At 34.5% G+C, this 72,089-nt stretch overlaps 1 protein-coding gene across 1 annotated transcript; it reads left to right on the top strand.

The window, feature by feature from the left end:
• The first annotated feature begins 17,403 nt into the window (after positions 1-17,403).
• On the top strand, positions 17,404-68,266 carry LOC128219077 (uncharacterized). The gene is made up of 4 exons (XM_052926899.1): positions 17,404-17,783; positions 60,322-60,518; positions 62,202-62,304; positions 66,145-68,266. The coding sequence occupies exons 1-4, from the start codon at positions 17,694-17,696 to the stop codon at positions 66,319-66,321; spliced, it is 567 nt and encodes a 188-aa protein (XP_052782859.1). The 5' UTR covers positions 17,404-17,693; the 3' UTR covers positions 66,322-68,266.
• The last annotated feature ends 3,823 nt before the right edge of the window (positions 68,267-72,089 follow it).

The following is a 72,089-nucleotide window of genomic DNA, read 5'->3' as shown; positions in this document are numbered from 1 at the left end:
CTTAGTCGGTTAGAATTTATTAAGTTATTCGCTGCCCTCCGCTCCCTTAGGTTACTTATTCACGAAGAAATCCCTGAATTAACTCTAACCTATACTTCTCGTGTGCCTTAGTCTGTCCATAATTATTCTTGTACACAAACTGTATTCATAATCACTTAATTGACGGAGTGCAAGACCCATGTCTATAGGTCCAGGTCACACCGAAGGGTCATCTGTCAACTTGTTTTCGTATTTCACGCTTACCCATACTGTAAATCATATTTTGCAGTATATTGGAGGATTATAATATGAAGAAGAAGAAGAAGACTTTATTATGCAAACAAATCTGACAAGATCCATAGCATAGCAGAATTAACAATAAAGTATATTAATAATATACTGGTACAGATGTCATCTGGCATAGTAAGTTTACATAATATATTCAAAATAGCAATATGAAACTTATATACTTGAAGGAAAAAAATTCATGTCGGGAGAGACAACATGTATTCGATTCAATTTGTATTAGGTAAAAGCACGTCAGTCGTATACTAAATGGCGTCTTATTTCAAAGGCCTTAAAAGTAAATGTGGCAAGATTTTTTAATTTGACTGAACTTTCACTATTTATTATTTTTTGGACGAAATTGTCTTGCAATCTTTGTTTAACTAGCAGTAAAAATAATTTAGTACTCCCTACTCCTTGATTTAACCAAGCTTCGTAAAACCCTAACTGGGAAAGTAATACTTGCACTTTCGAAGCCCAATTTATTTGGTTAGGATTTACATCAAGTGAATTTTTTAACATATTATACGCGTGTTTAATGTATTTGTTATCTCCGCACATACACAGTTTTAACCAATACTTAATAATAGTATAATATCTTCCATTTATTACATTTAATCTTCCTGTTTCACCATAAATAAAATCATTTTGCGTTGATATTTTAACGCCAAGCAACCTTTTGCAAAATGCTAAATGAGTGCGCTCAACCTGGGATCCAGTATTGAATCCCCATACTTCACCTGAATAGTTGAGAATTGGAGTTATAAGTTTATCAAAAAGATCAAGCATGTGTTTTGGTGAAATATCGGTGAACTTATATAAGTACTTATTCATTTTAAAAATAGCCTTTAGTGCTTGGCCTCCTAGCATTTTATCAGTTTCATTGAATGAACCTCCTGTGGTGAATAAAATCCCAAGGTATTTGAATTTACTTGCAATTTCTATTTCTTCATTCTTATATTTGAAAGACAAATTTTGTGGTAGTCTACCGCCTTTTTGAAAAACCATAACTTTAGTTTTTTTTTATATTTACAGACAGCTTCCATCTATCACAATAATCAGCTAAAACATTTAATGAATTCTGTAGTTCCTGAGCGCTTTTTGCGAACAATATAATATCGTCTGCGTACAATAACACAAATAATTTCAAATCTCCTAGTTCGATACCTTGCACTCCTTGTAGAATAAATGTCTCTTCTATGTCATTAAGATACATACTAAATATGACTGCACAATGATCACTTGTTCACTATCAGAAGACGGCGTGTCACGTGCAAAAGTAATTGATATGATCGCTACACACTTGTGTGCCAGGAATTAACTGTTGTATGTGGATTATATTTTTAAATGTAATCTATAAGGTGCAATGAATATGGAAGTATCTATCCGAAAAGATTTTATGCAAAACAATTTCAAACTGGCAAACTCTAATAATCGGATTTTTTTCTTTTAATATGGTTTAATGATGTAGGCCAAAATTGAAATGAACAAGGCAACAATATGGTAAAGAAAACGTCTCGCTCGTCTGTCATCGCCGAATAACAGCCATTCATCAATAATTATGATGACTGGTTTCGTAGTCTATAATGAATTTAAGTTTTAACAATTGATTAAGAAAAAACACATTAACCTTCTTGTGCGTGACCGTAACAGGATCGAATAAACCGGATGTTTATTATTTTCAATGCATACTATTTTCAAGGTTTAAACATATGTATGAAGTGGCGTACATCTTTTGACTAATATGTCTCAAAGGAGAGAATTGTGAAGCATGCGCAGTTAGAAACACAGTGACATGTAAATAGGAGCCACTGGTTCTATAACATCATAGTCAAATAATAAATTAAAATTAGAAAACACGCCATCAAGCCAGCCAACATACTCTAACACATAAGCCATCTTTATGATGCATTTGCGTAAACATATGTGCTTCATGTACAAATTTAAAAATAGCCTATGCTGGTGGTAGGGCCTTAATTTGCGCTCATTTCTTTAAACTAGTGCGGTTCAGAACGGTTGTTTTCCTATCACGACTCATGATTTCCCCATTGACAGAGACATGAACACTACTCTGATATGTTTTATTTAATTGTTATATGTTTTCTAATATAAGTTATATTTCATGTACTAAATTATACAATTTGTTAATATAAATTCTAATATAAATTATATCTGATGTGCTAAATTATACAATTTGTTAATATGAATTCTAATATACGTTATATTTGATGTACTAAATTATAAACTTTATTATATGTATTCTGCGATGGTGACCTAAAATTACAATAAACAAACAATGTGTAATATTTCGTTATGCTATCAGTTTTGGGAGTATAACTGTTAATAATGTTTCTGTACAAAAGAGGGTCGGACGATAATCATTTTTGCGTTTTTTTTAAGTGAGAGACGTGTCCAGTGTGGAGCAAACGGCGGATTCCTTGGGTATATCTATAAATTTTCGAAGAATATTTTGACCTGTTAAGTAGGTCTATATCGCTGTATCGTAATACAGATACGCCTACCTGGAGGCCAGACGTGTAAGCTCCTCTCAAAAAAAAAAAAAACTGAATGTATATTAAAGGTGAAAGATTGTTTGTTTTGCAAGGTGAAAATAGAAAACTACGTGATTTGAATTTGACTTTTAAGTAAAAATATATCGTTCTTTGACCTATTTTAGCTAAAATATCATCGAGGTTTTGAGCTATTTTTATACGACGGCTCGTGTACTTAAAATGACTACCACATGGCCTCATTTTTATGTTTCAATAACTTTGATGTTTGCCTTGGATTTTTTCTCAAAACTCCAAGAATACATCCATGTGTTCCGCACTGGACATGTCACTCGCTTTATATTCTACGAAAAGTAATTTGCGTTTGACTCCCTTGTAAAGGAACGACATGCCATGCTATATCATTGGAATATCGATAGTAGCAAATGTTGACCATTAAAATCGAGTTATGAGTTTTATCGCTGATCGGAACAACATAGCTTGCCACGATAATTTGTCTTGTTTAGTAACTGGTCAGTTTTGTATTATTAATTGGACTCTTACACGGGGTCCCAACTCTGTAACACGAGGAGAGGTCGAATGCCCAGTTTGTGTCATGGAAGCCTGTATAAAGAGTCTCAGATTAAAGCGAGTCCACAACAATCACCAAATACTGAAAATGGAAAGAAACATGGGATTTTTGACACGAGCATTCATTAATCTACATATGTTTAATGACATGAATATACATTACAATGTTGTCAATAATATCTTGACGGAAACTAAACATGAAATTAGCCTAGTAGTAGATCAATATCTTTCATAGCATAATCTGCATCAATCACAATTTTTGCGTAAAACCCCCATTCAATTATAGATGTTCGTTAGCGTTCGTACATATCATTAATTAAATGTCATTTCAAGGTAGGAAATAAAATTGTATGAGATGTTTTTAAAGTTAACAAACTTAAAGAACACATGATTTTAAAGGTGTCTCTGTTTATTCCTTTGATTTCTCGAATTCTACTACCACATGGCCTCATTTTTATGTTTCAATAACTTTGATGTTTGCCGTGGATTTTTTCTCAAAACTCCAAGAATACATCCATGTGTTCCGCACTGGACATGTCACTCGCTTTATACTCTACGAAAAATAATTTGCGTTTGACTCCCTTGTAAAGGAACGAATGCCATGCTATATCATTGGAATATCGATAGTAGCAAATGCTGACCTTTAAAATCGAGTTATGAGTTTTATCGCTGATCGGAACAACATAGCTTGCCACGATAATTTGTCTTGTTTAGTAACTGGTCAGTTTTGTATTATTAATTGGACTCTTACACGGGGTCCCAACTCTGTAACACGAGGAGAGGTCGAATGCCCAGTTTGTGTCATGGAAGCCTGTATAAAGAGTCTCAGATTAAAGCGAGTCCACAACAATCACCAAATACTGAAAATGGAAAGAAACATGGGATTTTTGACACGAGCATTCATTAATCTACATATGTTTAATGACATGAATATACATTACAATGTTGTCAATAATATCTTGACGGAAACTAAACATGAAATTAGCCTAGTAGTAGATCAATATCTTTCATAGCATAATCTGCATCAATCACAATTTTTGCGTAAAACCCCCATTCAATTATAGATGTTCGTTAGCGTTCGTACATATCATTAATTAAATGTCATTTCAAGGTAGGAAATAAAATTGTATGAGATGTTTTTAAAGTTAACAAACTTAAAGAACACATGATTTTAAAGGTGTCTCTGTTTATTCCTTTGATTTCTCGAATTCTACTAATGATAGTATATGAATTTTTATGACAATAAATTTTACTTTCAGATCAGGCAAACAAAATGCAAATATTGTCCCATTTTATTAAAAAAACACACAAGAAACCGTCTGTTTTTACGACCATTGATTCATAGAGGAAAAAGATCAGGTCTGAAAAAATCGGTTTCAATAGCGGGTTGGTGGTTAAAAATGGGGTGGTCGCATATAGGGTTTTAGTAATAGAAAATAGTGAAACCTCTAGAACAGTTCATTTAAGAAAAAAAAAACAAAAAAAAAACGATGCATAAGATAAGTGAATTCACATATAACTGTTATATATTCACAAGAACTTAAACGGTATTAAAGTGTTTTCATTGTACAAACTGAACAGATAGGTCACTTGTAGATCAGTTTTAAGGAAAACAATAAATTTCGATTTCTTAATGATTATGTAAAGGATGATGGAACAAACAATACCAGCTTTTAATATACAATTAATTTACAAGTATTATTATATGTATATGATTTAATATCATTATACAAGAAATGTGAAAAAAGTTTTGCTATTTGGCATTTTTTACAAGCGCATTTTACATTATTATTTATGATTATTTATAAGCTATTTCGTTTTTTATTTTGTGTTTATGCGATGACGAGTTGAAATTAAAAAACAACAACATTGTATTGTTTGTTTAGGTTTGATATACATTTGTTTACATATATATTTGAATATGTTTGCACGTAATTGGAGGTTTGTTTATCTATCTGATGAACTAAAATAACAAATATTGATTAACAGGCCATGGATGTTTCAGTTTGCAGCTTTAAAAAATAGGTTTATTTTATCATATTACATTAGGGTAATTAGCTCTTAACATAAGCCGAGCACATTATTAGACTTATTATCCTTTTCCTCTGGTTCAAGCCGATTATGCTCGGATTTCCTGACGTGTAATTAAAGTAATCATTCTAAAGCGAAAATGTGTATTAGTCTTGAAAAAAATAATAATTGGGGATCTCTAATCATAGAAGTACTTGGGGTTTACCTATACCTTTATAATTTACATCTTACTGACCGTTCCAAGGCGGTACCTATTAATTCTGCTTAACATATCTATATATATATATATATATATATATATATATATATATATATATATATATATATATATATATATATATATATAATATATATATATATATAGTATATATATATATATATATAGTATGTATGCACTGTGCTGTTTGTGGAGTTGTGTGCTGTTCTTCTGTTTCTTGTTTGTGATTTTGTGTTCTATGTCTTTGGCGTTTGCCCAGTGCCACTAAACCGGGTTTATGTTTAAACTTTTTGCTACTGAGCTTGTTTCTGTAGCTTTTTGCATAAATATTAGTTCAGACGTTTGGTGAACAGGCTACTGGCTTTTTTAAAATTTAAAATCAACCTTGGACGTCGCCCGGCTGAAATCGGAAACCAAAGGACAAACTTCTGGGCCCCCATAGTTCTTCACGTTTGCCAGTTGTGACTGGCTTTTACAGAAATTGGCTCAAATGCTCAATACCGTTTTGCAAGCAATGATCTGAAAGACCATTCTCAACAGAAAAGTTTATAGAAAGTATTTTATGTAACCTGAACCATTTTTAAGGTGATGATTATGTTGATAAGAGTCTCCGGATGACCACACAGTCATGTTACTAAACTACTTTTAAAACATCTGCCACTAATGTTACATGCCAGAAAATCATGGAACATCAATCTGATAACATATATGACGGTTCGCTCTTTTCTCAAGGACGCGCTCAAGTGCAAATTTCCCTACGTCTTTGAATACAACTCTAAACAAAGAAGAAAAACAACGTTTAAAACATGTTGGATACTAATTTGACACAACCATTTGCCTTATACTATTGAGTTAATGTCGTCTTTACACGAATTGAAATTTTCGAGAAAAAAAATTGTCGAATCAAACGGCGTCAATATCTCACATGTCATTGCATGTCAGTTTAACAACGTCACGGGACGATTGTTGAAAAGGTGAATCCTCCCGCAGAACAGACACTATGTGTATAATAGTTGTAATACTCGTACAAACTGTAATGTATTTTCAATTATAACCCACCCGGACTACCAAAATGCTCTGCCGTTTTAATGATTTCATAATTTCGAAACAATATATCTATTTACTTTTTAAAAAAAAAGTGTTTCTAAATCATGGGCAGTCCAGTCCGGGCCTACAATGCTACCGAGAAGCTACGACAGAGGCTTTACAATCCCCATCGTACTCCTGTCCGGCTGACAGTTCCAAGGTGTTAATATGAGTTCTTTTGCATGTGAAGTTCGTCTTTGTTGTTTTGTGGCGTTGTGCGCACTGGCACCGGATTTTCAAACTCAATCATTTTTTAAAAATCAAAAAAAAATAATCTTATAATTCCTTACTAAAAATTATAATACCGAATATGTGAAAAAAATATTGATTTTTTTTAATTTTTAAAAAAAAATGATTAAGTTTAAAATTCCGGTGCCAGTGGTTGTGCGTTTCTTATTTACTTTTTGTTGGGCTGTTACCGTGTGTCCCATGGCCTTCAAGGTTTGGCTAATTGTGTTGTCCATAATTACCATTGTATGATCCATGAGGATGCTATATAAGTACGATTTGCGGAAAAAACAAACTTGTTTGCGCAACAGTTGCTAATATGGTGGTCTACAACGCTGCATTTATTCACAAACCAAAGTTGTCCAAAAAACTATGTTCAAATATTTGCGAAAATAATTAAGGATTTTACTCAACGGCACGGGGCAAAAGCCAAAACACAATCAAACCTTCATTTCCAGAATACAATACGGCGCGCTTTTCTGAATAAAAACACACTAATTTAACATAATTTCATTTCTCCCACCTCAGATAAGTAGATCCAATAATTTAACCATGCTAGATATTCTTTTCTCCCACCTCAGATAATAAGATCCATTAATTTAACCATGCGAGAAATTCTTATCTTGCCCACGGGCGAAGATAAAATGCCCGTATGGATTTTTTTTAATGGTCACCACATTGTAATTACCTCCCTTGTTGAAGACTGTCGTCTGTATCGCATCATGGAAACCTTGTCTGGTGGCAATATTTAGAACGCGAGTTAATTATTTCTCGCTTCAAATGTCACCAGAAAACAGTTTTCACGCACCTTTCAAGAAATAATGCTTCACTCTTCTTAGAACTATTTAAAGACCGATCAGACCATTTACATATTCTGAATCACTGCGCGAATATCCATGACAACCACGAATTATTGCATATCCGTACGCCATTATTTTCACTAAGCACAAAAGAGTTCCGGCAAAAAAAATCATTTTTACTTAATTTTGTTTAACTGAGGTGGGAGAAAAAGCATCTACCATAGCCACTCGTGTAAGATAGGTTCATCCCAACCCTCGCGCAGGGTGTTTTGCGGAAACTCGGTAAACCTCGTTTCCGCAAAACACCCTACGCTCGGGTCGGAATGAACCTATCTTGCACTCTCGGCCATTGAAGATACTTATAATCTTGCCCACGGGCGAAGATTAAATGCCCGTATGGAACTCCTTTTTAATGGTTACCACATTGTAATTACCTCCCTTGTTGAAGACTGTAGCATCAAGGAAATCTTGTCTTATGGTAATATTTAGAACGCTAATTGATTATTTCTCGCTTCAAATGTCACCAGAAAACAGTTTTCACGCACCTTTCAAGAAATAATGCTTCACTCTTCTTAGAACTATTTAAAGACCGATCAGACCATTTACATATTCTGAATCACTGCGCGAATATCCATGACAACCACGAATTATTGCATATCCGTACGCCATTATTTTCACTAAGCACAAAAGAGTTCCGGCAAAAAAAATCATTTTTACTTAATTTTGTTTAACTGAGGTGGGAGAAAAAGCATCTACCATAGCCACTCGTGTAAGATAGGTTCATCCCAACCCTCGCGCAGGGTGTTTTGCGGAAACTCGGTAAACCTCGTTTCCGCAAAACACCCTACGCTCGGGTCGGAATGAACCTATCTTGCACTCTCGGCCATTGAAGATACTTATAATCTTGCCCACGGGCGAAGATTAAATGCCCGTATGGAACTCCTTTTTAATGGTTACCACATTGTAATTACCTCCCTTGTTGAAGACTGTAGCATCAAGGAAATCTTGTCTTATGGTAATATTTAGAACGCTAATTGATTATTTCTCGCTTCAAATGTCACCATAAAACAGTTTTCACGCACCATTCAAGAAATAATGCTTCATTCTCTTAAGAACTATTTAAAAAGACCGATTTGACTATAAACATATTCTGAATCACTGCGCGAATATCCATGACAACCACGTGTTATCGCATATCCATACGCAATTATTTTCACTAAGCAAAAAATAGTTCCAGCAAAAAACACTTTTTTACTAAATTTTGTTTAACTGAGGTGGGAGAAAAAGCATCTACCATAGCCGCTTGTGTAAGATAGGTTCCTCCCGACCCTCGCGCATGGCCGAGAGTGTAAGACAGGTTCATTCCGCCCCGAGCGTAGTGTGTTTTGCGGAAACGAGGTTTACCGAGTTTCCGCAAAACACACTACGCTCGGGGCGGAATGAACCTGTCTTACACTCTCGGCCATTGAAGATACTTATAATCTCTTTTAGGCACATAATGGAAAAAAATTGATCGTTTCAGTGTAAGATCGCAAAATATTTCACCTCGCGAACACCTAAAGTGATATTTCACTAGTGGCATGTATCATTTTGTTACCCTCGTGGTGAAATATATTACGCTTTTACATTGAAAAAGCAAATATCCTCTATATGATATGATGCAAAATTCAAACATTTAACTGAGAAACCATATCTGCTTCTCGTGTCATCACAATTTGGAAAGTTGTGTATAAATTCGAGAAACATAAAAACTGAAAATCCGCGAGACCAATACCGCTCAAATATCACATAAATCTCACCAACACTGATTGAGGCTGGTGACAGTTAAAGCCAATAACACACATGCGAAATTGCAGATAATTATACCTTAAATGGGGGAAATATTGGAATATTGTCACAAACATCTTTAAGAGCTAGTCTCTTCGTAATTGTACGGCGAATTTGAGGCTCTAATAATGGTAATTATACAAAAAATGTCATCATTTATAAAGAAATATAGTAGTGTGTTATGCCTGGTGTGTCAAATCCAAACGTTTATCCCTTGCTATTTGATCATATATTTAAAAAACAAATAAACCAGAAAACTTACATCAAGCGTGGGTGTAAGAACTACTTTATTTCGTGGTGCTATCCTTGGGCTTGTTTGGGAACGAACTACGCCTTTTTGTGGTCTTATCCTTGGTGGGTTTAAAACTACGTTTTTTCGTGGTGTTATACTTGGTGGATATGAACTACGTTATTTCGTGGTGTTTTACTTGGTGGATATGAACTACGTTATTTCGTGGTGTTTTACTTGCTGGGTGTAATAACCACGTTATTTCGTGGTGCTTTTCTTGGTTGTGTAAGAACTACGTTATTTCATGGTGTTATTCTTGGATGGTTTCCAAATACGTTATTTCGTGGTGTTATCCTTGGTTGGGTACGAACTACGTTATTTTGTGGTGCTGTTCTTGGTGGTGTAAGAACTACGTTATTTCATGGTGTTTTTCTTGGTGGGGTACGAACTACGTTATTTCATAATGTTATTCTTGGTGGTGTAAGAACTACGTTATTTCGTGGTGTTATTCTTGGTGGTGTAAGAACAACGTTATTTCATGATGTTATTCTTGGTGGGGTACGAACTACGTTATTTCATGATATTATTCTTGGTGGGGTACGAACTACATTATTTCATGGTGTTATTCTTGATGGTGTAAGAACTACGCTATTTCGTGGTGTTATTCTTGGTGGTGTAAGAACTACATTAGCTCGTGGTTTTATCCTTGGTTGGGTACGAACTACGTTATTAATGTTTCATGGTGTTATTCTTGGTCGGGATATGAACTACATTAGCTCGTGGTATTATCTTTGGTTGGGTACGAACTACTTTATTTCGTGGTGTTATGCTTGGTTAGGTACAAACTTCTTTTTTTCGTGGTGTTATTCTTGATAGGGTACGAACTTCCTTATTTCGTGGTGTTATCCTTGTTTGTTTACGAACTTCTTTATTTCGAGGTGTAATCCTTGGTCGGTGTAAGAACTACATTAGCTCGTGGTGTAATTTTTGGTTGGGTACGAACTTCTTTATTTCGTGGTGTTATCCTTGGTTAGGCACAAACTTCTTATTTCGTGGTGTTATCCTTGGTTGGGTACGAACTTCTTTATTTCATGGTGTTATCCTTGGTTTAGTACGAACTATTTTATTTCGTTGTGTTATCCTTGGTTGGGTACGAACTTCTTTATTTCGTGGTGTTATTCTTGGTTGGGTACTTACTACTTTATTTCGTGTTGTTATTCATGGTTGGGTACGAAGAACGTTATTTCGTGGTGTTATACTTGGTTGGGTACTTACTACGTTATTTCGTGGTGTTATTCTTGGTTGGTTACTTACTACGTTATTTCGTGGTGCTATCCTTGGTTGGGTAAGAACTCCTTTATTTCGTGTTGTTTTCCTTGGTTGAGTACGAACTTCTTTATTTCGTGGTGTCATCCTTGGTTGGGTACGAACTTCTTTTTTTCGTGGTGCTATCCTTGGTTGAGTTCGAACTTCTTTATTTCGTGTTGTTGGTGTTATCCTAAGTTGGGTACGAACTCCTTTATTTCGTGGTGTTATCCTTGCTTGGGTACGTGGTGTAATCCTTAGTTGGGTACGAACTTCTTTATGTCGTGGTTTTATCTTTGGTACGTACGAACTTCTTTATTTCGTGGTATTATCCTTGGCTGGTGTAAGAACTTAGTACTTTTGTGGAACTATGGTGAAAGGCATCAAGCTACTTACATATCGTCCAAAGATGTTTTGTTACTTTAAGGCGTTAAACGAAATGAATCATTTGTTTTATTCCAGTCAGGTTTTCTGCCATGAAAACGTCGCGATACATTCAAACCTTTGAATTCGGTACTAATTTTTAATTATCATATTTTGTATTAATAACGTAAGGTACGAGAAACAAAATCATGGCCATAAAAGTCGTGGAAATATTTATGTTTAAAGTTTGTAATATACAATTCTAACGTTGCATCATATAACACATGAGAGAACTGAGCGACAATGCTGACATCAATAACGAAGGGGTGGACTGGAATTGTCCTGTCATCAAAACTTCACACAATGCGTTAGTGATTCCTCTCTCATTTGTTCGCGACATCCTTCACAATGAATAAGGGCACAAACAGTAAGGGTAATAAAATGTCTTTTAACATCCCTGATCAACGTGTGTTTTGCATTTGTTTTGCCTTTATTTTCTTTCAAATGTTTTTTTTGGTTAACATTGGTAAAATCCTTGTGCAGATATGGTGCATTTACCAACAGCTTTAATCATATGAGTTTTCTCATCATGAAATGGTATACACGTTTTATGAGGTAACGAAAATAATTCTGAAAAACACATTCTTTTTCACCTGCCGTCATGACAAGTATTTATTGCAGGTTGTTAGTAGTAATATGAAGAAAGAAGATAAGTAAATACCGTCAGTGTATAACGATGATTAACATAAACAAGGTCTACATTAGTATATCAAGGAATGGTTATTTAGTACATACAGCAAATTATTATAAATAATTTAGCAGGGCAAGTATACTGACATTCCATTCGATGAGGCCAAAACAAACGTTCTTTGTTTACTTTTTAAATAGAATATGGAACCATATGGTAGGCATATCTTTATTTCTATTTCTGTTTTTGAGAACCGGTTTTTCTGTACCAAACCTACAAATATATCAGGGTATATCGCTATTTTAGAAAATAAAATGGTCAAGTTTCAACACGTTCAAGCATAAATGTACAATTGTTCAGGAAATTACAAAAACGGCATAAGAGTGTAGGCTGAGGAGGAGAAATAGGGTTGGGGGAAGGGGGGGGGGGAGAGTCGGAGTAAAATAGGGTCGGGGGAAATATAGGGTCGGAAGGAAATATAGGGTCGGGAGTTAAATAAGGTCGGGAGGAAAAAAGGGTCGGGAGGAAAAAAAGTGTCGGGAGGAAAATGGAGTCGGGGGAGGGGGGGGGGGAAAGGATCGGGGGGAAAAGAGGGTTAAAATAAAAAAGGGTAGGGAATAAACAAAGGGTCGGGAGGAAAATGGATCGGGAAGAAAAGATGGCTGGGAGAAAAAATAGGGTCGGGAGGAAAAATAGGGTCGGGAGGAAAATTGGGTCGAGAGGAAAAACAAGGTCGGGAGGAAAAAAGGGTCGGGATGAAAATAGGGTCGGGATGTAAAAAGGGTCGGGTTGAAAAAATAGGGTCGGGATGAAAACAAAGGGTCGGGAGGAAAAAAAGGGTCGGGAGAAAAAATAGGGTCGGGATAAAAAAAATAGGGCCGGTTGGAAAATAGGGATTCATTGCCAGGCGTTGTAAATTTAGACACAGCCAGACATTTTTTTCTTAAAAATATTGTTTTTCCACAGAGCTATATAAACACAAACAACCACTAAATTAATAATGCAGGGTCAATGACAACGTTTTAACCGGCGTTCGCTAATCAAATGCCAGAGATGAATAGATAGTAAAATATATTTAATAAGGTTGTTTCGCTAATTTCTATCTGAAAGTCATCGTCTAATTGATGGCTTTCTAATTGCTTTTTGTTCAAACTGCGCCCTGTATTAGCCTATCCGCCTTGGAAAATAGCCTTAAGATGAAGTATGTTTATATTCAACGTATGATAATAACATTGGCTTCTTTCATGCATGCAATATTTGTAATTTTTTTGTGTTTATAACGATGAGCTAAATATGCTTATAATGCGTAGCTGTATCATACATATGATTTTTTACATAATGTTTTGTTAAATACCAGTAGTATTTCTCTGGGTTTAAATGCATTGATATAAAAAAGAGACCACTGAGAAAACCAGACAATAACAATTCACCACATTGTGGGTAAAATAATTGAAAACAAATTATATCTTTTTGCTGGTTTATCGCCAACGGTTTTAGGATTCACATACAATAAAATGCGTTCATAAAAATTGTACTCATTCATACGCAGTAAGGACCAGGCATGCGCACATGTATTGACGTCATACAGTTTGTTTACATTGCCATTGGAGAACATATTTTCGTTGTTTGGTGTATTCCACTCTTTCCCTGGATATTTTGTTCTCGCATAACATAAGGACCCATTACATGGTTAATGTAGAAATGATCAGTCAAATGGCATGCACATTTCCCATTTCCCATTTCATTAGATTAACAGACATCCCATCAACTGCAATAGTGTTTAGAGGTCCATCAAATGATAAGTAAATGTTGGAAAGAAAACAAATCATCTACGTAAAGAAAAAAACAAAGAAAACAACGAAAACAATGACAACAACAACAACAACTATAATAATAATTATAATAACTACAACAACAACAACAACAACAACAACAAAAACAACAACAACAAAAACAACAACAATAACAATTAAATATTAAGCTCCAAGTCTCCCTACCATTCAACTATCACAGGAACTATTTTATCGATAATTTCAGTTTATAAACAATGTTCTTTTTAAGGAAGGTACAATATGTACGCCTGAATTGATAATGCAGATGAAAATGAATGACCAAAACAAGAAGCCATTCGGAACTCCTCGGCCATTTTTATCGAAAACAACCTCGGATGTATTTCGACGGTTTACATACTCAGAAATCGGTTTGTTTAAGTCCGCTGCAAGTAAGTCGCGTAGTAATTTATTAAGCAGTTAAACGTAATGGCTTTACTCTTGGGATTCATAATTATGTTTGCAATAATACACCTCACTGGAAATCAATTTCAACTTAGATAAATAAATACAAGCTAAAACACTACATTCAATTAATAATATAATTAAAAAAAATACGAACTACTTCTACTGATGTACCGGCATACATCCGAGGTTGTTTTCGATAAAAATGGCCGCGGAGCTCCGAATGGACAAGGAGCCTAAACCTGTTGGGGTTTTACTAAATTGAACATGACTTAAAAGCTGAAGCAAGCAGACGATCGCCGAGAGAAACACATTACATTACACTCCAGGGACGGATCCAGGATTCGACGTTAGAGCGTAACTTAGGGGCGTACGCTTTTTACTTGCGCCCCTCCCTAAGAATCGAAATTTATTTAGTTTAAAGTGTTGGTCCTCCCCCCTGGAAAATTTTAACAATTTCTAGTCCGAAATGGTGCATTTTGGGCCTAGTTTATTACTTTTATTCTTCTAAAATGAAATAAAAAGACTTGGACGATTTGGGGGTTGGGGTGCCTGAAACCGCTAGAGCACACAGAAAAAATCAATTGAGTTGTAATTACGACAGCAAAGATGTAGTTAATTCAAATCACGTTATTATCACCTGGAAGTTTTTATTAATGACACGGCGATGACAATGTTCTATATTTGAAGAAAAACAGTTTCAAGACGGCTTGCTTGCCAATATGAGAAATGGCCATTGCCTAGGTCGTCAAACTCGTGTTTTATTCTAAAAAAACAATTACATAAATATAAAAAGGGCTTTTGTCATGAATGGTGTTTTCATGAACTTTAAGATGAAAATGCCATAGCCTCAATGATTTATAGTAAAAAAAACGCATTTCCATAGAAATTCCTTCACCGACTGTTCCGATTTCCGCCTGCAGCGTCTCTCAGCGGAAATTTATCGTGCAGATAATGGCGCGAAATACACATGAATCATCGTGATGGACGACTCGTTTATCCGGTAATAATGCAAATATAAATGCTCAATAAAAGAAGTTTAGGTATTGGTATTAAGGGAATTCTTGTGTTGTGTTTGATCACATTTTAAATATTTATTTGATAATACAGGGACAAGCCCAGTAGCTAAGAAATGAACCGTGATAACGATGATCTTTGTCATTGCTTAACATAACAAAATACACTACACGAAATAGGTTTTAAAACTAGAAACATGCAATGTAAATAGAAAAGGTCGATAACATTCGATTGTTTAGAGCTGCACTCTCAAAGACCGTTTTTACAACTTTTTTATGCTTTGTCTTGGAAAGAGCAAATTTTGCGTAAATATCTGCAAACCAGTGATAAAAGACTGCTGACATAAGATCCGATCATAGATTTTCCTATTTCCGTTCGAAAATTAATATTTTATGGCCTAAACCGTTACTAACGGTTTAAGAAAACTGCACAAAACATCCATTTTCGAACTAAAATATAAAAATCTGCGATCTAATTTCTGTCAGCAGTCCTATATAACTGGTTTCGATGGATTTTCGCAAACAAATTGGCTCGTTCCAAGACAAAAAATAAAAAAGTTCTCAAAACGTTCAATCTGTGAGAGTGCAGCTTTAAGGGGTGAAAAGTATAAATTCTACGTTTCTAGTAACAAAAACTCTAGGAATTATGTAATGAATCAGTTAATATGGTAATAAACTTCATCAGCGAATCGTTTCGGATTTTAATTAATGTTAAATGCTAGTCAGAAATCTAAACTTTGCTGTTAATGAAAACAGTTAAAAAAGATTTAAGAGAAATTATATACAAAAAAAATAATCTTTAAAACAATGTAATTTGGATGATGATAAAAATGAATTATCGGTTTTTATTCATAAAGTTTATACATAGTGGAACAAAGAGATAACTTTGTTTTAAATATAAGAAAACGATAAGATTACATTTAAGAAAATGTTCGTTCACATGTATAGTAGTTTTACTTTTCGGTCAAAAATGTTCAAAATGGAAAATTTTAATAAATCTTATGTTTTTCTTTTTCGAAAATTGTTTGTACGCCCAAAACTGTGATAATTAGAGCTTAAAATTATGTGATCTAGGCGCGAACACTCGAATTTTGAATCATGAAAATAATTTTGGAATTTATTAAAAATAAAAGCTTTATAAAATTATTTGAAATGTAGATTTAATGTATTATAGTGCTTGGAATACATTCACAATGAAATATAATGACTAAATCTAAAACAATAAGAGAAAATATAGAAATAGTAGCGGTCTTTAAATTCTATTTTATAATATTATGTTTTAAGATTAGATACGTGACATGTTTATATGTATTATATGTATTACGACGATGTACTCTTGTATAAGTCGAATAAGCTGTCTGTTCTGTTCTGTTCTGTTCTGATAATTAAAGCAGGCAAAAGATTTTTTCCAAATGTTTGTCAGAATGTTGGATAGTGATGATTTTGAAACAAACATCAACTATTACACAAATAATGCTTTCTTAACAATTCTACTACCTTCTAAATGCTTTATCTTGTTTTATATCTATATATTTTTTTCGAACAAACAATACTTCAACTTAAAAAATCTTAAAAGTATCGGAATAACATGAACAAGAATTCATGTTATTATGTGTTATTTAAGATAACCCTAGCATAACCTGCTTTATTCGCAACGAGTATATTTTGATCAAAAAAGGTTATAAATTTATAACGGTACGAATGCGTAATTTTTGTACAGTTAAATTAGTTATTCATAATATTTAACTTTTTTTTTGCTTCATGGCCACAAATACTCCAGTTTAAAAAGCGCAAATATACATTTGTTTTTATCTCTATACATTTTAATCCCATTTTGGTATACTTATATTTTCCGAGAAAGAATGTCTCCGGAAAAAAACAGCCAGAAAGTATCAGAAGCAGGAATAATGTCTAGAGGCAACACAAGTATAAGCAGACAATGATAAAACGAAATTTTCTCAGATATTACGATAGTTAGTGAATCTCTTAATTGAATCATGGCTAAACCAAATATTGCGGAATTAACCTCTCAGTGAGCGGTGCCGGCGTATGACAGAAGGAAATAGCAATAATTTCACGCTACCAGTTTCCTGTCTCGACCAGAAAATCATATTCGTAGCAGCCAATCAGCTTCTCGCAACGATCCAGTAGGGTGGCGTTTTCTGCAATAGAGATTTCCGCGCGAATTCCGGTCATCAGCAATTATATTAAGTTCAGGTTCCGTAGTTCATCCATTCAGTATTAAGAATTTTGGAAGTAAGAACGTATCTTATAATTTTTACACAAAAAAATCCACACACAGAAGAGGATCAACTAGAATCAACCATGGATTACCAGTTTGGATTTCTAATTTTTGTCCTGGTCGAAGTTGCGATGGCATCACAGAATGACAATGTGCACGTTGTACTCGTGGAGGTATGTAAAACCGTTCATAATAATGTTTGATTCCGTTTTGGTTTATTTGGTTTGAATTATAATTATATTTGAAATTAATTATAATAGTCTTTGTACCTAATGTATTGGACACCACAAACACACTTAGATGCAAAGAATATGAAAATAATAATGTATACACATTAAGATTGTGCTGTGCGTCGATTTTTAATAGCAATGTATGATATATAATTTATATAATATAATATATATATATATATATATATATATAGCTTCTTGTTTTTTGTTTTTGGTTTAATATCTGTAATAATCTCCTTTCCAAGAGTTCGAATATAATTCAGAAAAATAATACATGTGGTAATCACGATAGACATTGTCTTTATTTTGTAAAATCAATTTTTAAGTATTTTTTAGCTAAAGGTTTTTCTATATAGTTTTTTGAAAGTAAAAAACTAATATTCAAGTATATATAAAACAAGAAGCTATATATATATATATATATTTAAATTGTACAAACATGGACATAGTGTCTAATATATAATAAAAATATGAATAAAATTAACCACATAAACACTTAAAGTTTATTCTCTTAAACGTCTCGGCGTAACGCCTTCATCAGAAGATATAAACAACCAATATAACATAATATATAATGAAATACACTTTAAAAAAACTGTATAGAAAAACTTTTAGCTAAAAAATACTTAAAAATTGATTTTACAAAATAAAGACAATGTCTATCGTGATTACCATATGTATTACTTTTCTGAATTATATTCGAACTCTTGGAAAGGAGATTATTACAGATATTAAACCAAAAACAAAAAAAAGAAGCTTGACTTGATCCTGTAATAAGAAGAAAGGTAGGGGGCTGATGACAGTCTAGACTTGCAGCAGTATATCACTAATGTCAGACAGATCGCTATTAGCAATAATTTACGCTATCTGGGCAGCGTTCCATTTGATATTAGCTGCATTAGTGGAGTACTTAGTGCATATTAGTTCTCATAAAATCCGGATTGCGTATAAAAGCTGGCTAATTATCATAATAAGCTTTATAAAAGCCGCAATTAGTTAACAGTACCGAGATGGACAGATAAAGGAACACTATGATCAAGGAAAAACAACAAACCATTGAGATAACAACTTGGTGTCCTGTGATGATGATAAACTATTGGATAATATTGCTACTTATCTATCATTAGCTACATGTTAAAATATATTTCACGGATAGTTGTAGTTCATACTTTTCTCCTTAAGATTAAAGTGACACTCTTATTCAAAATCAGTACATACACCTTTAACTACTTATTACAAAAATGCATTCATGGAAAATATTTATTACTGATAAGAAGATTGTAACCGTGTATTTAATAGCAGAAAGCGCAAAAATATTAAATGATTGGTGAATGCTAAAAGATTTACTGCGTTCTACTATAGTCGCATAAGGTAGACATACCGTATTTTATGCATATTTAATTCAAATTTAATTTGGTATTCTTCGTAAGAACCTTTGTTTTCGACATTAATTCATCTTTTTTGGAATATTAAAACAATATTATTAATTGTGGTAAAATTTATATGGCAATGTCAATGAGAGTGCATTTTTAAATCATGTAAAAATGTTCTAATTAAATTTGCTAATTAAATTGACTTTTGAGTTGAGTTTTGCTTAACAGTAAATTTATGATTACCCTTAACTTGCGTAATGCTGATTGTATATATATCTATACATAATAGACTAAAATTTGCAAAATAAACATATACGAGTAGTATTCTATAAATGTATACTCATTTCTTAAAGTGACACTTTTATTCAAAATTAATACATACAAATGTATAACAAAAATCAATTTCGAATGATAAACCTTTAACTACTTATTAAATAATGCATTTATGGAAAATATTAATAACTGATAACAAGATTGTAACCGCGTATTCAATAGCTGAAAACGCAAAAATAGTAAATGATTGGTGAGTGCTAAAAGATTTATTGCCATCTTCTATCGTGTCATAAGATAGAAATATCGTGTTTTCTGCAGCATTCTTTCAAATTAAACTCGGTATCCTTCATAAGAACCATTGTTTTCGACATTTATTCATTCTGTTTTGTTAAATTAAAACAATGGTTTTAATTGTGGTAAATCTTATTTGGGAGTAAGGGTGCATCTTCAATATTACCTTGATACATGATGTATTATTTTTCCGCAAAGAATCTATGAGTAAAAACTGATGGGACACAAACGTATCAAAATCAAACTTGAATTAGAAAGGAGAATCCCAAAACCGTATGCACTCTATGTGTATTGCTTTTGTATGAAGACGAAATATCTGATGCAAATGAAAACAGTAATCAAGTAATATTAACTTTTGAGTGCAATTTGCATAGGCTTTTATAACAGGATATGGTTCCATTCATTTATATTTATGAGATATTTTCCCGAAAACAAGCATTTCTACATGAAGTTGCGTAGGTTCAAAGAAAATCGCAAAAATGCACGCGATTTTTGACGCGTTGTTTAAAGCTCTGTTAGGCTGTCCATTAGTTGGCTATATATGAGCCGTGTGTTTGCGTGTGTGCTAGAAGGATTCCAATTTAGAAACAAATGTACTTATATAAAAATGTCAATTTAAAGAAACCGAAATAAACATACTTGTTCGGGACGTAAAGCCTCCAAAGTTCATTTTCTCAGAACATCTAAGACTTATTAGTTGGTAAGGAATGACAATGTCACATGACAATGTCAGACGGTTTATTTGTAAAATAGATTTTTTAATATGAACAAATGGAATATCGAATGATGACGAAGAGTTGGATATAGTAAATCAACTAAAACTGTCCAACCACCATTAAATTGACAAGATTGTAACTGTGTATTAAATGGCTGAAAACGCAAAAATATTAAATGATTGGTGAGTGCTAAAAGATTCACTGCGATCTTCTATCGTCTTATAAGATAGAAATACCGTGTTTTCTGCAGCTTTCTTTCAAATTAAATTCAATATGCTTTATAAGAACCATTGTTTTCGATATCAATACATCCTTTTTGGTGTATTAAAAAAATGTTTTGATTGTGGAAAATCTTATTTAGGAGTAAGTGTGCATCTTTGATAGCTGAAAACGCAAAAATATTTAATGATTGGTGAATGCTAAAAGATTTACTGTGATTTTCTATCGTGTCAGTAGGTAGATATACCGTGTTTTATACCGTGCAACTTTCTTATAAATTAAACTCGGTTCTTCATATTAAGAACCATTGGTTTCGACATTTATTCATCCTTTTTGGTAAATTTAAACAATTGTTTTAATTGTGGTAAATCTTATTTGGGAGTAAGAGTGCATCTTTAATATTAATTTGATATTATTTTTCCGCAAAGAATCTATGAGTAAAAACTGATGGGACACAAACGTGTCAAAATCAAACTTGAATTAGAAAAGAGAATCCCAAAACCGTATGCACTCTATGTGTATTGCTTTTGTATGTAGACGAAATATCAGGTGCAGATGAAAAGAGCAATCAAGTAATATTAACTTTTGAGTGCAATTTGTATAGGCTTTTATAACAGGATATGGTTCCATTCATTTATATTTATGAGATATTTTCCCGAAAACAAGCATTTCTACATGAAGTTGCGTAGGTTCAAAGAAAATCGCAAAAATGCACGCGATTTTTGACGCGTTGTTTAAAGCTCTGTTAGGCTGTCCATTAGTTGGCTATATATGAGCCGTGTGTTTGCGTGTGTGCTAGAAGGATTCCAATTTAGAAACAAATGTACTTATATAAAAATGTCAATTTAAAGAAACCGAAATAAACATACTTGTTCGGGACGTAAAGCCTCCAAAGTTCATTTTCTCAGAACATCTAAGACTTATTAGTTGGTAAGGAATGACAATGTCACATGACAATGTCAGACGGTTTATTTGTAAAATAGATTTTTTAATATGAACAAATGGAATATCGAATGATGACGAAGAGTTGGATATAGTAAATCAACTAAAACTGTCCAACCACCATTAAATTGACAAGATTGTAACTGTGTATTAAATGGCTGAAAACGCAAAAATATTAAATGATTGGTGAGTGCTAAAAGATTCACTGCGATCTTCTATCGTCTTATAAGATAGAAATACCGTGTTTTCTGCAGCTTTCTTTCAAATTAAATTCAATATGCTTTATAAGAACCATTGTTTTCGATATTAATACATCCTTTTTGGTGTATTAAAAAAATGTTTTGATTGTGGAAAATCTTATTTAGGAGTAAGTGTGCATCTTTGATAGCTGAAAACGCAAAAATATTTAATGATTGGTGAATGCTAAAAGATTTACTGTGATTTTCTATCGTGTCAGTAGGTAGATATACCGTGTTTTATACCGTGCAACTTTCTTATAAATTAAACTCGGTTCTTCATATTAAGAACCATTGGTTTCGACATTTATTCATCCTTTTTGGTAAATTTAAACAATTGTTTTAATTGTGGTAAATCTTATTTGGGAGTAAGAGTGCATCTTTAATATTAATTTGATATTATTTTTCCGCAAAGAATCTATGAGTAAAAACTGATGGGACACAAACGTGTCAAAATCAAACTTGAATTAGAAAGGAGAATCCCAAAACCGTATGCACTCTATGTGTATTGCTTTTGTATGTAGACGAAATATCTGGTGCAGATGAAAAGAGCAATCAAGTAATATTAACTTTTGAGTGCAATTTGTATAGGCTTTTATAACAGGATATGGTTCCATTCATTTATATTTATGAGATATTTTCCCGAAAACAAGCATTTCTACATGAAGTTGCGTAGGTTCAAAGAAAATCGCAAAAATGCACGCGATTTTTGACGCGTTGTTTAAAGCTCTGTTAGGCTGTCCATTAGTTGGCTATATATGAGCCGTGTGTTTGCGTGTGTGCTAGAAGGATTCCAATTTAGAAACAAATGTACTTATATAAAAATGTCAATTTAAAGAAACCGAAATAAACATACTTGTTCGGGACGTAAAGCCTCCAAAGTTCATTTTCTCCGAACATCTTAGACTTAGCAGTTGGTAAGGAATGACAATGTCACATGATATTGTCAGAAGGTTGTAAAATGGATAATCGAACTATGACGATGAGTTGGATATAGTAACTTAAACTGTCCAACCATCATGAACGCTACTTCTGCATGAGTTTGTATATTTAATTAGCTGTGAAATTTGTTTCTATCTACTTTACTCAAGTTATTCAGAAGACAGTTTAGGTCTCAGCTTTCACGGCAGCTGCCAGGTTTCAACGAAATGTTATCATGTTAAGAATGATAAGTTGCATTAATACAGTACTATTGTATAAATAAAAAATCCTTATATAACATGAAAAAAAGAGTAACAGACACCATTCACGTCACAACGTATACATAACCTTTATATGTTTATATAATAATTATGTTGATATGACAGCGCTTTAAAATATACACGATAATTTTGTATTGTATGGCAAACTCATTGGGGTGTTACAATGACAAATTTCAGGACAAGCTCAGTAGTCAAATACTCAAATAATAAACTTGTGTAACAACGATAATGTGTTTGGTCAGTAAAGGTACCATTATGACATAGTGAACATATCTGTAAAAGGTAATGTCTTTTTTCTGCAGTATTATTTCGCATTTGCATAAAATTGACGTGTTTGCGGCTAACACTTTAAACGTTATACATTGTCGTGAATTGCGATAATTTCTATTCTTTTGAATAATATAGACTTAATAAACCTTTTTGAGGTCATTTCCATCTGCAAAATGGTTTACAGTCCGAATGCGTAGCATCGTTGACCCCTTTTCGGACAGAAACCAGATCGCTCAGCGGCCATTGTTATGATGCGGGCCCTGATAGCGCTAATGTAAAACAAAAAGCCGGTCATTAACGGCACATGAATTTCTGAATAATGCACGTTTTCTACCGATAACGGCCGGGGTTTTGCGTTTTAACGAACCACGATAATGGATAAAAAACACACATTTAATGCAGTGATTTCTTTGACTTGAAATAATTTCTGTTACTTGGAATTACAATAAGGGCGACCCATTGAACTCTAAAAGTTGTCGAGAAATTACTCTTCTTAGTTGAATAGTGGAATGGTTTACTTGCGTTATAAATAATAACCTTAAATAGTTTGTCGAATACAATAATATTATACTTAAGGTAGGTTTTAAAGCGGCTTTTCATACCAGTCTGAAACTACATAAATCAGTATTTGAACAATATCAAAAAGAAACAAACATTATAACAATGGCAATTTCTCTGACTAGTTACAATAAAGTGTATTTTCAAAGTTGTTACGTGTGATGCAAGAAATCAAATATATATTTATAAACAGTGGGTTTTTCTGTTTTCTATTTTTTTCTTGACTTTACTGGCGTGGGTTCCAACCCCACTAAAACCCAAATACCTGTTTTATACTATATAACTGTATTGTTTCTGCAATATCGATATCATGGAGTAAAATAATGATAAAATAAGTGTTTTTAGATGCGTTACCGTTAAAACTAATTTTTGGTCCAAAACTTTTGGTTTGACTTTGTGTGGTATTTATTATTTGTTATTACCTCATTTATCAATGTATGCATTTCTATGATGAATGGAGGGAGCTTGAACACTTGTTATTACGACAAAGCGGTGTGTAGCCTAATAGAATCCCTATATATTTTAAAGATGCACTCTTAATCCCAAATGATATTTACCACACTTAATACAATTGTTTTAATATACTGGTATCAAAAGGGAATACACATTTCGAACTTCAATGGTTATTATGAAGAAAAACCGAGTTTAATTTGAAAAAAGGTATTTCTACCTTATGAGACAATAGTAGATCCCAGTAAATATTTTAGCACTTACCAATCATTTTATATTTTTGCGTAGTCAGCTATTAAATACACGGCTATACTCTTGTTATCAGTATAAATATTCTCCATAAATGCATTGATTAGGCAGTAGTTAAAGGCTTATCACCCAAAATGTATGTTTGTTATACATGTGTATGTATTGATTTTAAATAAGAGTGTCACTTTAATAAAATCCCTATTTATTTCAAAGCCACAGCAGTCAAAGCCAAACGGGCATACATCGTCACAAGTCAACACAATATTTCACAAATAGCATTAGTAACTGTTGTAACTACTTGGCCACGGTCAGTAAAATTTGGTAAGTAACTCACTTTGAATTGGTTGTAAACCGGTTAACTTTTAACTTAAACTTTTTATTAAAATACGCATGGCCTATTACAAGCATACAGAGTTAACAAACAAAATGCAAAAAAAAATGGAATAACGAACAATGGATACACAGAACATACAAAGAATGATATGAACAATACTCTCTACAACACTACAACAAGACATATGTACAATGAACAATGACAAAATAGTTTGCATGAGAAGAATAAATAGAAACGAGAAAAAAGGAAGGTGGAGTTGGAACTAACGAGTTCTTAACCCCACCCTTGCCCCAACAAAGATACATAAGCCTCATCGGAGCCATCATGGACATAACGTTATTAAGTACTAAATAAAAGTATTAGTTTATACTGGTATAAATCATATCACAAAAAAATATTTATATTCATTAACTTCAAGTCCTCAACGACAAGATACAGACATCAACCGCTAATAAATAATTCAAAGTGACACTCCTCTTCAAAATCAATACATACATATGTATAACAAACAACAATTTTGACTGATAAACCTTAAACTACTAACTAAATAATGCATTTATGGAAACTATTTATTACTGATAGCTGGATTGTAATCGTGTATGTAACAGCAGAAAGCGCGAGAAATATTAACTTATTGGTGAATGCTAAAATATTTACTGTCTACTTTAGTCTCATAAGGTAGAAATACCGTGTTTTATGCTCATTTCTTTCAAATTAAACTCGACATCCTTCATAAGAACCATTGTTTTCGACATTTATTAATCCATTTTGGAATATTAAAACAATATTATTAATTGTGATAAATCTTATTTGGGAGCAAGAGTACATCTTTCAAGCTGGAGCAACATTGCAAATGCACGTTAATTTATAGGAGCTGGACCTGTGTTCGTGCATGGTAGTGCTATACATTAAAGACGGGGGTAGCTCAGACCAGAGGGGCATTTTATCAAGAATCTTTGGAACGATTGTGTACAGTAATAAAGCGCTGCTTTGAATCCTTCCTAGGTAAATAAAAGCACTAAAGGTCTTGACAGACTTGGGCTTTTAAGAGAGCTAAGTGAAATGCAGTGTCTGTCAAATCCAAATGACAAAAACATATTTATTTTCCAAACATTGTTGCCGTTGCAGTGAAAACAAAAACACTCTACCCGATTTCGTGCTCAAATGTATATGGTTGTTGCAAAAATGAGTACAGATATGCAGATGTCTTAAATATTTTTTCAATAACTTTGCAGGAATATCTTCTAAACATTTCATCATTGTAGGTCGATTGTTTATGGAATCAACTGTTTATATAAGCAGTCAGCTTCATATTGAGGGTCTTCCGGGAGAAAATAACTTTATGCAATATAATCATAACATTTCAGTTGTTTGACCGAAAAACATACACTGAAATCAAGTGCGTTGGTCAGACAAAACGTTTTTAGATCAATTCACTAATTGATGGCAAGTTGATATGCATACTGATTATGCAAGGGAATAATAAACTGTGCAAGAGATTATGCGCTTTACATATGAGTTTCTTGCCTTACGAAATGTAAGGTATTCAACACATTGATCACCTTGTATAGTTGCTTATATATATTATTTCGTATATAACCATTTAACAATAGTTTATATTCATCCTTTAAATATATATGTATGTGTATTCACCTAATACCTTTGTATGTGTTTCGTCAATTGTCATGCATTTTCCTATCTTCATTATTGGAGGCAATAAAGTATTGAATTGAATTGAATTGTATTGAATGGTAATTTTTGAAATATCGTTTGAAAAAAAACCTGTATACTGCTCATTAATACAGTAAAACGCTTAGAATATTACTTCTGCTTTTAATGAAAACTCTTGTGAGAAGCACATACTTGCATACACATATTTTCAACGACTGATTTCCATTGAAAACAAGACCTCTCGGATTTGACTTGAACTCCACATGGACATGGGGGATATTCCTTTGGTTGTTGACAAAACGAATCGGAGGATGACTCAATGTGCAAAATGTACCATATACCTCATACAGTGAGTAACTTGGATCGACGTGTATACATGACACATGAAACAATCGCTTCTCCAAGGAGGCGCTGAGTCATGGTATGTAGCAGAGTTCCAACTTCAACAGCACTTTTGCATTTTAGCACCTTGAACAATACAAGCCATATCGTTTGTATTTCTAATGCTTCTGGTTGTCTCTCATCACATCATTTTTAACATGTGTGTTCAGGTTTCTTTATGAAATGACTCTTCTACTCTGTGACTGTAACATTAAAAACATATATTTTTATATAAACTTTTTCTATAAAAAAGCAATATGAACTATTTCTTACACCACCAAATCCGACGTTGATAGAAGTCATGAATTGGAAATCTATTAACATGTGGTTTTCACTCCTTATTTTGCTGTAGAAAAAAATCAAATTGATATTTCCACCGTTTTTATTTAACTGATAAACTCAATATTTCATCGAAAAGCATGAACGAAAATATGTTCTCACGCCGCCAAATCGTTAAATATGCATCTATTAACATGCGGTTGTTGTGAACAGTTTAGTAGAGCATTTAAAATTAAATTTGTTTACGTCATCATATAGATCCAATACCTGATAAAGTAGTGAAAATTAGCAAGAATAGAGTTCTCGTAGTTGTCATAGCAAATGTATGAATTTTAATCGGTCTCCATATTGCCAAAGTTATGTAATCCCAGACGCTGAAATATCTTTAATATGAGGAAGATTGATTGTCTGTAAATCTAATAAATGGAGAATTAACATGCGAAGTGCCTGATAATTTCCAAATTATCAATCAAGTAGGTCAGAACTGACAGGCAGTAATGACATGCCAGAATATCTTATCTAAATATGAAAGAAATTAACCGAGTTCATTGCGCCCGGCATGTCGACTTAGTCGTTTAGAAACACTAATTAGTACTAGTACGTCAGTGCATGCGTACATGATTCCAAACCCAAAATCGAAAATGCAGTTGTTCAGTTTAGAAGTGTTCTTTTGGTCCGTGTCGGACTCGTCCTTAAATGCCTTAAATGACCATCAATGGGATTCATTTTTACATTAGTTTTTGCATAAAATTTCAATAATATGCTCAAAACCTCCAAGGAGAAGAACTTTTTTGTTTGCAGTACCAAGCCTTACTAAAAAATATAGATGAATCAATCTACCAACTCAAAACTGACAATTTTGCTAAAACTATTCGTTATTTTTTTAACTGATGACGATCGTAACTTTATACTTTTTGTCTTTAAGAATAACGGACTTCAAAAAACTATACATGTGAAAAGAAATTAAATAAAAAATCCTACCGACTGTATACCCATGTTACCTAACTAAACACGTACATATGTGTACGCCCTTTTCAAATGATAAATTCGTTCATCTGTTTCAACATATACGGAATTTTCGAGATATTATCATTTGCCATAATAATGTGGTCAAGTTATTATGCCGCTTATGGGAAAACGCTTCAACATTATTCAAACATATTAGTGTAATGCGAAATTACTCATAAAATTGGTACAAATGTTTTTTCTTCTAATGGGATAGGTGAATAAGCAGTTTTTTTATGGCGAACGAAAATTGTCGTTTAGCAAAAGCAATCAGCTTCGTTACGAAAAGCAATTTAGAAAGATGTAAACGGTTTCGCTGTAAACGCTGTATTACGCTTCTAGCTTCCAGTGTCGCGCTATAAACATAAAGAACATATAGGGTTCTTGTGCAAAGACGATGTCTAACGAATGGGCACTTATTTGAGACGTTTTTCAGAAATAACACACGGAATTTCCGGAGACTTGTAATTATCATAAAAAGTAGTTCACAGTCGTCCGCGCTTAATTACTTATAACCCTTCTGAGCCCATCTCCTGCTAACAAGTATAAAAACGAATATAGTGGGTATTCTTTAAACAATTTTCTTGTTAACATTTGAGTATTTTTTGAATGATAAAGGTATGACTTGTCTATAGCTGTAGGGACTCTCGAGAATAAACAAAAATTTACCATTTATTTGATACGTATTTTTATCTTTTCTTAGATATACCATACCAGCTTATTCTGTTAATGAATGACGGTTTGCCAACTTTACTTGTTGACTCGTAGCCTTGGTCGTAGTCTGAAATATTCCAAAACTCCTTAAACCTTTACTTCACGAAGACATGTACAACAAATATAATTAAGGATTCACATTCAGAAAAGAAACAACTTAAAAAGCAATTAATAATGCTGCACGGGAAACGTAACCTAATTTCGTATTCTTTTGATTGCTATTCGTGGCAGGCGCGTTATAATTCCTTTGCTAAAGATGGCAGGGCATTGGCATTCAATATCGAAATGTGTACTATTATCGTCTGCATTGATATCATCATTTTTTTCTAAACGCTGGGATATGCTACGGATGTAAGTTATGGTATACTTGTGATAAAATACGAACAATATACTTAATATACTTAATATACTGTAATGTTTATTTAAAGCAATGTGTTATATGCATGTGAAGTCTTAATTATTTTTTTATGTAAGTTAAAAATGCCTCTCTATGTCATGCCACCGACATTAAGGACCTCAATGGAAATAAGGGTTCTCTGTAACCCTTTTTGAGTTACCATTGGTGCTGGTGTGCAAGGCATGTATCAGTCATACATGCATGTATGTAATCTCTTTATATTTACTGTACATGTTGTTTTGATTGTCCATGCTATGCACTCATTGCCGAAATCAATCTATCTATTTATAGTGAACGTATTGTTAGAATAACAAAATCATCTTATAAGAAATGCTTACTTGGTTATTTGTAACAGCAATATGTTCACATAGTAAGAGAATTATAAAATTACCAGTTGATGATCATTGTAACATCAAACTTACTGTAAACTGTAAGATCTACCGAATGGCAAACACTTTTGAGTTAAAGATGACCTGAAAGTATCCGATACACATCTAGAACTGTAGGGAACAGGGCAAGGTACCAAAACATGTTGTTTTTTATCTGAGCTTTGTCAGCTATGGGCGCTACTTGTCAGTTTTTTCGCTAACTTCCATAGTTAAATCAAACCTTGCTATTCCAGTCATCCGGATCAAAGAAAGGCTAGTGACAATGCACCTACGTATTTACGATTGTTTTCACTAGGCACATGCTTTAATCTGTCCTTAAGCACTAAGCAAAGGAAAACACAATCTCAACAGATAACCCTGCGGTCTAAAAATATTGCGGATATAAATTATTTGCTAAAACATATTCTTTCTCAATGAAACTTACATCAACTTCTAGGAGCAAACAATGCACACAACCACCGATAGCAAAGAACCAAAATAAAACACATATATAGAACATATCACTATCAAATTGCATTTTCGCTTAGTCGCCAAAATGATATCCTTAGTTAATGTTATGTCCAGAAAATAAATGTGTGTGTGCTATTATGTTGTTGTTTTTTGTTCTAAGCTTATTATTTAAAGACATATATACAATCAAACAACGGCAAGTCTTTCTACTAGATAAATGTTGAAAAAACTCCGGGTCAATGCTGTTCCACTGTACAAACATTTTGCGTTTGTACCAGCCGTGTTAAAGTATTTGATACATTTTCCAGTACTGTAACAATGCATTTTAGAAGGACCGATTCCATCTAAAAGTTGAAAATCTTGACAGAAAGAAACACGTAGTTAATCTGATGATGATTTTCCAATATATAATTTACGTGCATGAATTTTCTTTGTCTCAGACTTTTTTTACATATCTTTCTACTGGTCTCGAAACAATGGAACGCTGAACAAGAAATAGATTGATTGTCGGTTAATCTAATAAAACGGGCAATTTGCATGCAATTTGACTGATTATTTCCGAATTACCAATTCAATAGGTTGTAACTGACAGCATCTTATGTTATGCCAGAATAAATTACCCAAGAGAAGAAATAAATTCGACAACCATGCAGTCAAATAGTCAAGATTATCCCTGCTTTGGCGAAATGAACTATAATTTAAGTATAACGTAATTGATTGTGCAAAGTTAAGTGTGTTTTCTATGGGAAACTATTTTATATCCGAGAGTATTTCCCGGTTGTTGACTGTTATGTTTATTGTTTTGAAAATGACGAATAATGATTTACAGGGCATTGAGGACATGTATGAGCGTTCATGATATTATAAAATGCGTTCATAATATTGCAAACTTTTACTTTGCTTGTAATGTACTGAATATGTTAGGTAATGTACCCATTTAACAGCGATCACTATTTACTGGCACCCCCTGGAGAGGGCGACCTTTATGAAACGCATTTTTCGGGCATGGGAGGCCGAGTAATTAATAAAATTCGTATAAGATTCTTTTAATTGATCGTTTATTATTTTTGTTAAAGCTTATTGATGACATTTTTTAACTTAATAAACTAGTTCATGGCATCCTTTGATGTTTTGCATCGATGGTCCTCCTTGTCTTCTATTGTATTTAAGTTTGCGATGTGTTAGATGACGAGCGTGTCCGAAATTCAGGCATGGATGTGTTGAGTTTCTGTACGGACCTTGGATCATTAGAGAAGGGGCGTCTAGTTGCTTAGACACTGATAAAAAGCAGATTGTCAAGTCAAAACTATTTTGTTTTCATGGCTATATTGGTAGAGTACGCACATCCAAAGTGCTCAAGTCGACGAACACATCCTCTAACTGTCATGTCCATGAATAGGCGACTGAATGATGTTTACTAATATCTACTATTGTTTGTAACGTGATAGGCAAATCGTGTTTCGTATTCACTGTGTATTGAAAGTAGAATCATACTTCTACATGATCCTGATTATTTTATTAAAATCTCGGCATCATGATCCCATAGACTCTAAATAAATTGAGGTTGAACAGTTTTGATAACATAATACCAACATTCATCTACAAAATCGCCTGACTTGCTTTCTTATAAATCTTACTTACCCTAAATTCATTTTTTTAATTTAATATTCACAAGTCTTCAGAAGAAGTCAAGGATCATTGTCAGACTGTCAAGCAGATTTTCAAGAAAACGATTTTTTCCTGAAAATAAGACATTATTATTCCCTTATCTTATAGATTCCAACTTTCAGATGATATGTTTGGCATGGAGTGTATGCTGTTTGACAAGGTATTTGTGGGCAAGGTTGCTCTTGTCAAGTTAAAGTTTAGTCTCAAACGGGACAATTCATAGTCATAACAAGGTTTGGTGTAGTAGCACTGGTGACCATTTACTGGTATTCTACTTTGATCCTGTAATAAAACATGCACATACACATTGCTTTTAAAACTAGGTCAAGGAAGGCCTTAAAATCACATTTATGTGCAATATAAATGAATTAATCGTCTCATCTGTTGCTAGAATATTAGTTTTACACTTGTTTCAGTAGTGTGTAACCTTACCATGTGAGATTCACAGTTTAGATAATAATCATTTGTTCTGATAATGTTAACTGTGTTTGTCGTCTGGTTTGTCCCATTGTCCGTCTGCTTGCTTGTGTCATTTAAAAACTTTCGAAAAAAGATTGTGTATTGTTGTCTTCTCAGTGATGTTTTTAAATTGCAATTCTGGAAGAGATACGTATTCAAATATCAAAAGTTTTGAGTTATTGAAAATCAAAATGGTACATAATTGGAGCGTATGGTGCATATTGGAGCGTATGGTGCATATTGGAGCGTTTTGGTGCATAATTTTTTTACGTTTATTCATATTTCTTCCAGATATTTACTTATCATTCTATTGCACTTTAACATTATAGCATTGAACAAGCAATGAATGTGTTGTTTGATAATCTATTTAAATCTTATTGAACATCGATGCCATTTGACTGATTTTTTCCATAATTATGTATTTACAAATCAAAAGGTCAGAGCTGTTATCCGAAAAAAAAATCAAAGGAAAGAGTGAAATGCACCAAATAATGCAATCCAGTTTTCGAAATGTTTTCTAAACAATATGTATGACGTCATTATATGTGTGCATGCTTTGTGCATATAATATATGCTATAGTAATCTGTCTATCAATCGCTGATTTAATGGTCTGTCCACAGTCTATGGGTTGTCAAATTGATGGCGATTTAATTTATTACGTTGATATTCTGGTCAGATGTGTTTATTTGCAGGAATTGTAAAGACAAGCATTTTTTCATTATGGAAATACAATTGCTTTTGCGAGTAACAAGGCGGAAATAGTATGTAAATCACGACTAGAAATAACCATACATTTAAAAACATTCATCATGTTAGGGCTGATTTTCCGCGGCGTATCAGACCAATACAGGGTAAAGATTCAAAAGTCGTCCATAAGATAAAGGAATTCAAGGACCACACCACTGTCTGTTAATTTCGTATGTGTTTGCATTAATATAGTAAAGCTTGTCTGGCTGTGCGTAATTTGACAACATCTGTCAATAATCTACTGAACAGTGGTACGAGCAGGGTCTGTCTTACACAATACAGGACCGTGTTGTTGACCAATAGAAATGAATCCACTTTACTTGCCCTGCTAGGTTTTGAATAATTAATTGTCGTATGTATTAGAATAACCATTTCTCGATGCAAGTTTTTTTGTAAATTTGAGTGACTGGCAATGTTATCATCATCTTTTCTATTAGAGCAGTCGCGATTTTGGCGGGGCAGGTGCTAAGTCTGAGTTTGGGCGAATTGAAAGCACCTTTTTTGCAAACAAAACTACAATGCACGATAATTTCGTGTTGATTTTTTATAAATAAACATTTAAGTGCATTTAAGGCATTTTACATGTTGTTTTTCTTTCTAATTCTTTATACATATCATATTTACCAAAATAATAAATAATAACGTGGATTGTTACAGTTCACCTCAAATATTAAATTATCTCATGTAAGTGATTTTTGAAAGATATATTGTAAACGTCTGCTTATAGGGCAGGCTGTTTCTAAGAGCTATTTTAGCAGATAATAGCCGTCTGATCGTAGCCATCAAACAATAAATGGGAACACTGTAACGGAAATTTTCTCTCGTATTGACGCCAAATTGCATTTACTTCCAGCCTAATAATGATACACTAGAAAGACATTTACATTATTGTAAGAGAGTATACTTTAGCCTTTAGTGAAATCCTTTTCTTTGGTTTACTGTGTCCTATTGGAGAGGCCATGAGAAAGTAACCCTGATGGGAATCAAATCCAGGATGAGAGGCGGACAGTTATAACCACTAGACCACTCTCACCCTTTTTCACATCCTAGGTTTATAAGAGGAATGATATTTTGAAGAAATACAAATTATGCTGTTGCATTCTGAACATTTTCGTGTATCACCCAGACTCTGAGGTTCATTTTAATAAAGATCTCAGTCTTCAATTTAAAGTGTCTTAGTGTCACATTTTCATCATTACATTTCAATACATATTTGAGTATAGAACTCTAGCCATGTTAAAAATGAACACTTTGTTGAGGAAATAAAATCAGTGTGCAATTCAGTTTACACAGATTAAAGATTATTGAAGTTAACTCGGCATTAAATACACACTAAGAGCACATCTCAGCCTTTCTTGCTTTTACTTTAAAATCTTTTGTCGGAACTCTTTAAGGCGGCTGTTGTCCGCTTTAGGCGCTGGGACGTGTGCATGATCCTGCCTTAACAGATGAACTTATTATGACCATATTATAAATATTGACATACACGTGTGTAATACAAACTACTATTTGGTATTCTCCTGACAAAATTGGGGTACTTAAAATCACTAAAGCCAATACAAGCATGTTTTATGTGTGTTGTTGTCTTGATTATGTTCAGTTTCTTCCAGACATTTTGACATATCATCTATTGGTCTCAAAACAATGGAACGTTGAGCAAGAAACAGATTGATTGTCGACTAATCAAATGAAACGGGGAGTTTGCATGCTACTTGACTGATTATTTCCGAATTACCAATTCAATATGTTGAAACTGACAGCATCTTACGTTATACCAGAATAAATTATCCAAGGAAAGAAAGAGATACAGAAATGCAGAATCCAATATTCAAAGTATTCCGTCTACCGAAGAAGCAAAGTATGACGTCAATTTATTTGTACATGTTTGGACCTTTTTACCCATAAAATATATTACACGAATTGTCATGTTTAGAACTTATGTTCTTGACAAAAACATGTTAATAAATTAATTTAAGGGTTTGTCCAAAGTCTTGTAAATTCGTTGGCGACATGTTTTACCAGTAGAGAAGTAATAGCTGTTCTGTGGGATTTGTAAAGATTAGCGCGATTACCTGCTTTAATCAAAAACCTCTTCAAATATTTCTTATAATGTTGAGGTTGTAATATTAATTCTAAACATTGGATATTGGGCCTTCTTCTGCTAGCGACGAGATTTGGCTAAATTCAATGCAACTGCACTTGTCTCTGAGGTTTCCAATTTTTTAGTAGTGTTGTTTTCCGAGATTTGGTTTGCGTTTCCCAGTTGACATACTCGGGTAGTTGATCCGAGTTTGCCAACCGTGCGACCTATCACAGTCAGGGAAATGTTGATGTCTGGCAAACTTAAATACAAGTATATTATGTTTTTTATTGTAAGTAAAAACTGTGTAAAGACTAAACTGAAGCATAAAAAGGATTTTAGGTTTCTGAAGAGGAAAGAACCCATCTATTCAATGATTATATCGTACGAAATCGTTTTTTAATCATTTTTTATGTTTTAAGAATACATATTTCGAAAGTTATAGTGGTATTTGTCTATTTACACATAGTTAATTTTCCATGCAAACATTTCATTTGCAAAACTTCCATAATACTATTAGTCGTGGTATCATTTAAAAATGAATGTATCACTTAAGACCATAGACAGATTATTAGTATAGCAACATATTACCATGCAATATTGGTTAAACATTATTCATGTTCAATATTTTTTATCAGGTAGTTCAGGCAAATTTGAATTAGAGAGCTCATTTTGAACAAGAACCATTTAAAATGCAATAACTATGGTGATAAAAACTACCGATGACATTAAGAACTAATAGGGGAACATAATCGAATTGCATATTCACTAAATTGCTATTTGCATCTGATCTTGTGTTGGTTATATTTGTAAACGCCTACGGTATCTTTAAATATTGCGCTTTTACTTTAATATTGCCAAATAATAAACAATTTTCCGAAAGAATGGCTGTCTGTCTGCGACTTAGTTGAAACATCTGTTAACAAAAAAGGCAGTCACACATAGCGACAGCCTTGTTACAAATGAACAAAAAAAATCGAGAAGTGTTCCGACAAAACTAAACTTCTAACCGATGACAGCATACTTCATTACATAATGGTCTCGAGGATATATGTTTTTAAATGCAGGTTTGCTCGACACATACCTTATTGACAAAACTATTTTGTGTCCATGGCTCCGTCAATAGGCAGTTTTCAGGAGAGTGTTTACCAGATACGATCCGTGTAATGATAGTCATCAAAATGTTTTCGGGAAAATGATAAAGAAATCATGTCTCGTATGGACTCAAATTGGCAATTTCCACATACCTAATAGCCTGTTATGCACCTACTAGAAACTCGGCTGTACTTAAGACTCATTTACGCTATACTATAAGAGTATAATAAGTGTCTATAGTTGGAATTCAGGAGGAATTATGGATTATGAATAAATACATAAATGACGTAAATAAACTCCTCTGTATTTAAGATGTTTGCTATATGATAATTTTATACGTTGTGTCTATAGTTGGAGCTCAAGAGGAACGTGAATTATGAATAAATACATAAACAACGTAAATAAAACAATATTATACACTTGCATTCAGAGTTTTTCTTGTATTACTATTTACTAAAGATAACGAACATGAGGCGAACATAATCATGGATTTGCTTTCATCACTTTTCTTACGCTTGTATTCTTTTGCGTGCGTTGGGGGCGAACTATTTAGCCGCTTTCCTTATGTAAAGTTTGTTCTACGTCAAGTTCCGTCAGAGGAATATATTTAAGCGCGTTCCTTACACAACGTTTTTACTATCTCGTGTGCCTTCATGGAGCATAAATTAGCGCTTTCCTTTTAACTACATATTGCTGTGCATTTTATTTGTGTTTTAATGAAAATGTGTTATCGAACTGACTTTCGTCATGTGTCAGTACATAGAGAAAATGTCGAAACACTTTTTTGTTTATTTGTAAAATGAGTTTAAACGTAAAATACAAAAACGAAACATTTTAGTTTTTCATTTTAATTAATGATTAAATTTTAAATTATTGTCCAATGAATGTTTTTGTAGTGAAACATTATCAATACGTAGGGGCGAGCTGGGTGGGGGTGGGGGTGCAGTTTAAACTGATGTTGTTGTTGTTCGGTAAGTATGGTATTTTAAAAAAAACAATGTATCATGAAATACCTCCAGTTTGTTTAATAGAGGTGAGTGATCATTATAGGGTAACTTTTTATGTCTTTTACAAAAGTGTACACTTCTTGAATTGTCTATATTGAGACACACCTTTGATGCAAAGTACGGCGATAACATATTGGGGTTTAAAGTAACAAATTGTCTAAGATAACAGCCTCATTTTGGTTGTCCTGAATGTATCCAATGCTGGTCATGTATGAATAATCATCATCGAAAACGTGAATGCAAGAGTAATTAATGATGTTTTCTTTTTCCAATTATTTCACAAGTGAATTTTCACAGTCTACAGTCTGTTAATTTTAATAATTGTTGTATTTTTCCTATAATCTAAAAATTTGTTTTGTTTTATTTTGTGTTGGATTTGTAAGGACACACACTTCCACCTACTTTGTGAGAAGGTGAACTCGGTTTATGGGTAACCTCAGATGCTAACAGTGGGATATGCGCCACATCTGCACACTATGAGTGTTGGTATTGCCATACTGCACAAATGGATCCTTGTTACTAAACAACTGCAGTGCTGTGTAAATTGTTAAATTATTATACCGACAATCAAGTGAAAATTTTAATGTCATTTAAAGTTATTTCAACATTTAAGTCCAGGGAAAGTTGAATACTAGTATATATTAGCATGACCAAACTGACATACAATATATTCGACTTGAAATTATCATAATAATTAATGATCAACTACACATTCTTTACTTTTATCTATACAAAATATGGAGATTTGTTTTTCGTAGGTGGATCTTAGATTGAGGGCACACTTTGGATTAATAACAATACGAAAGGCAATTTATTTTGTGACAAAACTATTTTCTTGGCATTAAATGCATCGGGGAAGCTTTACCTAATTAAATATTCATTAAATTTTCATTTATGTCTGAAAATGCTTCGATAATGTCAGTAAGTGTGCTATTATAGACCACTACGCTGCTTATGAGGATTAAGTTCGCGCTCACGTTAATAGCACCAACACGTAAAACAATATATTCTCAACGACTGTTTCAGTGTGTAACCACGTGATTAATTGTCATAAATGCTTCTTCGGTAGGCATAATTTTGCTTCGAATGAAGACTTCAAACAAAGATTACATCAGTATTTCTTCGCTATTAAAAATGAAATATAGCACAGTCTACGCCGCTTACGGAGCCTCGCCTTCGTTTTTTTTACCAGAGTTTGATTGAGAGTGTAGTTTCCAAAAACACATCGACAAAACTGTTCACATTACGGCCGTCTGACGGAGCACTGTCAAAACATTATTTTGGAAAGAGTTTTGTCGAAGTGTTTGATAAAACTAATCACCTTATTAAACTTCGGTAATAAAACGAAGGCGTGGCTTTTTAAGCGGCATAGATTGCCCTTTATGCTATTTAAAATGGTGTAGTAAAAGAAAAGACACAACACTGTGGTTTTCTTCCTCTGTCTAAGTTGGCAATATCTTTCAATATAAAACCGAACAGAAAAACGAGCAGCGTCTGTCTCATTTAATGATTCCTGTCGAATGGAAACGGGAATGCCAACATACTTCTGTATAAAGTTGACTGCAAGAATATGAATCCATACATACAAGAGTAACCATATGTTGATGTGCTTAGTGATATAATTTATTATTTACAATCTTAATTATAACAGTCTGAACTGTGACAGGACAAGTGCATAAATTAATGCTGATAGTTCTGGTCGACCAATCCGGAGCATAGAACGCAAACAGGATGAACAAAGACAAATACATGATTTCATTTGAGAAAACGTTTGGTAACAATGGACTTAATACAGGGTTAGGTATATCGAATTTAATGATATAAGCAGTGTAATGTGTCCAGTTCCTATTGTATTAATAATACATTGGAAACTTCAGTGAGTGTTTATCGGTATACAGCCTAATTCATACCATCGAAGTTCAATGTTTGATAGACATGAGGTGAATTTTCTAAAAGGCATTGTAGTAATCGAAAAACAAAGTCGACCTCATCTACAAAAAGCTAATTACTAGCTTGTTTTTATACAAATACCGCGAGTGATCGAACGTACCAGAGTTAATTTATGTATTTCCTTAAGATATATCACAATATGTATGGCCAGATTAAAGCAGTCTTATGATGACCATCAAAAGATATACGGGAAAGAGGTTCGGCAATCTTCTCTCGTATTGACGCAAAATTTGATTTGCCTACCACCTTAAAGCATGGAATTATTAGACAATCGTCGGTTTTACTTTCATATAAAGCGTACTTTAAATATATCAAAAGTTTCACATTATTCGACGAATGGATGAAGGTATTCTGATGGTAAAGTATTTCATCTGATAATGTAAACTGTGTTTGTCGTCTGGTTTGTCCGTCTGCTTGCTTGTGCCATTTAAAAAAATATTGTGTATTGTTGTCTTCTCTTGGATGTTTTTCAATGATATGCAATGTTTGCAAACTGAAGTCAGCAGTGCTGGAAGAAATTACTGAAAATCGAAATGGTACCTAATTGGAGCGTTTTTGTGCATTTGGAGCGTATTGATGCATATTGTTTTACGCTGATTTATTTTCTTCCAGATATTTACTTTTCATTCCATGGCACTTTAACATTAAAGCATTGAACAAGCAATAAATGTGTTGTTTGATAATCTAACTAAATATATTTGAATCTGGATGCCATTTGATTGGTTATTTCCATATTACAAATCAATAGGTTAGAGCTGATAGCTCCTCATGTTATCCGAAAACAAATTAGTCAATGGAAGAGTAAAATGCACCAAATAACGCAATCCAGTTTTCGGAATGTAACCTAAACACTATGTATGACGCCAATATATGTGTGCATTCGTTGTGCATAGAATATATGCTAGTAAGTAATATGTCTGTCAATAATTGTTTAATGACCTGCCCACAGTATTTGGATTGTCAAATCGTTGACAATTTAATTTACCCCGTTGACAAAACCTGGTCAGATTTGTGTATTTTGCGGGAATTGTAAAGACAAGAATTATAACAATTATGCATATACAATCGTTGCTTGTGCGAGTAACAGCAATGCGGCATTTATGTCCAGTAACGGTGAACTCTAATTGCCTGCTTCTGTTGTATGTATAAACAAAACAAAACAGCCGAAATAGTATGTAAATCACGGCTACCTCGCTCATTTAAAAACATTCATCATGTTAGGGCTGTTTTTTCACGGCGCATCAGACCAATACAGGGTAAAGATTCAAAAGTCGTCCATAAGATTATAAGTATCTTCCATGGCCGAGAGTGTAAGATAGGTTCATTTCGTCCCGAGCGTAGGGCGTTTTGCGGAAACGACGTTTACCGAGTTATCGCAAAACACCCTGCGCGAGGATTGGGATGAATCTATCTTACACGAGCGGCTATGGCAGATGCTTTTTCTCCCACCACAGTTAAACAAAATTAAGTAAAAATGTATTTTTGCTGGAACTCTTTTGTGCGTAGTGAAAATAATTGCGTATGGATATGCGATAATTCGTGGTTGTCATGGATATGCGCGCAGTTATTCAGATAATGTTCATAGTCAAATCGGTCTTTAAAAAGTTCTAAGGAGAGTGAAGCATTATTTCTTGAAAACGTGAAAACTGTTTTATGGTAACATTTGAAGCGGGAAATAATTAATTAGCGTTCTAAATATTGCCACAAGACATGTTTTCCATGATGCTACAGACGGCAGTCTTCAACAAGGGAGGTAATTACAATGTGATGACCATTAAAAAGGAGTTCCCTACGGGCATTTTATCTTCGCCCGTGGGCAAGATAAGAATTTCAAGTATGGTTGAATTATTGGATCTACTTATCTGAGGTGGAGAAAAGGGGATTCAAGGACCACACCACTGTCTGTTAATTTAGTATGTGTTTGCGTTAATATCGCAGAGTAGTAAAAAACCTACTTTACAAAAAGCATGTCTGGCTGTGCGTCATTGGACATCTGTCAATAATCTACTGAACAGTGCTTCGAGCAGTGTCTGTCTTGCACAATATAGGAAGGTGTTGTTGACCAATGGAAAGGAATGTCGGTAAATTGGCCCTGCAAGGTTATGAATGATTAATTTTCATATGTATTAGAATAACCATTTCTCGATGCAATTTTCTGTAAATTCGCGTGACTGGCAATGTTATCATCATCTTCACTATTAGAGCAGTCGAGATGGTGGTATGGCAGGTGCTCAGTCTGAGTGTTGCCGCATTGAAAGCACCTTTTTGCTAACAAAAATACAATGCATGATTAGTTGATGTTGAATTTATATAATTGCATTTAAGGCATTTTATATTTGTTTAGTTTTTTTCTAATTAATAATACATATTATATTTACCAAAAATAAATAATGTGGATTGTTAAAGCTTACCTAAAATATTTATTTGGCTCAAGTAAGTGATTTTTGAAAGAAATATTGTAAACGCCTGCTTATTATAAGGCTGTTTCCAGAAATCTGGTCATAGCCATCAAACAATATATGGGAACACTGAAACGAAAACTTTCTCTCGTATCGATGCCAAATTCCTTTTATTTCCAGCAAAATAGCCTTTGATGATAAACTTGTAGAACATCGTCTGTTTTACTTTTATATCAAACGTACTAAGATTGATAGACTGGAAATATATTTACATAATTGTTACTATGTAAAAGAGTATAATTTAGCCTTAAGTGAAATCCTTTTCAGTGGTTGGTTTATACTAATTTATTTAGCGCGATTGTGACGAAAGCTTATGCTTATAAGATCGCTCTCGAGTCCTGTTTGATAGGCCATAAGAAAGTAACACTGGTGGGGATCGAACCCACAACCTCTAAGATTGGAGGCGGAAACCGTTACCACTAGACCACTCTCATCCTTGTTGGGGATCGAACCCACAACCTTAAAGGTTGGAGGCGGTAACCTATACCACTAGACCACTCTCACCTTTTTCGACATCTTTGGTTTGTAAGTGGAATGATATTTTAAAAACATACAAATTATGCTCTTGCATCCTGAACATTTTTGTGTTTCATCGACAGATTATGGGGGCCCTTTAAATAAATATCTTAGTCGATCTAAGTCATAAATTGAAAGTGTCTTAGTGTCATAGTTTCATCATTACATTTCAATATATATTTGAGTAAATGGAACTTTAGCCAGTATTTGAAATGAACTCGAAGTTGACAAAATAAAATTAGTGTGCCATTAGTGGCGTTTACGCAGATTAAAGATTATTGAAGTTAACTAGTCAGTAAGTTCACACTATGAACACAACTCTGTCTTTCTTGCTATAACTTTAAAAAAATGTGTTAAAACACTTTAAGGCGGCTGTTGTTTGCTTACGCACTGGGACGTTTGCATAATCCTGGCTAAACAGATGAACTTACCATATTATTAGTATTGACATACAAGTTTGTAATACAGTATACTACTTGGTATATTCCTGATAAAATTTGAGCACTTAAAATCACTAAGGCCAATACAAGCATGTTTGTGTGTGTGTTCTTGTCGTTGATTATGTTTAGTTTCTTCCAGACATTTTGACATATCATCTATTGGTCTCAAAACAATGGAACGTTGAGCAAGAAACAGATTGATTGTCGACTAATCAAATGAAACTGGGAGTTTGCATGCTACTTGACTGATTATTTCCGAATTACCGATTCAATATGTTGAAACTGACAACATATTACGTTATACCAGAATAAATTATCCAAGGAAAGAAATAAGAGATACAGAAATACAAAATACAGAATCCAATATGCAAAGTATTCCGTCTACTGAAGAAGCAAAGTATGACGTCAATTCATTTGTACATGTTTGGACCTTTTTACCCATAAAATATATTACATGAATGGTCATTTAGAACTTATGTTCTTGACAAAAACATATGTATACATTAATTTAAGGGTTTGTCCAATGTCTTGTAAATTCGTTGGCGACATGTTTTACCCGTCGAGAATAATAGTTATTATGTGGGATTTGTAAAGATTAGGGCGATTACCTGCTTTAATCAAGAACCTCTTCTAATATTTCTGATAATTTGAGGTTGTAATAAACATTGTTTATCTTCTGCTAGCGACGTGATTTGGTTGAATCAAGGCAACTGCAGTTGTCTCTGAAATTTCAATTGTTTTAGTGATGTTGTTTTTCGAGATTTGGTTCGCGTTTTCCAGGTTGACATACTCGGGTAGTTGACCTGAGTTTGCCAACCGTACGACCTATCACAGTTAGGAAAATGATGATATCTGCCAAACTGAAATACGATTAGGTTATGTTTTAAAGTGTTAGCAAAAACTGTGTAAAGACTAAACAACAACATAAAAAGGATAATAATAATGGCTTCTAAAGAGGAAAGTACCCATCTAATCAATGATCATATCGTACGAATTCGTTTTTAAATCAATATTTTAATGTAGTCAGAATATATATATTTAGAAAGTTATAATGGTATTTGTCTGTGCAAACACAGTTTATTTTATTTGCTATGCAAACATTCAATTTAGCAAAACTTCCATAATATGAGTAGTTATGGCATCATTTAAAAATCAATGTATCACTTAAGACCATCGAAAGATTATAAGTATAGAAACATATTAACATGCACTATCGGTTAAACAGTCTTCATGTTCAATATTTGTATCAGGCAGTTATCGCAAATTTGAATTAGAGAGCACATTTTGAACAAGAACCATTTAAAATGCAATAACTATGGTGACAAAAACTACCGATGACATTAACAACTAATAGGGAAACATAATCGAATTGTATATTCTCCAAATTGCTATTTGCATCTGATCTTGTGTTGGGTATGTATGTTAATGCCTTCGTCTAATGATAGCCATCAAAATGTTTTCGGGAAAATGATAAAGAAATAATGTCTCGTATGGACTCAAATTGGCAATTTCCACATACCTAATAGCATGTGATGCTAACCTATTGGAAACTAGCCTGTACTTAAGATACATTTACGCTATACTATAAGAGAATACTAAGTGTCTATAGTTGGAATTCAGGAGGAACGCGGATTTTGAATAAATACATAAATAAAGTAAATGTCAAATATCATACACCTGCATTCTGATTTATTCTTGTGTGACGATCATGAGGCGAACATAATCATGGATTTGCTTTCATCACTAACTGACGTAACGTTTGTACTCTTTTTCCATGCGTTGAGGTTGAACTATTTACGCGCTTTCCATGCGTAACGTTTGCTTTATCGCGCGTGCTGTCAGAGGAATATATTGAAGCGCTTTCCTAAACTAGCGTGTGTACTATCTCGTGTTCCGTCATGGAATATACATTGAAGCGCTTTCCTAAACTAACGTGTGTACTATCTCGTGTTCCGTCATGGAATATACATTGAAGCGCTTCCTAAACTAGCGTGTGTACTATCTCGTGTTCCGTCATGGAATATACATTGAAGCGCTTTCCTAAACTAGCGTGTGTACTATCTCGTGTTCCGTCATGGAACATACATTGAAGCGCTTTCCTAAACTAACGTGTGTACTATCTCGTGTTCCGTCATGGAACATACATTGAAGCGCTTTCCTAAACTAGCGTGTGTACTATCTCGTGTTCCGTCATGGAATATACATTGAAGCGCTTTCCTAAACTAGCGTGTGTACTTTCCTAAACTAGCGTGTGTACTATCTCGTGTTCCGTCATGGAATAAACATTGAGGCGCTTTCCTAAACTAACGTGTGTACTATCTCGTGTTCCGTCATAGAACATACATTGAAGCGCTTTCCTAAACTAACGTGTGTACTATCTCGTGTTCCGTCATAGAATATACATTGAAGCGCTTTCCTAAACTAGCGTGTGTACTATCTCGTGTTCCGTCATAGAATAAACATTGAAGCGCTTTCCTAAACTAGCGTGTGTACTATCTCGTGTTCCGTCATGGAATATACATTGAAGCGCTTTCCTAAACTAGCGTGTGTACTATCTCGTGTTCCGTCATGGAATATACATTGAAGCGCTTTCCTAAACTAGCGTGTGTACTATCTCGTGTTCCGTCATGGAATATACATTGAAGCGCTTTCCTAAAGTAGCGTGTGTACTATCTCGTGTTCCGTCATGGAACATACATTGAAGCGCTTTCCTAAACTAGCGTGTGTACTATCTCGTGTTCCGTCATGGAATATACATTGAAGCGCTTTCCTAAACTAGCGTTTGTACTATCTCGTGTTCCGTCATGGAATATACATTGAAGCGCTTTCCTAAACTAGCGTGTGTACTATCTCGTGTTCCGTCATGGAATATACATTGAAGCGCTTTCCTAAACTAACGTGTGTACTATCTCGTGTTCCGTCATGGAATATACATTGAAGCGCTTTCCTAAACTAACGTGTGTACTATCTCGTGTTCCGTCATGGAATATATATTGAAGTGCTTTCCTAAACTAGCGTGTGTACTATCTCGTGTTCCGTCATGGAACATACATTGAAGCGCTTTCCTAAACTAGCGTGTGTACTATCTCGTGTTCCGTCATGGAACATACATTGAAGCGCTTTCCTAAACTAACGTGTGTACTATCTCGTGTTCCGTCATGGAACATACATTGAAGCGCTTTCCTAAACTAGCGTGTGTACTATCTCGTGTTCCGTCATGGAACATACATTGAAGCGCTTTCCTAAACTAGCGTGTGTACTATCTCGTGTTCCGTCATGGAACATACATTGAAGCGCTTTCCTAAACTAACGTGTGTACTATCTCGTGTTCCGTCATGGAACATACATTGAAGCGCTTTCTTAAACTAACGTGTGTACTATCTCGTGTTCCGTCATGGAACATACATTGAAGCGCTTTCCTAAATTAGCGTGTGTACTATCTCGTGTTCCGTCATGGAATATACATTGAAGCGCTTTCCTAAAGTAGCGTGTGTACTATCTCGTGTTCCGTCATGGAACATACATTGAAGCGCTTTCCTAAAGTAGCGTGTGTACTATCTCGTGTTCCGTCATGGAACATACATTGAAGCGCTTTCCTAAACTAGCGTGTGTACTATCTCGTGTTCCGTCATGGAACATACATTGAAGCGCTTTCCTAAACTAGCGTGTGTACTATCTCGTGTTCCGTCATGGAACATACATTGAAGCGCTTTCCTAAACTAGCGTGTGTACTATCTCGTGTTCCGTCATGGAACATACATTGAAGCGCTTTCCTAAACTAGCGTGTGTACTATCTCGTGTTCCGTCATGGAATATACATTGAAGCGCTTTCCTAAACTAGCGTGTGTACTATCTCGTGTTCCGTCATGGAACATACATTGAAGCGCTTTCCTAAACTAGCGTGTGTACTATCTCGTGTTCCGTCATGGAATAAACATTGAAGCGCTTTCCTAAACTAGCGTGTGTACTATCTCGTGTTCCGTCATGGAACATAAATTGAAGCGCTTTCCTAAACTAGCGAGTGTACTATCTCGTGTTCCGTCATGGAATATACATTGAAGCGCTTTCCTAAACTAGCGTGTGTACTATCTCGTGTTCCGTCATGGAATATACATTGAAGCGCGTTCCTAAACTAGCGTGTGTACTATCTCGTGTTCGGTCATGGAATATACATTGAAACGCGTTCCTAAACTAGCGTGTGTACTATCTCGTGTTCCGTCATGGAATATACATTGAAGCTCTTTCCTTTAAGTTAGCGTGTGTACTATCTCGTGTTCCGTCATGGAACATACATTGAAGCGCTTTCCTAAACTAGCGTGTGTACTATCTCGTGTTCCGTCATGGAATATACATTGAAGCGCTTTCCTAAACTAGCGTGTGTACTATCTCGTGTTCCGTCATGGAACATACATTGAAGCGCTTTCCTAAACTAACGTGTGTACTATCTCGTGTTCCGTCATGGAATAAACATTGAAGCGCTTTCCTAAACTAGCGTGTGTACTATCTCGTGTTCCGTCATAGAACATAAATTGAAGCGCTTTCCTATACTAGCGAGTGTACTATCTCGTGTTCCGTCATGGAATATACATTGAAGCGCTTTCCTAAACTAGCGTGTGTACTATCTCGTGTTCCGTCATGGAATATACATTGAAGCGCGTTCCTAAACTAGCGTGTGTACTATCTCGTGTTCGGTCATGGAATATACATTGAAACGCGTTCCTAAACTAGCGTGTGTACTATCTCGTGTTCCGTCATGGAATATACATTGAAGCTCTTTCCTTTAAATTAGCGTGTGTACTATCTCGTGTTCCGTCATGGAACATACATTGAAGCGCTTTCCTAAACTAACGTGTGTACTATCTCGTGTTCCGTCATGTAATATACATTGAAGCTCTTTCCTTTAAATTAGCGTGTGTACTATCTCGTGTTCCGTCATGGAACATACATTGAAGCGCTTTCCTAAACTAACGTGTGTACTATCTCGTGTTCCGTCATGGAATATACATTGAAGCTCTTTCCTTTAAATTAGCGTGTGTACTATCTCGTGTTCCGTCATGGAACATACATTGAAGCGCTTTCCTTTAAACTACTTATTGTTGTGCATTTGTTTGTATTTTTAAACTATAATGTGTTATCGAATTGACTTTTGTCATGGGTCAGTACATAGAGAAAATATCGAAACACTTTTTTGTTTATTTGTGAAATGAGTTTAAACATAAAGTGCATAATCGAAACATTTAAGTTTTTCATTTTAATTAAAATTACCATTTTTGTCCAATGACTGTTTTGTTGTGTCTAGAGTTCCCCTTACATTTTTTTTTTTTGGTAACTAATGTTGTCCGTATATTTATGTTCTTTATATCGGCCTGTATATAGCAAACTTCGGGGAACTTATCACTTGTGTACTTGTATATTTGTTTGTTTTTATTAATAACCGCTGTATATTTGAATGCTTAACAAAAGGAAGAAAAAAGAGTGCTTTCTTGATGTCGAAAAAAAAAAGATCTTCCACCTTCCTACGATTTCATCTTGCCAACATTTAAAGTGATATCCACAACAAATGAGATTGTAAGTTCCATATCTACACTTAATAACCAATGGTCCTTATAAATTTACAATAAAAAATACGCCAAGTAAAACCAATTATAGACGTGCTTAGAAATTAATTTCATCGAAGAATTCGCCGAGAAAGAAACCCATCTAATTTTATATTCATTAACTGTCTTATGCGCCTATAATACTTAGGATTGATGACAAACGGAATACGAACTTCTCATGGATGTTCGTCACTGAATCATGTTTATCAAACATAAAGGTCTATGAAGTGAAACGTTATAAATACGTAGGGGCGAGATGGGAGAGGTGGGGGCAGTTTTAACTGATGTTGTTGTTGTTGTTGTTGTTCGGTAAGTTTGGTATTTCAGAAACCAATGCATCATAAAATACCTCCAGACATAGTTTGTTTAATAGACGTGACTGTTCTTTAAAGGCTAACTTTTTATGCCTTTTGCAATAGTGTACACTCATGTTTTTCCAAATATGAATTGTCTATATTCAGGCACTTCTTTGATGCATTTAAAAGTACGGCGATAATGTATGGGGGGGGGGGGGGGGGGGGTAAGGTACAAATCGTCCAAGATAACAGCCTCATTTGGGTTTTCCTGAATGTATCGAAAGTTGGTCATGTATGAATAGTCAATATCGAAAACGTGAATGCAAGATTAATTAATGCTGTTTTCTTTTTTTAATGGACATGAACAGTTATTTCACAATTCCCTTTCACAATCTACAGTCCATTAATTTTCAAGAGTAGTGTAGTTTACCTATAAAATAAATATTGGTTCCGTTTTCTGTGTGGGATTTTTAAGGACAAACACTTCAACCTACTTTTTGAGAAGGTGAACTCGGTTTATGGGTAATATTAGATGCTAAAACAGTAGGATATGAGCCACATCTGCTTGCGGTGAGTTTTGGTATTGCCATAGGACATTAACGGATCCTTGTTACTAAACAACTGCAGTGCGGTGTAAATTGTAAAATTATTATACCGACAATCAAGTGAAATCTTAATGTCATTTAAAATCAATTCACCATTTAAGTCCAGGGAAAGTTGAATACTAGAATGTAATAAGCATGATCAAAATGACAGACAATATATTCGACTTTACATTACCATAATAACTAATGTCCAACTAAACATGCTTTACTCTGATCTATACAAAATACGGAGATTTCTTTTTCTATGGCGGGCCAGGCAGATCTTAGATTGAGGGCACACTTTGGATTGAGAACAATAGGAAAGGCAATTTATTTTGTGACAAACTATTTTCTTGGTATAAATTTCATCGGGGAAGCGTTACCTCATTCAATATTCATTAAATTGCCATTTATGTCTGAAATTGCTTTGATAATGTCAGTAAGTGTGCTATTATAGACCACTACGCTGCTTATGAAAATTAAGTTCGCGCTCACGTTAATAGCACCAACACGTAAAACAACATTTTCTCAACGACTGGTTGTCTTCCTGTGTCGAAGCTGGCAACATCTTTCAATATAATACCGAACAGAAACACGAGCAGCGTCTGCCTCGTTTAAACAGCAACACCATACAGACTTTCGTCGAGTTGAAACAGGAATGACAACATACAGACGTATATGGTATAAAGAAGGCTGCAAAAATATGAATCCATACGTATAAGAGTAATCATTTGTCGATGCACTAATTGATATTATTCATGACTTACAATCTGTATTGTAACAGTCTAAACTTTGACAGGTGCACTAGGTTGTCATTTCCATAATGCTGATAGTTATGTCGACAAATTCGGACGACCACGGGATGAACTACAGGGTAAGGCATCTCGAATCTAAAGACTTAAGCGCCAGTGTCATATGACTTCACGTTGTATTGATAATACAATGAAAACTACAGTGAGTTTTGTTGGTATACAGCCGAAGTCATGCCATGCAAATTAACTATTTGATTGACATGAGATGATTTTTCTAAAAGGCATTGAAGGTATCGTAAAACAAAGTCGACCTCATCTACAAAGAAAGCTCATTTCCAGCTTGTTATTTACACATTCCGCGAGTGATCGAACATACCAAAGCTCATTTATGTATTTTTTAAGATATACATGTATCGCAATATGTACGACCATATAAAGGCAGTCTTATGACGACAATCATAGATATACGGGAAAGAGGTTCGGCAATCTTCTCTCGTATTGACGTCAGATTTCATTTGCCTACCACATTGAAGCCTGAAATTATTACCTACTAGACAATCGTCTGTTTTACTTTCATATAAAGCGTACTTTGCACATAAAATGTTTTACATTATTCGACGAATTGATAAGGTATTCTGATGGTAAAATAATCTCATTTGGGTTTAAGAGAAATTTTATCAATTCACATCAGATACACTTTCATCTACAATATTCTTGGTTACATAAATATGCTAAAACTGAAACCAGTCTCAAGTCATTTAATTCATTACATATTTTTTTTCTCGCACAATTTTCGTCCTCTTGCGCATTTTCAGTAAAATATGACACAAGGGCAAACATATAGCTAAGCGTTTTGCTATCCAAGTCAGTAATGGTATACATGTGCGAACAATATTGACATAATTATGTTACCATATTTCTTTTTCTTTTTGTGTCTAAAACTGTATACCATGCTTAAATATTCAATACACAAGAGTGGTCTAGTGGTGTAGGTAAACTTTATCTCGAAAGGTTACACACCATCCGAACGTTTAATCTTTGTTCAAAGCTTTATCAATTGTTTTCAACAAAATGGGATTTAGAAAAGTTTCGTTACTTGGATGAATTGGTCATGTATATTATTGTGTCCTTTAACATTTGCATTTTGATTTCTTCCCTCGAAAAATCTACACATTATCAAAGCAATCATAGACGCGCTTGGAATAGTTATTGACTCGTATGATTTTCCGAGAAAAACCCACCATCTTATTTCATATGTTCATTTATCGTATGCGTCTGGGATACAACCAAAAGGCAGACGAACGGATATGGCGGTTCGCATAAAGGGTCGTCTTCGCATTATGTAGTGGTTAGAATATATTCGGTAAATTCGTTGTGATTTATTGGCACAGCCGTTCCTTATGGTTTTGAATTCTTCTTGCAGAATTAATATTTCTCGCAGAATTAATCTGCTTTTAAACTATGTTGCATAGTGTATGCTGGTTTATTGATATTTGTTATTTATTGCAAATACTTTCTCAGCGTCATTGAACAGCTTGAAATAAAGAATAACACACAATAAACATATTAATCCTAATTGTGTTGAACTTCATTTTTATATATTTAGGATATGCGTTAAAGCGAAGTTTGATGGTGAAAACCCAACCGCCCCTTAAAAGTGACATTCTATTCAAAATCTTGTTATCAGTATTTAATATTTTCCATGTATGTATTATGAAGCAATTTTGTGTCAAATTGCCTGCGTAATATTTGTTATCTTTTATTTAATAGTTCTTAATGTTTTAGTCCCATAAGTCTGATGTACATATTGTCTCTTTTGCTGTTCAGATGTAAATCTTTTATTCATATGAAATATATGATATATGGTATGAAAATTAATGTTATCTTATGAGGAATTTATTTATATTCTGTATAACATAGAACCTTTAAATTATATGCAATATTTCATACATTTTCTTTATTTCCTTTTACATCTGAAGGGTTTCATAATGGTTTTTAATTCTTCAACAAACTGTTATTTCTTGTGTCTACATGTTTCCTTTAATTTTAGCACCTTCATTATTTTATGTTCTAACTAATCTTTATGCAACATGCTTAGCTAGACAAGTTTTGATAGCTAAGCCTGAGTGAGACATTTCAGAAATTCTTGTTACTTCTTAACCTTTTAAAACAACAATATGTTTCATATAAAAGCCTAAGGATCACTTTTATTAAGGACTTCGAATTGTATGGTGTTCCATAACATTACTTTATACTTTGTGTGTTACCAAAGTCAGGACATTGTGTTACAAATATTATTTTCGACTTTGTGTGTGTTACCAAAGTCAGGACATTGTGTTACAAATATTATTTTCGACTTTGTGTGTGATACCAAAGTTATAATAAAGGACATTGTGTTACAATTGTATATTTCTAGGAACAGTTTAATAAGTGTGTTTAATAATTTGTGTTACAAATTTAAAATACTTAAACACTTGTGTTACAAGAATCATTGATGACACTGTATAAATTACTTCTACTGGTGTTCCATAGAACTGTATACATGTGATTATATTCTGGACGTTATTAAAACTTTAAAACATTCATTGTGAGTTGCGTCAGGATTTGAACCCACACATTCACGTCATTATATATGCAATATTTAGTAATTAGTTGAAGGTTTATCACTCAAAGTTTATGTTTGTTATACATGTGTATGTATTGATTATGACTCCGAGTGTCACTTTAATAGTAATTTTTGGATAAATATATTTTGGCCAATCCGGGAAATAACCTTTTAAACGATTTTGACCTAAATAAAGAACTAACAATTTGTATACTTAAATAACGGACTTCAGTGTGCCAATAAAGAAGATCATAGTGTTTTGATTAGCTACATACGCTCTTTGTGTGAAGTTATTAATGTCGATGCTGTGTTCATTTTGACATACTTATTCAGCAGGAGGTCGAGAACCTTTTCATGGCCAACCTTGGCATGTTTAATTATTTACAATTAATTGCGTTTGGTTTCTTCCAGACACTTTGACATATCTTTCTATTTGTCTGTTGGGCAAGAAAAAATATCGAGTGCCTGTTAATCAAATACAATGGGGAATTTGCATGCTACTTGATGGATCATTTGGAAATTACCAATTCAATAAGTCGAAACTGACATCTTCCTAATTATGTAAGAATACATTGTCCAAAGAAAGAAAAAAAGGCAATTCAAGTACAGAACCCAATATGCCAAATGTTCTTTTCATCGGAGAAGTAAATTGTACGAATGAAGAGAGACTCACTCATGTTTTTGGATCAAAATAATTTTCCCGAAAATGCATAAAAACTCTTTTTTATAATTATTTTACAATTATTTTACTTTTTGAATTGTAGAAAAAAATACAATTAAAGTATGAAAAAAATATTCTGGTTTTAGTAGGGAAAACTGGTGTAAAGTAATGTACAAATTAAAAACAGAAGTTTTACCATTAGGCCATGAGGACTGATAGGTGGTGTGTAAGCTTATTTTTAATCGCACTCGGCCCTTGCCCATATTTTAGGTATTTGGGGCATAGTGCAATGACAAAATGTACCCCTGGTTAGAGCTACCCTGGTTATTATTTAATGTGCACCAGTGTATAGCACTGTCACACAGGACCACCATTTAACGTCCCTCTCGGAAGTATTCATACTGGTCGGCGGTGAATCAAACCTACGACCCCTAGGGCCGTATTCACAACTTAGATTGAACTTAAATTTAAAATTAGAATCTAAGTGTTTTGATTGGCCTGTATATTTAGCTGACCAATAGGCTGAATGAAATCACTGAGACATGAAGAAGGATAAGAATATGAAATACCATTGCTCTATGAACTATTTTAATAACTTCGGTGGCTTGCAGTGTTATTGTTTTATTACTGTAATAAAACAATAACAGTTCGAGCCACATAAGTTATTTAATTAGTGCATAGAGGAATGGTAACAATATTCCTTCTCTAATGTAATAGTCAAAACTGTGACGGAACATGCGCACTTAATTGTGAATTCCAAAGATTACGAAACTTTTCGTCGATCAATCGAGCAACCAAATGGTTCAAACACAGTCTAAATGTTAAATTATATTGCAATTTATAAATTCATGTCGTTAATGCAAATTTACTAATCTACAAAAAATAGTCTTTCCAATTTCTATATAGTTGTATAATGGTGCATACACCGCGAAAGTTTTCCTCCTAAACAGTATTAAATACAGTGATTCCTGAACAGGCACCAAAAGGCTGTTTCGAGAATAGTTATTTTCAGCAGTTAATAGCCGTCTAATGATAGCCATCAAGAAATATACGGGAAAGTAATATGGAATTCATATGGGCGCCTAAAGTCATTTTCCTTCCACCTAATGGCATAAACTGGTAGCCTTTAGATAATCGTCAATTATGCTTTCATGTAAATAGTATTTAAGATGCAATGAAGATACATATATACATCATTGGAAACGTTATGTAGCTGATGGCGAAGCAATTTCGTTACTTTCATTAATGTTCTTACGAAATACGATTCGGTAAAACAGTCATAAATAAATGCCATCAGAGAGAAAAATATAGTATAATACCCTGCTTATCAAATATTGGTACATCGGAACATATTCATGTGGATTATTGATATATGTTACCACATCGCTTGTATGCATCGTTTAATATGAATACTTCTTCACATATTCTTATATTTTCTTTGTAGAGACAAATTGTACATTCTTGACCATTGATTGATTGGAGTGTTTGCTTTAAAGGGGCTCTAGACAAGATTATAAATTTTCAAGAAAAAAAGAAATTTGTCAAAAACTTACATGTCTTGTGTACAACGCATTGAGTCTTACTCGCTGTTGTATCATATAAGAATATGTGAAGAAGTATTCATATTAAACGATGCATACAAGCGATGTGGTAACATATATCAATAATCCACATGAATATGTTCCGATGTACCAATATTTGATAAGCAGGGTATTATACTATATTTTTCTCTCTGATGGCATTTATTTATGACTGTTTTACCGAATCGTATTTCGTAAGAACATTAATGAAAGTAACGAAATTGCTTCGCCATCAGCTACATAAATCTAATTACGGCAGATGCATCTTTCGCAGTTGTTGCGCATTTTTCCAATTCGAATTTAACTAGGGTTGTCTACCACGTAAATTCCAGTAAGTTAAAAAAAAGTAAGTACTAATATGATTTAAACTGGGTAGCTATTATGCGCTATTTAAAACGGGGAAACACAGATGAGACAGCAACATGATTGTTTCGTTCATTATTCTTACCATGTAAAATGATGTATTATCGGCCTCCTACTAGCTCGTATTGACAATTCTAGGTATGTTTTGATAAAAGACTGCGTTTGCTTAATTTTAAACCATCTGTTAGTTAGAGACCCTTTAAGTGATAGAGTTTATATAATGACTGCCATCCATTTGTCTGTCCTTCGACAGATCAACTGTATGATCAGCTTGACCTAAAATGGATTCACATCTATGTTACAGTTCCAAGCCCAATGTAAAAGGCAAAAGCGGTTCAAACGACCATTAACTAGATAAACAAACGTATAAACACTACATACACGAATAAAAAACACAGACTGCACACTCATCAAACTAGCTTTACAAATAAATCAGCCTTCAAACCTTTTGTTAATGTGTCCGAAATTTATTTTCGTTCATATTTTTTTATGAAATATATAAAGGCGCTCGCTACGCTAGCTTGTGATATATTCCATAAATTCAAAATGTAAACGATAAGTAGTACATTAAACACCTACATGCATACAGCAAATACCCAATGAATGTGTCAATCTCTCGGAAGTTATCAGAGACATAAAATAACATGATTTAATGTTGCCTTTCGCAAGACAGCTTCATAGACATTTTTTGGCGGAAATAAGCAGCGGTCGCTTAAAAAAAACAAAACCTTTTCTAAAAAAGGATGAGGTAAGTCCATTGAACGAAACAGGAATTTGGTGCGACCTAGTTTTATTTTGAAACTATTTATCTTCGTCCGGTCAGACGAATTTGAGGTAGAGAGCACATTTTGAACTAGAACCATCAGTTATATGTGGTGAAACAAACTTTACTTCCGGCATGGAGCTCAATAAGGGAATATACTCTACTTCCGGCATGGAGCTCAATGGGGGAAACATACTCTACTTCCGGCATGGAGCTTAATAAGGGAAACATACTCTGCTTCCGGAATAGAGCTCAATGAGGGAAACGTACTCTACTTCCGGAATGGAGCTCAATGAGGGAAACATACTCTTCTTCCGGAATGGAGCTCAATGAGGGAAACATACTCTTCTTCCGGAATGGAGCTCAATGAGGGAAACATACTCTTCTTCGGGCATGGAACTCAATGAGGGACACATACTCTACTTCCGACATGGAGCCGATAAGGGAAACATACTCTACTTCCGCCATGGAGCTCAATGAGGGAAACATACTTACTTTCGGCATGGAGTTCATGAGGGAAACAAACTCTACTTCCGGCACGGAGCTCAATGAGGGAAACATACTCTAATCCATATTCATAAAATGTCGTACTGTGTCTGAAATTGCGTTTCAGAGGCTGTAAAAGGCAATCATTGACCACTTTGCACATTGATTTCGTTGAGTTAGAAGGTGTCTGCCGTAATATCGAATAACTAACATAGCATTTCTTTAAGAACTTGTCGTCTGCAGGTTTCTAAGATTACAATGTATGTCATTACAGAACATTGTCACGAGCAGCTGACTAGCTTTAAGTAATTGAATATGCAATGTTGCGTATTATGTTATATAAAGACGGTCGAGTCAAATATATTTCATTTGACAACACTTTCAAAGAATGACGGACATATGTATAGGTTACTGTATATGGAATGTAAACCAACAATCATCTACATGTTATGGAAGCAGTTAACTTTTTTTCTAATTTTTTTTCTGCATATATCGTCCAGCCAGTATATACACATCTAGAAAGGATACCGAGTCATTCAATATGTATTCTTTAGTTTAGTTATATATATCGCCATAACTTGACGCAGTTTACCTAGTCGACAAAATGTTTTCGAAATTCCTTTGTGTCCTTGAGATATTAAACAACCCCCGCTAAAGGTATGATTCCAGGGGTCTGTTTACCAGATAATTGGTGTCTAATGATAGCAATCAAAATGTTTCGGGAAAACGTGATAAAGCCATCTGCTTCGGAACATACGTCAACTGGAATTCCCCTTCTGCCCAGTAGCATCTAATGATTCCTTCTAAAGTCGTCTGTTTTGCTTTCCAAAAAATGTTCTTAAGGTAAAAAAGAGTTCAACAAACGTTTTCTTATAATCCAAATGAAGAGACTATCTCCAGCTGCTGATAAAAAATTTCCATTCGTAGCGAAACATTGTTTTTTTTTAAATAAAAACACATCACTTGGAGTTGCGTTTTGAACTTAATGATGTTTAAGTAACGGTTATAAATCGCGTCCAGGAATTTACTGTTATGAATTTTATAGCAATATATACGTTCCCCTATATAAAGTCCGATATATAAATTGTTTGTGTGACTGTATTAAGCCCTTTTATACCATGTTTGTGTGACTGTATTAAGCCCTTTTATACCATGTTTGTGTGACTGTATTTAGCCCTTTTATACCATGTTTGTGTGACTGTATTAAGCCCTTTTATACCATGTTTGTGTGACTGTATTAAGCCCTTTTATACCATGTTTGTGTGACTGTATTAAGCCCTTTTATACCATGTTTGTGTGACTGTATTCAGCGATGTATGCAACATGTTTGTGTGACTGTATTCAGCGATGTATACAACACGTGTGTTTGGCCGTATTCAGCGATGTATGCAACACGTGTGTTTGGCCGTATTCAGCGATGTATGCAACACGTTTGTGTGACTGTATTCAGCGATGTATACAACATGTTTGTTTGACCGTATTCAGCGATGTATGCAACATGTTTGTGTGACTGTATTCAGCGATGTATACAACATGTTTGTTTGACCGTATTCAGCGATGTATGCAACACGTTTGTGTGACTGTATTCAGCGATGTATGCAACATGTTTGTTTGGCCGTATTCAGCGATGTATGCAACATGTTTGTGTGACTGTATTCAGCGATGTATACAACACGTGTGTTTGGCCGTATTCAGCGATGTATGCAACACGTTTGTGTGACTGTATTCAGCGATGTATACAACATGTTTGTTTGACCGTATTCAGCGATGTATGCAACATGTTTGTGTGACTGTATTCAGCGATGTATACAACACGTGTGTTTGGCCGTATTCAGCGATGTATGCAACACGTTTGTGTGACTGTATTCAGCGATGTATACAACATGTTTGTTTGACCGTATTCAGCGATGTATGCAACATGTTTGTGTGACTGTATTCAGCGATGTATACAACAAGTGTGTTTGGCCGTATTAAGCGATGTATGCAACATGTTTGTGTGACTGTATTAAACGATGTATACAACATGTTTGTTTGACCGTATTCAGCGATGTATGCAACATGTTTGTGTGACTGTATTAAGCGATGTATACAACAAGTGTGTTTGGCCTTATTAAGCGATGTATGCAACATGTTTGTGTGACTGTATTAAGCGATGTATACAACATGTTTGTGTGACTGTATTAAGCGATGTATGCAACATGTTTGTGTGACTGTATTCAGCGATGTATACAACATGTTTGTTTGACCGTATTCAGCGATGTATGCAACATGTTTGTGTGACCGTATTCAGCGATGTATGCAACATGTTTGTGTGACCGTATTCAGCGATGTATACAACATGTTTGTGTGACCGTAGCGATGTATACAACATGTTTGTGTGACCGTATTCATCGATGTATGCAACATGTTTGTTTGACCGTATTCAGCGATGTATACAAAATGTTTGTGTGACCGTAGCGATGTATACAACATGTTTGTGTGACCGTATTCATCGATGTATGCAACATGTTTGTTTGACCGTATTCAGCGATGTATACAACATGTTTGTGTGACCGTAGCGATGTATACAACATGTTTGTGTGACCGTAGCGATGTATACAACATGTTTGTGTGACCGTAGCGATGTATACAACATGTTTGTGTGACCGTAGCGATGTATTCAACATCTATGTGTATACAATATGTTTGTTTGACTGTATTCAGCGATGTATACAACAAACATGTTTGTGTGACCGTATTCACCGATGTATACAACAAATAAGTTTGTGTGACTGATTGTAGCCGTTTTCATACCATGTTTTTTTAATATGATGTGCCTGTTACAAAGAATGCTGACATTCTTATGGAGAAGCTGTATTTCATCCATCACTGATATATATACTTGAGTCCCTCACAGATATATTTGTTTTATATAAAGCTTTACCACGGCCAGAGGGGTCGTAATCAATATGCAACTTATTTCAATCTTATTGTCATACATCTTTTACTTCATTCACTATATTGGTTGGTTGTTAATATCACACAATCCGATTCGCTACACCAATCTTAGATTCAACTAAGACCAATATTGTATACCACTCCAGGAGAAGTGTGTTGCAATAATGATCACGGGAAGTCTGTATCTAACATTAAAATATAATATATTGTCATATAAGAACATTTCCTGTGAGATAGTTCTCAAGGGCGTTGCATTATATATCACAGCGGGATTACATTGTCACTTAGTTACGATTTCATTATCATCCAACCAACGAGTTCGCAACGATTTCCTGAAAGCAACAGCTTATTCCAAATCTTTATGGCAGTGAGTTGACAGGAAATGGTACATTAAGAGGTTTTGCCGAGAAACTTAAGCCGTTTGCTATTCACTTAAGGCAATTTTTCGTGATATTTCGCTGAAACTAAAATGTGTGGAATCATAAATTTTAACGGATCATTTTTTACATACTAAGGCCATTATAAGAACATATTTCAATCACAACTATCTTTATATATGATCTGTGTTCATTATAGGTCTCCCAGGTTTTAGCGGCATGTTGCGATATAAAACTCAAAGTTCATATTTATGTAAGCTGCAGCTTCCTTTATTTATACCATCTTTCATTTATCGTAAGGAGAGTGAAATAGTCATCGCATGCATGGGGTCACTATCTTATGACTGCCTGGGTGGTATTCAATATGTGACTAAAGTCGATCTTATGGTCATACATTATTGACTTCATTCACTCTATTGGTCAGTTATTAATAACGAGTAATCCGATTACCTACATCGTTCTTATATCCAATTAAGAGCCCTGGTGACTCCATACCTTAGTTAACCTCTCGTGCCAGGGGCGTAGCAGCGAAATAAGGCCTTATAACCCATCGGAGGTGTATGCGGACACATTCACCTATACCCGGGTCATCATAGACTTGACCTGATAATTCATTTAATTATATCAATTATCCGTACAGTAACTTTCTCTCGTTTCAGCGTCCAGGAATCACAGACTGTAAGCACCGGGAAGTGTGCGCGGATATTTTCAACTTTACCCGAATCATGGAGGACGGATCAGGACAGTTGGAGTCCAGATTTCTCCAGAACTGCGACTGTCCTGGAATGCCCTGTGTCAGGGGCGAGCAAGGGAGGGACCTTGAGCAACTCCTCTTCCGGGAGACACGAAAACAATCGTAGTTATTTTTTATTATAATTTTTCGCTAATTGTACTGTAAGACAAAGGCATATTGAGTTACATGGCCGTTTTTCTGCCTCAAAGTAATAGAGACATCTGCTTTTGTAAGAGGTAAGGCTCTGACGTTTACGATGTTTCACGAACGTGTTCCAGGGTAAGGCTTCCACGTTTAAGATGTTTCACGAACGTGTTCTCGGGTAAGACTCCCACGTTTACGATGTTTCACGAGCGTGTTCCCGGGTAGGGCTCCCACGTTTACGATGTTTCACGAACGTGGTCCCAGGTAAGGCTCCCACGTTTACGATGTTTCACGAGCGTGTTCCCGGGTAGGGCTCCCACGTTTACGATGTTTCACGAACGTGTGCCCGGGTAAGGCTCAGACGTTACGATGCTTCACGAAAATGTAGCAGGGTAAGGCTCCCACGTTTACGATGTTTCACAAACGTGTTCCCGGGTAAGGCTCAGACGTAACGATGTTTCACGAACGTGTTCCCGGGTAAGGCTCCCACGTTCACGATGCTTCACGAACGTGTACCCGGGTAAGGCTCCCATGTTTACGATGTTTCACGAACGTGTACCCGGGTAAGGCTTCCACGTTCACGATGTTTCACGAACGTGGTCCCGGGTAAGGCTCCCATGTTCACGATGTTTCACGAACGTGGTCCCGGGTAAGGCTCCCACGTTCACGATGTTTCACGAACGTGTACCCGGGTAAGGCTCCCATGTTTACGATGTTTCACGAACGTGTTCCCGGATAAGGCTCAGACGTTTACGATGTTTCACGAACGTGTGCGCGGGTAAGGCTCCCACGTTTACGATGATTCACGAACGTGTTCCCGGGTAAGACTCCCACGTTTACGATGTTTTACGAACGTGTTCCCGGGTAAGGCTAAAGCCGTTACAATGTATCACGAACGTGTTCCCGGGTAAGGCTCAAATGTTTAGCACACGTAATCAAATTATAAACTCCAATGAATTAGGTATCACATACAGAACCGTTATTGTCGATATCCGTTTCGTTTAAAGCAAAATCATACACAAACATTCGTTTCAAATCGGGATTAAAACTTTACATACGTCGTCGGTGTTTATGACAATGAGTTTATTGTGTATATATTTTATTAAGATCGAATATGTACATATTGTTTTTTCCAATATTTGATCGAGTATGATTCTAAAGTATCCCTATATATGTTCGTCGCAAAGTCTGAAGCACAGATCGTAAAAATCAAGATTGATATCAAGTTTTCGTAAATTAAACATTTTACAAAGTCTAGAAAAGTGATTGTTGAAAAATGGTAATCGTAGAGATATATTATTTCAAAGATTAAACTAAGTCATTTTACAAAACAAATATTCAATATATTGGTAAGCCAGTAGCAGATGCATTAACTTGTAAAAACAATGGATGACTTTATACATTTTAGACGCGGACTTAACGAACATTTTAAAAGAAACGTGCGTATGTGTGTATAGTATTTAGATATTGTCATCTAAGATTTCCCTCGAAAATACAATCACCTAGGAATAGGAATCACCTTTAAGTTTATAAAAAATGGGTTCAAAGGAAAAATGCAACTATTTATTAAAATGTATTTATTTGTCATTATAAGGTTCAATCTTTAGCAAGTATTATACATATGTAGTGTGTTAAAGCGTTTATTTTATAATTTACATGCAGGATGCTGACATGTGAAGCAGCGAGTCAGTTCAGTGAATGTTCACCGGGAGAGACGGCGAAGGAGCAACACACAGACCGAGACACGGGCAGAATCTACGTCCAGGTATACACTTGAATTGATACCGAATTACTGCTGGATTCATTAAGATGTACAAGAAATGTCAGGGGTCGGCACATTTCATGATTAATGTCAGTGTTTGTGTCATGAAAACCTTATGGCTGGTGCACGCTGATGACAGCACAATGTTAACATTTTCGTCCCTAAGTATGTGCGTTTGTTCGATTTTACATTTCTTTTTTAGAATTTGAGTTACTGTTTGGCATTTTTGAATTGAATTAGTTTAACCTCACATATCAAAACTAGGGTTGAGCATCCGACACCCACCAGAGATACTTTCTCTTGTCCTCTCAAAAAGGGCACCAGTAACTGTGGTTGGTTGCGACTATTGTGTTGCTGTGTTGGTCACATGCGTGCAGTGTTTTTCGCTGGGATACAACTGGGATACAAAAGCAGCAGCCATTTGTACACAGTCACGTGATTTCATTGGTTAATATTATTTTTCGGATAAATACAGACCAATCAATGGATATTTTTGGTCAACTTTAACCAAACCAAAGGTTTCACCAGTTTTATACAATTGAATGTACCAGCACTTACACTTCATTTAAATTTTATACATACCGTCGGATTTGACTGACAAAATCTCATTTATATGAATATGTATGAGACAGGGGAGATAACTCTCCTTCCGATGAAATCGCATTTTACAATTGAATATTCTTCAATAACCTTATACTGTCAGTTGTTTCCGCAGGCGAGGCTTAGTGGTTGGTTTAATCACTGTACATGTAGGTATCAGGCGGACCGAGTTCAATCACTTTTATACGGGAATACTGTAGTATGAGTATCTGTGCATATGTCAGGGTACGATTTGCAAAGAGATCTACTTGCGGAACCAAGGTCACCGCCTAATAAATTATTCATGATTTCAAAGCTTCCGTAGCCAAATCGCCCTTTGTTTGATGTTGTGATGGTTTGTATCCAGAAAAGAACTGCAGCTGATGCGGGCTGTCTTCACAATCCAGCTAATATATAATGAATTAAAGAAAGTTATATTCTGCCTAATTGTATATTCAGTTGGTTATATATTCAAGAACATTGTAGTCCAACATTTGGAACTCCCTGGCCATTTTTCATAAAAAAACTCGATTGTATGCCGGTACATCAGTAGAAGTAGTTCGTAAAATTTTTAATAAAATTATTAGTTAAATTGTAGTGTTTTAACATGTATTTTATATTATTATGTTTAAATTAATTGCCAGTGAGGTGTATAATTGCATAAATAATTAAGACTCCTATGAGAAAAGTCAAAAAGTTTAACTGCTAAATTGTAATTGCTACGCGATCTACTTGCAGCGCAGTTAAACTGTATAGATTTCTGACATAGTAAACCGCCCATATACATCCGAGGTTGTTTTGATGAAAATGGCAGAGGAGTTCCGTATGCATAGTACAAGTGATGATACATTCGGAGCTCCTCGGCCAAATTTATCGAAAACAACCTCGGATGTATGCCGGTACATCAGTTGAAGTAGTTCGTATTTTTTTTAATTATATCATTAATTAAATGTAGTGTTTTAGAGTTGTATTTATTGAACTAAGTTTAAATTAATTGCCAGTGAAGTGATTATTGCAAATATATTTAAGATTCTCAAGATTTAAGTCATAAAGTTTAACTGCTAAATAAAATTACTACGCGATCTACTTGCAGCGGACTTAAACGTACCGCTTTTTGAGTATGTAAACCGTCCAAATACATCCGTGGTTGTTTTCGATAAAAATGACCGAGGAGTTCCGAATGATGATGAGAGTTTGTGTCGCAATATCCGACTGCAAACAATTTATTTAAGGGCGGCTGACTGATAGTATCTGAAAATTATGCAGGACTGGAAACGAAAAGTTGAAATATATTCATGTAATCAGTTACTGCTGGTTTAACTGATCATCAGTAAACATTGTGCGACTTAATGGCATTCATGTCCAGGAGAACTAGCATTAGTTGTCCGCATTTGTCATTATTAAGCGGTTTTCGTACAGATCGACACAACTATAACAATACCGTCAATAGTGTCTGATTATATTTTAATGGGATGTTAAAAGGACCGGCTAATAGCAACATTTTCCCCCGGTAATGCATCTGAAAACACTTACATTATAACTTTTACTCTTTGACCGAAATTGCAGAAAAATACATTTAAAGTAAAAAATCAGCTTTTAGTTGGGTGCAAACCCACACCGGTACAATCAAGGAAAATAATAGAAAACTGACATCAAAACTCATATTCAAATACAACTTTCAGCCTTTTGTTAAAAACCTTTTCTAATGCTATTTATAATTGTGGACTTCAGAGAAAATATTTGAGCATATATCAACATTTGTTGAAAGTTCCAGTCGTCAGTATCTTTGTTAAAACACTCTTTATGATAACCCACATTTTATTTTGTTATACGAAAACGTGCATTTTACAAAAAAAAGAGCGAGTCCCTTTAATTGCCCTTTATAAATTACATAGCTACGCTAAGTATATAATTGTGGTCTTAACTTTTGTCATTGTTGATTACTTTATAGTTATTCAAACCACGAGATGAGAAGCAGAATAAAAATACAACATTTTTTATGTAATAATACATCGTCACCTTAAAAAGACTCGCTTGTGTTTTGGTACATAAAACGAGTTTTCCTGGAAGTCATCTGAAAAAAGTTATAATATGATTGTTTTACCCTTTTGATTCCGAAATTGCAGTAAAATCTGAATCCATAACCTCTCGCCAACACGGACTAGTACATAACCTGACTGATGTTTTAAATTGTATTCAATACATTTGTAGCATCACGTGATAGTGTCGATCAACCAATCACGCCCTTTGCTGAACGACGTTACTGTTATAAACGCTTTTCAAAATCATGGACTCCAAAAACAATATTTGAGCATATTTACGGGCCAACATTTGTTAAAGGGTTCCAGCAGTCAATTTCTTAGTTTTAACACTCCAAATGGTTTGCCACATTTAATTTCGCAGCAAAAAATATCCATAAAATGTGCACATTACAAACCATCAAATAGTGCCTTTTATGCAAGAAACCGTGTTGTGGTTATCGGTTATCTTGCACATGGGTGATGACATGTACATGGTCATAGGTTAAAAGCAAACATATCGGTTATCTTGCACATGGGTGATGACATGTACATGGTCATAGGTTAAAAGCAAACATATCGGTTATCTTACACAAGGGTGATGACATGTACATTGTCATAGGTTAAAAGCAAACATATCGGTTATCTTACACATGGGTGATGACATGTACATGGTCATAGGTTAAAAGCAAACATATCGGTTATCTTGCACATGGGTGATGACATGTACATGGTCATAGGTTAAAAGCAAACATATCGGTTATCTTGCACATGGGTGATGACATGTACATGGTCATAGGTCAAAAGCAAAACAAGCAATAAACGCAATATAGTACACAAAGCGTCTGCCTCATTGGTTTACAATTTACGAGGCTATCATGGCGGTAGGCAGATGGTTATGAACGTAGCCATGCTTAACAGTAAACGAGTTTCGGCACGTCAAATGATCTGGATCGCATCCTTATCATTGCAATGGTTCCCTAAAAATTAAAAGATACATGGGAATGTTTCATCTCTTGAATTTTGGATGGATAAAAGAATCTGTTAATATATCCGCGTTTGAATGATCGATATTAGTCTATCGATTTTTATATATAAATTAATCAAACACGTTATGTGAAATCCGTATACAAAGCGAAATGGCCTTCTTGTTGAGTACAACGTGCAGTCAACAGTTTAATACATTTGTACGTGTAAACATTATAACATATATATTGTTCGTTACAACTTTTTCCCACAATTCCAGATCAACTGTGTTTGCCCGAATAACGAGGACCCAGGTAGCTTCCGCGACAAGATGACGGAACAGAAGCGTTACTATGAGCTGACTGAAGAAGAGCAAGGCTGGTTCACGCGAGATTCGTCCTCCCGCTTCTACAAGTGTCGGGAAGCAGGCGCCAGACGGTTTGGCGGACTCTTCTAAAAATATGTTGGCCAATCGGAGCACCTTGGTGATTTACGAAAAAAGAGGGTCGGAATGTTGCCAAAGTGTTGAGCGGAGTAGCGCTGTCATCCATCCATAAATTGCCGATAATTGACGATTGAGCAGAGAAACATATCGATGATAAACTAGAATATAAGGCACGATCTGTAAAAAGCCGAGACATTGCGAACTACGAACCCGTCCGGAAATTACCGAGATGTTACGATTGGAAACGAGGATTATTTTGAACAAAATCCTTAATTATAACTTTATGCAACAAGTTATCTCTATTTTTTTTCACTCCATTTCAACACTACAACCGAAATAACAATAAATAGACCAGCATACTGTGTTCTGTAAAAGCATGCGAAATAACAACTGTTATTGAAGTGTATTATGATACTAGTAAATGGTAAGCGTAAGATCATGTTTACCCTTCTATATAAATATGCATTCATATGTTTACTATATTGTCTTAACAGCACACGCTCATCGAATGTGTACAGACCTTTTCTGATGATTACATGCGGGTCTGGGGACTTTTATATGCACATAACACTCAATTATATTTGCAATGATTTCAATAAAATCAAGCAATACACCCTGCACGTAGTTTAAATAAACACCAAACTTGCTTTGGTTTAAATAAAACAAACTTTCGTCTTGTTCAAAGTGTTTGAATAGCTAGTTTCATTGCATTTTGGGGTTATTTAAATTTTGTCATTTTTCAAAAAAGTTGTAGGCCCAGGTCTACAAGGCCTATATGTAGCTACGCCACTGCTTTTCAGACAAATCATGCACTATTTGTCCCCTTTACTATATTAGCCTTGTCTTGATGCCATTATTTGAATTGACGACCTCTGTGTTATGGCAAGTAAGGTAGCTGATACCAAATGTCAATCTCTTTACTTATAATTGAACATCAAAAACAGTGCGTTGTCTTGATGAGGAGACGTTTAACTGATAGTTTTACCCGTATTGAAAGTACCTTTGTAGACATCTTTTATTAAAATAATTAAAATTAATTATTTTCGTCAATTAAAGGACTCAACCAAATGTTTTGAAAACCGAAACAATAAATGAGATTAGACAAACACATGAATATTCAGACAGCTTTTTATCACAATTCTATTAAAACAAGTACATGTTTAAAGATATCAGAGTTCCCCTATCTAGACTAGTATAGGTACTTCCATTTCGATAAACATATTTTCATTGTAGAATACCTTGATTTGACTCTATCCAAGCTCCTATGGTTTGTGTATAATAAAATGGATTTAAGTTTTTGCCGGTTCATATTTCTTCAAGATGCATATTCTACCTCTTAAATTGCTTTACTATTTTTACGAACTTTTGAAGTCTGAAATAAATCAGAATCAGATTGTTTTTGGTGTAAAAATCTCAAAAATACAAAGTATATCAAAAACGAAAGGTTTAAAAACTAAACTTTAATTGCAAAACTATTGATTCAAACATTGTTTATTTGTTTAGGCTCTTGTCAGATTAATATATATATAATATGCAAAACATAATACCATATATCAAATCACAATTGTAATACAACACAAATATAAAAGGTTCAACGAAGACTGTTAGGTTTCTTGACAAATTCTTACAAATTTAAACAAACAACTGATCGAGAATTGATTTACACTTAAGTTACTGAAAATAAAAATACTGTTCTTATACCATTTATTGTATGCAAGGTGAAATTTGAAATGTTTTAAAGGTTGTCGTAACAGATTTGCTGACATTATTTAACTCTGTAGCATGATTAATCTCGCTCATAATAATTAGCTCAAACTTTTTGTTTGGAAAATGCATTTATTGATTTGACTGTACTAAAGTTAAATTCTTCGGATATTTGACTTTGCATCTATCTCTCAGTTAAATAGAAGTGGTTAACAACGATAAAAATAATACTAATAATAATAATAATAATAATAATAATAATAATAATAATAATAATAATAATAATAATAATACAATAAAACTTAAATTTGGCTGTGTTGTTTGCTGTTTATCAATGATCGGGTACTGCAGAAAACGAGAGAGGTTTGTACATGTACTATAACATAATTACATTACATAATAACATAAACTAATTACATAAGCTTCCCATTAAAGAAGAGGTTGCAGTTGGCCTTAAAAGTCGTCTGCAAAATCCCTCTTTTAACGTGTTCGTGTATGTTGACCTTCTCGTGAATGACACGCTTATATCGGGGTATTTGTCAATAACATTACCGTTACCGTACCTTGCTTATGTGTATAGATCCTTATAAGTAGATCCAAAAGAAACATTATGTCATGGAAACCGACTGCAACCTCTTAGCCTGAACCCATTCGGAGCTCCTCGGCCATTATTTTCAAAAACAACCTCGGATGTATTTGGACGGTTTACATACTCAAAAAGTGGTACGTTTAAGTCCGCTGCAAATAGATCGCGTAGTAATCTGAATTAGTTGTTCAACTTTATGACTTAACTCTTGGGAATCTTTATCATGTTTGCAATAATACACTTCACTGGCAATCAATTTAAACTGAGAGCAATGAATACAACTCTTAAACACTACATTTAATTAATGATATTATTCAAAAATTTACGGACTACTTCAACTGATGTACCGGCATACATCCGAGGTTGTTTTCGATAAAATGGCCGAGGAGTTCCGAATGAGCATGAACCAAGCCTAAGCATATATGGATGACGTAGCACTCATACACATATGTGGATGACGTAGCATTCATGCACATATAATAATGACGTAGCACTCATGTACATAAATGGATGGCGTAGCACTCATGCACATATAATAATGACGTAGCACTCATGTACTACACCCATGCACATTAAATAATGACGTAGCACTCATGCCCAGACATGGATGACGTAGTACTAATGCACACTTAATGTTGACGTAGTCCTTATGCACATATATGGATGACGTAGTGCTCAGACAGTAGATCACATGTACACGCACACTTAAAAGTCGTGTTCCGTAATCTCTCTTTTGTGAAACGCTTCATGTGCGTGTGGACCACGTTTACGTCACCCAGGAATGCCTTCAATTTCAAACCGTCAGAACGTTAGCCTTTATTGCGATAAAATCCTCACATGAATAATAAAAAGAGAAAGCGTCATACCAACAGAACTTAATTCGCCGACAACCCAAACATTGACGAACCACTTTTGCGGTCCGGCATTCACCGGCCCGGTTGGAGATGACCGGCAAGCGGCAATCAATGGGGAACCAGTTGGTGGGCGCAGCCAATATTTATTTCAAACTGATGTTTGGCTGAAAATCGGCATTAGTCGAGTTATCTGATCGACCTACACCGGTGAACGCAGATTATGTTTAACTAAAGGTGTACACTAGGGTAGTATCCACATGGTTATAACTGTTATGGCATGTGCCAAGTCGCGAGGAAAATGAGCAATAATTATAAGTACAATAATATATTCCGCCAACCACTTTCTACTTTAATTGCAAATATTATGGAACATCGTGTATGCACTTTTTGTGGACGAAAATTGAGAATTTTTCAAATTTTGGCCTGTTTATTATTCATAGAACGCTTGGTGGAGGACTATATTCTGTAAAACAAACTGGTTGATACCATTTCGAGGTCATGTTTCTATAAAGTAAATGTAATTGAAAAATACAAAAGTTTAGTGCGAAACAGCAAGCTGTTAATTGCATATACATCATGCGTCCCCTAATGGCAAAGTTCCAAAATTGGGAAAAGCATATGCATTGAAAAGATCAAAATGCACCATTTTAGACTATAAATAGCCAAAGTTAAATCGGGGGGAAAGTTCACTTAACACCCCTTACCACATGTTTGCACTACATTTAATTAATAACAAAATTAAAAAATATACGAACTACTTCAACTCATGTACCGGCATACAACCGAGATTGTTTTCGATAGAAATGGCCGAGGAGTTCCGAATGATCCAAACTCCAACAACTCCAAATCCGTAAGCTGAGCCCCTGATATATGCTACAAGACAGAACCCTCCAGCCATCAACTACGTTCACAATGCACCAATGAATTCGAATCTGCTAATGTGTTTTACACAGCTATTCTCCAAGTGCGTCATGTCAATTGAGAAACTCTCTGGAAATAAAATGAACAAATCTGCTAAATTGGCATGAACAAAACATGAGTTTTCTGCTTTCACAATCCTGGCTTTGATTTGTTTCTCCCTTTTGTAAAGGCGAGATAACAGCGTCATTCATCATGCAGTAATGGCCGGTCTTTATCCGCAAACAAAATCATCTAAATAATCTAGGTTTTCCATTAACGGGAATGGAGCGGAATGATTTGAACAATTTAATCACTGACGTTCAATGACAACGCAAGACGATTTCTAGAGTTTGAATTGAGTAAATTACCGCAAATAGATAATAAATGATATTGAAAGGTTTAAGACATATGCAATTTCCTTGGCTAAAAAAAACATTAACGTCTTTTAAAGAACTAAAACCGGCATTTAAAACAACATCATGACGCCAATGAGGTACTTTTAGATAACAAAACACAGGGACTTATTTTTTTCTTAATAGGAATAATTGCCAGTTTGAGATATGTCTAATAGCATGCCATGCAAAGTTGGAGTGATCTCGACTTAATTACAACATTAAGCAGTAGCTAAATAGTTCCTACATGGGTAACTATCGAAATAAAAATACGTTTTCAGAAATCAAAAATAACAATTGCAAAAAAATCTGTTTTGCTATTTTTTTTCAAATTGAAATTACTCCAACAGAAGGAAGAAAAAATAAACTTTTGTTTTGTATGAAACCACGAAACCATATTCGTAACTATTGCGAACAATTAAGACACCCACAGAATAATGACTGGAGGATCATTATCTAAATATCAAGTTCAAATATTTATTGTATGAAGGCCTCCGGCCCATATACAGATATGTATACACAAATACATATATAGACAACGTGGAGTTGACCAAGCATAGACATGACACATAAAAAGCAACACAGATATTGGACAAATTAAATAACACAGACATGGCACAAATAAAACAACAAAGACATGAAAGAAATTCCACATATAAAGCAACGCAGACATGGCACTTATAAAGCAACACAGATATTGGACAAATTAAATAACACAGACATGGTACAAATAAAACAACAATGACATGACAGAAATTCCACATATAAAGCAACACAGACATGGCACTTATAAAGCAACACAGATATTGGACAAATAAAATAACACAGACATGACACAAATTAAGCAACACAGACATGACACATGAAACAACACATACATGTCACAAATAAAACAACACAGACATGACACATATAAAACGACACAGACATCACACAAATAAAACAACACAGACATGACACATATAAAACAACACAGACATGACACATATAAAACAACACAGACATGACACAAATAAAACAACACAGACATGCCACAAATAAAACAACACAGACATGCCACAAATAAAACAACACAGACATGCCACAAATAAAACAACACAGAAATGGCACAAATAAAACAACACAGAAATGGCACAAATAAAACAACACAGACATGGCAAAAATAAAACATCACATACAAGACACGTATAAAATAACTAAAAAAAAATCACATTTAAAGTGACACTCTTATTCAAAATCAATGCACCCACTTATAAAACAAACATTAATTTTGAGTGATACACCCTCAAACACTTACTAAATAATGCATTTATGGAAAATACTTATTACTTTTAACAATAGTAT

This window comes from Mya arenaria, chromosome 15, assembly GCF_026914265.1.
Source record: "Mya arenaria isolate MELC-2E11 chromosome 15, ASM2691426v1".
Lineage (NCBI taxonomy): Eukaryota > Metazoa > Mollusca > Bivalvia > Myida > Myidae > Mya > Mya arenaria.
This window is presented reverse-complemented; position numbering and strand designations above follow the sequence as displayed.

Bases quoted from the DNA above. Each gene is read 5' to 3' on its own strand.
- LOC128219077 (XM_052926899.1), top strand. From the start codon at position 17,694: ATGGATTACCAGTTTGGATTTCTAATTTTTGTCCTGGTCGAAGTTGCG. The intron at 17,784-60,321 runs GTATGTAAAACC...CTCTCGTTTCAG, and splicing joins TGCACGTTGTACTCGTGGAG to CGTCCAGGAATCACAGACTG. The intron at 62,305-66,144 runs GTATACACTTGA...CCACAATTCCAG, and splicing joins CGGGCAGAATCTACGTCCAG to ATCAACTGTGTTTGCCCGAA.